This window comes from Pristis pectinata, chromosome 9 (genome assembly GCF_009764475.1).
Source record: "Pristis pectinata isolate sPriPec2 chromosome 9, sPriPec2.1.pri, whole genome shotgun sequence".
NCBI lineage: Eukaryota > Metazoa > Chordata > Chondrichthyes > Rhinopristiformes > Pristidae > Pristis > Pristis pectinata.
Genome location: NC_067413.1, coordinates 40,414,680 through 40,486,768, shown reverse-complemented (window position 1 = coordinate 40,486,768; position 72,089 = coordinate 40,414,680). Strand labels below are relative to the sequence as shown.

The 72,089-nt window shown below is 42.7% G+C and overlaps 1 protein-coding gene and 1 long non-coding RNA gene across 2 annotated transcripts; one reads left to right on the top strand and one right to left on the bottom strand.

The window, feature by feature from the left end:
* Positions 1-23,480: 23,480 nt before the first annotated feature.
* LOC127574333 (uncharacterized) lies at positions 23,481-40,795 on the bottom strand. The gene is made up of 3 exons (XR_007956899.1): positions 40,692-40,795; positions 28,510-28,652; positions 23,481-24,592 (listed from the first exon to the last, which is right to left on the bottom strand). It is a non-coding gene; the product is annotated as an uncharacterized LOC127574333 (long non-coding RNA).
* Positions 40,796-41,136: 341 nt separating this feature from the next.
* On the top strand, positions 41,137-46,121 carry LOC127574332 (protein LRATD2-like). Its single transcript, XM_052023257.1, has 2 exons — positions 41,137-41,500; positions 41,612-46,121. The coding sequence occupies exon 2, from the start codon at positions 41,704-41,706 to the stop codon at positions 42,544-42,546; it is 843 nt and encodes a 280-aa protein (XP_051879217.1). The 5' UTR covers positions 41,137-41,500; positions 41,612-41,703; the 3' UTR covers positions 42,547-46,121.
* The last annotated feature ends 25,968 nt before the right edge of the window (positions 46,122-72,089 follow it).

The window sequence follows — 72,089 nt, the reverse complement described above, 5'->3', positions numbered from 1 at the left end:
CATTTACCCACATTTGGCCAATATCTCTCTAAACCTTTCCTATCCATGTACCTGTTCAAGTGTCTTTTAAACGTTGTTATTGTACCTGCCTCAACCACTTCCTCTGGCAGCTCGTTCCATACATGAACCACCCTCTGGGTGAAAAAATTGCCCCTCATGATTTCATACACCTTGAGGCTTGTTTCTTATGCAGTTTCATATCAGTTGGTTTAAACAAGTTTATGATTAAGACAAATTCTACACTTGAAAAGGATTTTAATCCCTTTTATTTTTAACTGAAGTTCTTCCTGGTGAGTGGAACTCTTTTTCAGGAACAGTTGAAACTTGTGCTGAAGGAGCACTGCACAGTTAGAGCTGCTAGCTTATGGACAAAATATGAAAATGAGGCCTTCTCTGTTCTGTGAAGTACCACATTGATGACCCATTTCAACCCCCTCCTGAAATCCCCACCATCACAAATACCAGTGTTTGGCCTGTTTGACTTATTCCATGTTGGAGATCATCATAGCCCCAAGCTATCACTGCAGGAGTTCCTCGAGGCAATGTATTTGGCCAAATCATCTTCAACTACTTTACCGGTGACCTTTCTTCCAATGCAATATGAGAAATGCAGATGTGCATTAATAATTGTACAGAATTCAATTCTATTCACAACTATTATTGGTATTGGTATTGGTTTATCATTGTCACTTGTACCAAGGTACAGTGAAAAACTCGTCTTGCATACCATTCATATGGATCAATTCATTACACAGTGCATTGAGGCAACACAGGGTAAAAACAATAACGGAATACAGAGTAAAGTGTCACAGCTACAGGGAAGTTCATTGCAGGTAGACAATAAGGTGCAAAGTCAAATAAGGTTGATTGTGAGGTCAAGAGTCCATCTCATTGTATAAGGTCAATGCCGTTCAATAGTCTTATCACTGTGGGATATAAGCTGTCCTTGAACCTGGTGGTATGTGCCCTCAGGCTCCTGTATCTTCTGCCTGATGGGAGAGGACAGAAGAGAGAATGACCTGGGTGAGTGGGGTCTTTGATTATGCTGGCTGCTTCACCAAGGCAGCGAGAGGTATAGACAAGAGTCCATGGAGGGGAGGCTGGTTTCTGTGATGTGCTGGGCTGTGTCCACAACTCTCTGCAGTTTCTTGTGGTCCTGAGCAGAGCAGTTGCCATACCAAGCCATGATGCATCCAGATAGGATGCTTTCTGTGGTGCATTGATAAAAGTTGGTGAGTGTCAAAGGGGACATGCCAAATATGGGGGGAGAAGGAACTGTTGACATTTCAGGTTGAAACCCTACATCAGGACTGAGAGTGGAGAGGCAAGATGACCAGTATAAAGGGGAGAAGGGGAGTGCTGAGACAGGAGTCTGAGATGATTGGTGGACTGAGGAGCGGTGTAAGATGACAGACAGGTAGCACCAGTATGGGAGGGGAATTGGGGTGGAGTTGGGAGACAGCGGCAAGTCAATGGTAGACGGAGGCAGACAAAGAGAGAGAAAGAAAATGAGAGGCAGATGGAGCAAGGTTGCAGAGGGGAATGTGGAGGTTGGAGACAGCTACTGGAGGGAGATAAGCAGGAACACAAAGGGCGACCAGTGCTGGACTCTGATAAGTAAAGGAGGAGATAATGGTAACCGTTAGGTGAGAGGTGAATGGCAGATGGAACCAGATGGGGTGTGGTGGGGGGAAACCGGTGGGTGAACTACGTGCATGAAGTGGGTAGATGGAAGCTGAAGCAAATGGGTGAAACCAATGCCTGGTAGTATTGAGATCACTATTACTGATTCTTGCTTTGCAGCTTTGTGTAATTAATTTAATTTTCTCCTCCCCTTCTCCTCTTTAGGACAGGCGAGACGGCCACCTAGCCCCTCCACTCTCAGTCCTAATGCAGGGTTTTGACCCAAAATGTTGACAATTCCTTTCCCCCCAACAGATGTTGTTCAACCCATTGAGTTCTTCCAGCAGATTGTTGCTCCACTTAACTGGCACCTCATCAACTCCTCCAACATTGTCACACAGTGACTGCAGTGTGTACTTTCTGCAAAATATACTCCAGCTACTTAATAGCCTCTCCAAAACCTGTAACATCTACCCGCTAGAAGAACAAGGGCAGCATGGGAACACTGCCACCTCCAAGTTCCCCTCTAGATCACAGATCATTCTGACTTGTAAATGCAATGCTATTCTTTCAGCATCACCAGGACTAAATCTTGGACCTCCTACTCAGCAGTAGTGGGGGAGAGACTTCACCAGAAAGATTGCAAAAGCTCACCCCCACCTATAAAAGAGCAATAAAGGAACATCATTAAGTGTTGGCTTTGCCCGTGAAACCCTCAACCTAAAAAAAAATGAAATGAGGAAGAGGGTAAATTTTGGTTCTCAGGGAAATGGCTGACAGAAGCCTTTAGTATTGGCTTTATTACTGTGTCATGGGTCTTCAGTATTATCAACCCTGTGATGCATAACGGCTATGTGGATGCCACTGGCCGGCACCAGGAGAACACAATATTGAGCAGCAACCTGGAAAACAAGAGAGGACTATGTATGAAGCCAGTTTGAGCTCAAGGCAAGAGCAACCCACATGGTGTCCAAGAGCACGTCTTCTCTACGTAGATATATGGGCACAAAATTTATGTCTTCAGTTACTTTTGCTAGTCTTTTCCAGCTGGTTTTAGTCAATGGCACATCCACAGCCAGCATTCCTTCCAGTGAGCACATATAAAGGCATTAGGATGTCATAGACGTTATAAACTATCAATGAAAAGCACACCTTAGATCAGTACACATCAAGGCCTTGCAGCTGGCTGGCACTAAGCTCTACATAACCAGTCACTTCAAAATATACCTTCAATAATCAGCTGAAAATGGAAAATGGAGATAAGACCAAGATTCAAGTTTGGATTTATAAAGTACAAAGCAGAAAATATTACATTTTAGGCTTAGTATTTGGAGGATATAAGAATATAGAACATAGAATAGTACAGCATTGGACAGGCCATTCAGCCCATGATGTTGTGCCGATCTTGATGCCAATTTATACTAATCCTTCTCCTGTGTATCATCCATATCCCTCCATTCCCTTCATATTCATGCATGTATCTAAAAGCCTCTTAAACTCCACCAAACTGCCTGCTTCCACTACTACTCCTGGTAACTCATTCCAGGCACCTACTACTTTCTGTGTAAAAAATTTGCCCCTCACGTCGCCTTCTCCCCCTCAACCTTAAAACATGTCCCCTGCTAGTTGACATTTCTACCTTGGGGAAAAGATTCTGGCTGTCTACCCTATCTATGCCTCTCATAATTTTGAAAACCTCTATCAGGTCTCCCCTCACCCTCCTATGCTCTAGGGAGAACAACCCAAGTTTGTCCAGCCTTTCCTTATAGCTCATACCCTCTAATCCAGGCAGCATCCTTGTAAACCTCTTCTGTACCCTTCCCACAGGCACCATATCCTTCCTATAATGGGGCAACCAGAACTGCACGCAATACTCCAAGTGTGGTCTGACTAAAGTTTTATATAGCTGCAGCATGACTTCCTTACTTTTATACTCAACACCCCTACCAATGAAGACAAGCATTCCATATGCCTTCTTTGCCACCTTATCTACTTGCGTAGCCACTTTCAGTGAATCATGGACTTGGAACCCAAGATCCCTCTGTACCTCAATGTTATTAAGGGGCCTACCATTAACTGTATACTTCCTCCTTTTATTTGACCTCCCAAGGTGCAGCACCTCACACTTGCCTGTATTAAACTCTATCTGCTACTTCTCTGCCCATATCTGTAACTGATCTATATCCCGCTCTTTTTTGATAGTCTTTTACACTGTCCACAACTCCACCAATCTTGGTGTCATCCGCAAACTTGCTAATCCACCCATCTACATTTTCATCCAAATCGTTGATGTATATCACAAACAACAGAAGTCCCAGCACCGACCCTTGTGGAACACCACTGATCACAGACCTTCAGCCAGAATAACAGCCTTCCACCCCTACTCTTTGTCTTCTATGGGCAAGCCTGTTCCAAATCCAAACTTGCAATTCACTCTGGACCCCATGCATCTTTATTTTCTGAATCAACCTACCACGAAGGACCTTATCAAATGCCTCACTAAAGTCCATGTGGATAACATTCACAACCTTACCCTCATCAAGCACCTTTGTCACTTACTCAAAAAACTCAATCAAGTTTGTACGGCATGACCTAATGTAGTATGAAAGGCCAGGGGTCAGATGACAGTGACAAAACTACTGACCCCCATGGTTGGATGATAGCATTGCTTATCAGGTCGGAAGCTACACCACTGTCAATCAAGGGTCCGGCTCCGCCCCACCCATTAAAGAGCACACCTGAGGATTGGCACGTAACCCACCTTTGTCCTTAACCCTGAATCATTGGCTTGTTTCACCTGAGTGGGCTCCACCCCGCTACAGCCCTATAAAAGATGGTACACATGGGCAGCTTTCCCTCTTTTCCGATTGCTGCTGGGGTCGAGACCACAGGTGAGAGGGTGCATTTCCACAGGCGTCTAGGAGCGTCCTGAGTAGATTCCTAGTAGCGTAGAGCCGTTGTTTGTCCCGATTCAGGGGTTCAGACAACGTATTTGTTCATTCCCTGATCATTTCTACTAGTTCGTTGTGTGTGTGTGTGTGTGTGTGTGTGTGTGTGTGTGTGTGTGTGTGTGTGTGTGTGAGAGCATGTGTGCACTTCACCCCTGTTGCAACTTCCCCCACATTTACCGATCACCCTAGTGCCAGTGTGCAAGGGTGCATTTGTTCCTTCACATTCTGTTCCTGCGTCGGTCTTTGTGAATAAAATCCTCCTTTTAAAGTACAAGGACTGTGTGTCCAGATACCTTGATCTTTAAGATACCAAAAGAACCTTTCTCATAACACCTGCCCTGCACAAAGCCATGCTGACGGTCCCTAAACAGGCCATGTCTTTCCAAATGGGCATAAATCCTATCCCTCAGTCTCCTCTTCAATAGCTTCCCTACCATTGACTTGAGGCTCACTGGCCTGTAATTACCTGGATTACCCTTATTTCCCTTCTGGAACAAAGGCACAACATTTGCTACTCTCCAGTCCTCCGGGACTTTGCCTGTTGCTAGTGAGGACACAAAAATCTTTGTCAAAGCCCCAGCAATCTCTTCACTTGCTTTCAATATTCTGGGTTATTTGCCTCAGGCCCTGGGGACTTATCCACCTTAATATTTTGCAGAAGACCCAGCACTACCCCCTCCTTAATCTCAAAGTGTCCCAGCACATTAGCATGCCCCACTCCGCTTTCACTATCCTCCAAATCCTTCTCCTCGGTAAATACCAATGCAAAGTACTCAGGTAGCACCTCAGCCACTTGCTATGATTCCGAGCACAAATTCCCCCCTTTATCCTTGAGTGGACCTACACTCTCCTTAGTTATCTTCTTTTTCTTAATGTAAGTATAAAATGCCTTGGGATTCTCCTTGATCCTGCTCGCCAAGAACATTTCATGGCCCCTTTTATCCTTCCTGCTCACCGGCTTGAGCACTTTCCTGCTATCTTTATATTCTACAAGGACCCAGTCTGATTTTAGCTTCATAAACCTTACCTTGCCCGGAGGACGGTGACCAGTGGTGTTCTGCAGGGATCTGTTCTGGGACCTCTGCTCTTTGTGATTTTTATAAATAACTTGGATGAGGATGTGGAAGGGTGGGTTAGTAAGTTTGCTGATGATACAAAGGTTGGTGGTGTTGTGGATAGTGTAGAAGCTTGCTGTAGGTTACAACAGGATATTGATAGAATGCAGACCTGGGCTGAGAAGTGGCAGATGGAGTTCAACCAGGAAAAGTGTGAAGTGATACACTTTGGGAGATCAAATTTGAAAGCAGAATACAAGGTTAATGGCAGGACTCTGAGCAGTGTGGAGGAACAGAGGTATCTTGGGGTTCACTTCCATAGATCCCTCAAGGTTGCCACACAGGTCGATAGGGTTGTTAAGAAGGCCTATGGTGTGTTGGCCTTCATTAGTCGGAGTATTGAGTTCAAGAGCCACGAGGTAATGTTACAGCTCTATAGACCTCTGGTTAGACCACTCTAGGAGTATTGTGTTCAGTTCTGGTCACCTCATTATAGGAAGGATGTGGAAGCTTTAGAGAGGGTGCAGAGGAGATTTACCAGGATGCTGCCTGGATTGGAGAGCATGTCTTATGAGGATAGGTTGAGTGAGCTAGGGCTTTTCACTTTGGAGAGAAGGAGGATGAGAGGTGACTTGATAGAGGTGTACAAGATGATAAGAGGCATAGATCGAGTGGACAGTCAGAGACTTTTTCCTGGGCCGAAAATGGCTAGCATGAGGCGGCATAATTTTGTGATTGGAGGAAGGTATAAGGGGGATGTCAGAGGTAAGTTTTTTACACAGAGAGTGGTGGGTGCATGGAACGCACTGCTGGCAGAGGTTGTGGGGGCAGATACATTAGGGACATTTAAGAGACTCTTAGATAGCCACATGAATGATAGAGAAATAGAAGGTCATGTGGGAGGGAAGTGTTAGATATTAGAGCGGGATAAAATGTCAGCACAACATTGTGGGCCGAAGGACCTGTACTGTGCTGTAATGTTCTGTGTTCTATGTTCAACTGTATATGCTTCCTTTTACTAAATTCAGCACCACTTGGGTCATCCAAGTTTCCCCTACCTTACTATCCTTGTACTTACTCCTTACCGGAACATGCCAATCCTGAACTCTGCTCAGCAGGTCTTTAAACTGCTCCCACATGTCAGACGTGGGCTTGTCCGACAGCAGCTGCTCCCAATCAATGTCGCTTAGTTCCTGTTTTATTCTGTCATAATTTGCCCTCCTCCAATTCAGTACCTTCCCACAAGATCCAATTATATCTTTACTCATAACTGTCGTAAAACATAATGAGTTGTGGTCACTATTCCCAAAATATTCACCCACTATCAGGTCTGTCACCGGGCCTGGCTCATTTCCCAAAACTAGGTCCAGTATGTTCTCTCCTTCAGTTGGACTCTCCACATAATGTTTCAAGAAACCCTCTTGGATGCACTGAAGGAATCCTGCCCCAACTAGGCCTCTTGCATTAAGGAAGTTCCAATCAGTACCAGGGAAGTTGAAGTCCACCACTATGACAACCCTGTTGTTTCTACACCTTTCCATAATCTGTCTACAAATCGGTTCCTCCACCTCTTGGTGGCTATTGGGGAGTCTATAGTATAATCCCATCAGTGTAATTGCACCTTTCTTATTTTGGAGCTCCACCCAAATTGCCTCTGTGGATGAGCCCTCCAGTGTGTCCTCTCTGAGTACTGTTGTAACATTCTCCTTTATCAATAGTGCAACCCCTCCACCTCATTTACCCCCCCCCCCCCCCTCTCTATCACATCTAAAGCAGCAAAATCCAGGAATGTTGAGCTGCCAGTCCTGTCCCTCATGCAACCAGGTCTCTGTAAGGGCAACAACATCATAATTCCATGTACTGATCCACGCTCCAAGTTCATCCTCTTTCCCTATAATACTCCTAGCATTGAAATAAACACATTTCAGCCCATCAGACCCACCATGTTTATTATCCTGTCCCTTGCTGTACTTCCTTTCAGTCTTACTTTTCATACCATATTTCTTAACCTCAACCCTACCACCTGTTGCCCTGCTGCTGTGGTTCCCATCTTCCTGCCACTCTAGTTTAAACCTTCCTGGGGTAGCACTGGCAAACCTCCCAGTGAGGATATTGGTTTCCCTCCAGTCCAGATGCAAACCTTCTGGGTTGTACAGGTTTCACCTGCCCTAGAGTAGAGCCCAATGATCCATAAATCTGAAGCCCTCCCTCCTGCACCAGCTCCTTCACCACATATTGAATTGCACTGTGTATTTGTTTCTCACCTCACTAGCAACATGGCACAGGTAGTAATCCCAAGAGTACAACCTTGGAAGTCCTGCTTTTTAACTTTCTATCTAGCTCCCTAAAATCCTTTGCAGGACTTCATCCCTGCTCGAGCCTATGTCATTGATATCTATATGGATCACGACCTCTGACTGCTCACCCTCCCTGCTCAGAATGTTCTGTACCCACTGCGAGACAGCCTTGACCCTGGCACCAATGAGGCAACATGCCATTCTGGAGTCTTGATTGTGGCCACAGAAACACCTATCTGTGCCCCTTACTATCAAGTCCCCTATCACTATTGCTCTGCCTGACTTCACCCTTCTTCGCCTCAGATCCGGGCACGGTGCCACTGACCCGGCTACTGCTGCTGGCCTCTGAAAGGTCATACCCATCAACAGTATATGGAGGGGAATTGTTACTGAGGGGAATGGCCACAGGGGAACCCTGCACTGTCTGCCTACTCCCCTTACTTCTCCTGGTGTTCACCCATCTATGTGTAGCCTGCACCTCAGGTGTGACCACCTCACTAGAACTCTCATCTATGGTGTTCTCAGCATCCCGGATGATCCTGAGTACATCCAACTGCACCTCCATTTCCTTGACCTGGTTTGTCAGGAGCTGCAGCTGGGTGCACTTCCCACAGATGTAGTCATCAGTGAGACCCTGAGGTTCCCTGACTTCCCACATCTTGCAGGATATATGTTATGAGAACCTTTAAATACTAAGTCTAAGATGTAATAAACAGGTCAAAAGTGCCAATGGTTCCTAGATATAAGCCAAGAAATTAGTAACTGGTCATTCGTGCATTGTAAAACAGATCCGGGTCAAAACTTGCTTCCAAATTTTACCCCCATTGACTGCACTGGAACTGAATTTCAAAAGTGGACTTCAACATGCAGCTGGCAGTTACATTTATGGTGCAGTGTGAGGTTTATGTTAACAGACTTGTATCCAGCAGCCGAAACCACACATCCGAAGGCAAGCATTCAGATCTCACCACAGACTCTGAGAAATTTAAAACAATTGCACAAACCTGCAAAGCTAGCATCAGTAATCGTGATCATAGTACTACCAGACATTGGTTTCACTCACGGACTTTAGGGAAGGGAATTTCTCATCTTTAGCACAGCAATGTGGTTGCATCTAAAATGGCCATTAGGCCAGTAAGTGGATGTGCAATAAATGCTGGTCGAGCCAACAATGTCCACATCAGGTAAATGAATAAGTTTGAGAAAAAACACATTTGACATTATTGAATGAGGAATTACTACTTCTCCATGATCTTTAATTCATTCCTCATTACAATTTTGTTCAAATAAAGGATCATAGATAAAACTGCTTAATTCCTACTGGAATATCATTGCTCCCTACTTGGGAATGCACAGAATATTATCTATACCCAACCACTGGACTTAATGGCTGTTTATCCTATTGATGCCGATATAAATTCAATTGGGAAATCAACTTCGTACATTGCCTCTGTCTTTTGAACTACATGGCTTCATTAAGGATGATGTTTTTACCATCATGAACAGATCAAATGGCTTCAAATGCATTAGATATTGATGGCAATAATGCCCAGTTGACGTAGCATATCATATTTGCCACAATCTTAAAATAGTGCTCCTTCAGCTTCGGCAAATTTGACAGCATTATGATTTACAAAGTACTGCAACCCATCACCAATAACGGAAGAGTTTTAAGATTTATAAGAAATCTCTGATGTCAATAAATCCAGTCTTGTGATGAATGTGTGCTAAAGCAACAGTGGCCAACACATAACTGAAAGAAACAGCAAACTACCAAATAAATTAATTGACTGACAAGTCACCTTTCTTGTGCATATTTTAACAACTTGAAAGGCCAGAAACTAACTAATGTGGTACATGTAACTATCTCCAAAAAGACTCCAATGCATATCAGATGACTTCCCTGTATTCTTCTTTTCAAATCTATTTCTCCCAGTTACCTCGCTGTTTTTAGTCAAAATGCTGGGTCAAGGCTCCAAAACTAAAAAATACCTTTTAGGACGTTACTCAAGGAACAATTATTCACACATGTGCCCAAATAATGGAGATCGGCAATATACTCAACTCCTGTAGATAATGAGGAACTAGTTACTCTGCTCAATGAGTCAAGAAAAGGGCCAGAGCCTTAAAATTGGTGCAAGGTAACAGAGGGATGTGAGAAAACAGGTAGTGAGAAGATGGAACCCTCTCATAAAAAGTTGTTGAAACAGGAGGGTCATTTGAAAATTTGACAACTGAGATTTTTGTTAGCCAAAGATACTAAGGGCAAAGGAATCAAGGACGTTTAGTAGTGGGAAGCGGCAGTGTCAGTGTACAGATTAGCCATGATCTAATTGAGGAACGATTCAGGTTCCAGGACAGAATATTCTCCTCCTGTTCCTGTGTCCCCATAATGAACAGTGCACAAGACACTCCACTTCTAAGTTGTTAGGAGCTGCCAGCCTTTATCAACTTCATCTCGGCTTACATCCAGCTTTCTACTCCCAGGATTTCTGTGCTGCTCCTGGGATCCCCATGCCAAACTTAATCAGATTTCCCTGAACTCAGGCTTGGATACTCATCTGCTGAACCTGGAGCTGGGGTAACCTGACCAAAGTAAAGCACACCACTGAAATCCATGTGAAGAAGTGGGTGTGGAAGGAAAGTTGGAAGTTAGTTTCTTTATTATTTAATTTAATTCAGATGATGCAAAAACATTTAGATTTTAATTATGAAGGAGTGTTTTAATTTTCTACTACTTTTAAAATTTTCTATGCGAATTGAGTGTATTTGATTGTGATTGCTGAAGACAGTCACAAAAGTTTAAGTTAAATGACTGCCTATGGGCAGAGCTTCCTGGCCACACTCAGAGAGGTCGTGCACCACACTGGCACTGTCAATCAGAAGAAAAGCAGTTTCCCATTGGAAGATCACATCCTGGAGCGCACTTCATGGAAGAGGAAAGAAGAACAGGTGACTGGCAATCCGGCCTATCAGCAAAAAAAAATCCTCCCCCATTATATCTTGGCTGTGGGCATGTTATATCCCTTGACTTAAACTGTTAAGGAATACATTTGGAAGAGGCAGTTTCTGATGTCATTACACATAGTAATCCAAATTTTATTCATTGGAATTAGGTATTAAGTTAAAACCAACAATTAATTTATGATTAAGTATAGCATCAGGTGTACCACTAATAAGGTGAAGGCAGTGGGAAGTTTCAGTTTTAGAAAGGTAAAACTTTGAGGATGGAGTAGGATGTCCATGCAACTAAACTGGAATGAAATGTTGGAGAAGATGTGGAGCACTTTAAAAGCCACATGTTGGGATCAAAAAGTTCATATCACCCATTACAGGAGCAAAACAAAGGGCCAGAGCTTGCTTTTGATGATAAGAAGCCCCTTTCTTGCTACTGACCAATGTGGTTAATGTAACTTTACCAGATTGTCAGCGTTGACATGCTGCCCAGTTACCTCAGTCGGAGTGGCGAGGCTCTGCGTAGCAGAAGGGTCTTGTATGATATAATGCCATCATGAAGGCGAGCCAGAATAACACCTGCCCATGAAACAGCTGACAAAAAATTGTATAGCAACTAAACCATGCCCCAGCTAAGCCAACTTTCAAACAATTCAAGGACTTAATATTTCTAAATACCTCTGACATTCAGAAGCACATAAAAAATTATTAAAAATGAATGAAACAAGTAAAAAATATAAAATATTTAGTTTTAAAAGTAAAACATCTAGAAACAAAAAACAATTTATGTTTAAATAAAGCCAATTATTCAAAAACATGCAATCAATGAATAACCTTGTCATTTTGAAGACATTCCTCTCCACTAACATGAATGGACTTGCTATTCTTGTATTGGTTTGGAAGACAAACACTGGGGGAATGTTGCAAATCCAAGCTCCACTCCTGAACTCTTCATGCAGTCCATTAGAGCATAGTCAACCATTAAATTCATCTTCCAGCTTTGCGTGGTAACCTGAAACTTGACGACGCAAAGGCTGAGAAATTCTAGCAGTTCGGCATTTTATAGCAAGTTCCAGCTCTTTACCTATCTGGACAAAAAAATACAATGAGAAGGGGCAAAGATACTACTTCTTAAATCTAGATATTGAAGTTTGTTGGTTGACAGGCAGGAGAATAAGAGCAGGGTGAAAACTGCCCAAAACTGCTAAAACATACAACGAGATTCAAATCACAAAGAAATAAAACAACACAAAAGTTCTTTAAGTAAATGACTGTCATTGGAATCATGACCAGACATGATAACAGACAATCAGGAAATGGCAGCTGTCCCAATTTGGGAAGGAAACCATTCTTACCCTTCCTCTGTTGTGGATGAATGTTCTAAGAAATCAGTAGGAGATTTTAAGGGCAACAATAATTATATGTACCAAAAAACAAACTGCCAGAGGAACTCAGCTGGTCAGGCAGGATCTGTTAAGTGAAATATCACCAAGCACTTGTCCTGGTCCAGCCACATTTACACTATGGCCAAGAAACGACACCAGCACTTCTAGGCTGAGGAAATTCAGCATGTCCCCAATGACCCTCACCAATTTTTACAGATGCACTGTAGAAAGCATCCTATCTGGATGCATCATGGCTTGGTGTGGGAACTGCTCTGTCCAAGACCCCAAGAAATTGCAGAGAGTTGTGGACACAGCTCAGTCCATCATGAAAACCAGCCTCCCCTCCATTAACTCTGTCTATACTTCCTGCTGCCTTGGGAAAGCAGCCGACATAATTAAAGACCCCTCCTACCCCGGTCATTCTCTCTTCTCCCCCCTACCATTGGGCAGAAGAGACAAAAGCTTGAAAACACGCACCACCAGGTTCAAGGACAGCTTCTATCCCTCTGTTATAAGACTCTCAAATGGACCTCTTATATGATAAAGATGAACTCTTGATCTCTCAATCTACTACATCATGACCCTTGCACCTTACTTGTCCACCTGCACTGTACTTTCTCTGTAACGGTAGCTGTAACACTGTATTCTGCATTCTGTTACTGCTTTTCCCTTTGTACTACCTCGATGTACTTATGTTTTGGAATGATCTATATGGATGGCATGCAAAACAAGGTTTTTCACTGTATCTTGGTACACATGACAATAATAAACCAATTACCAAACAGACAGTTGACATTTAGCGTCAAGACCCTTCACCTGCAATGAAGGAGTAGAGGAAAGGTAGCCAGTATATAGAGGTGATGGGAAGGGGTGGGCAAGAACTGGCAAGCAATAGGTGGAATGAATCGTTGACTTCTTTCAGTCCTGATGAAGGTTCTTGGCCCAAAACATTGACTGTCCATTTCCCTCCACAGATGCTGCCTAACAATTTGAATTCCTCCAGCAGTTTGTATTTTGCTTCTGATTACAACATCTGCAGTCTCTTGTGTCTCCAATAATTACATGTATGCAATTGACAGCCTCACTGAAGGCATCAAAAGAATGTTAAGGTCCGAGTGATAGTCACCTGCACACAAGTGTATTTTGGGAAAAGGCAGACAAAATTGAGTAAGTCATACAGTGTTCAGAAAGGAGAATCCTGAAAATTAGACGGTGACAGAATTAACCACCTCAGATGGCCAGAGTCTTAATAGACCACCTTAAAGAAGGACATTGTGAAACACAGAGTGGAATACAAATCACCTACTATGTTAATGATTATCTTCTGAGCTTGCAAAATGCAAAATGATGAGACCAAGAAAATGTATGTTCATAAGAACTAGAAACCATGTGGTGTCAATCTATAGAATACATCACAGGAAAAGGATCAGTGGATGAATGATTTGTACTCCATCTATGCAATGTGTAGCTGCAGTAAATAAGGTCGACAGTATTTTGGGTTGCAGCACATGGATTAGAAGCCTGAAGTTCCACACCACCAGGTTCAAGAACAGCTGCTTCCCTTCAACCATTCGGCTCTTGAACCAACCCGCACAACCCTAATCACTACCTCAGTATAGAAACACTATGACCACTTTATACTTCAATGGACTTTGTTTCTTTTTGTTCTAATTGTGTTATTTCTTGTAAAAATTATGTAGTATTTATGTCAGTCCTGATGAAGGGTCTCGACCCGAAACATTGACTGTTCATTTCTTTTCATAGATGCTGCCTGACCTGTTGAGTTCCTCCAGCACTTTGTGTGTGTTGCTTCAGGTTCCAGCATCTACAGAATTTCTTGTGTCTGTGTACAATTTACGTTTAGGCAATGTTTTTCTTGTGAATGCTGCTTATCGGATGCTATGTGCCTGTGATGCTGCTGCAAGTAAGTTTTTCATTGCACCTGCGCACGCATATATTTGTGCATATGATAATAAACTTGACTTTGACTTTGACTCAAAGAAAAGTTGTTGTGTGTGCCACAGCCAAAACAAAATGTTGGTTTGCTCCCATCTGGATTAATGAGTGCAGTCCTGGTCACCCTATTAATGAAGGTCAACTTGCACTGCATGGGGTGCAGAGAAAGGCTATCTATCCCTGTGCTGAGATCAGACCCTGGGCTATGAAAGAAACCATAGAAGCTGTTTCATATAGAGGAATAAGGGATCTTACTGAGGTATTCGAGGTCCAAAAGGATAATGACAAATTTGGTCTTGATGAGAGCACAGGATGCACCTTTGAAAAGGAATGATGAATGAAGTTTAACTTTGACAACATTACTTACAAGTCAAGAACAAAAATAATTAAGTAAGGATACTAATATTTCATCCAGCAGATGCTGGGTATTTGGACTGGACTGCTTAAGAGACAATGGAGACAAATAACACCAGCAATTTTAAAGCTAGCTGCCAAGGTTTTGGGTGATAAAATTATCTGAAGGATCTAAGTGGTGATCTATAAATTTTGCTTTTGAATTTTGGAACCAACTGGTTGGGCTGAAATTTTTGTGTGTTAATATGCCTCTTTCTTTGGCTGTGGTAGTTGGTGAGATTTTATTCCTTGGATAACCAAACTAAAAATATCAAGTTAGTAAAGAACAAAAGAGTTCTCCCTTGTTGAGAGTCATGTTACCCGTAATGTAAATTCTGTAACTGAATACAACAGACCAGCTCCAATGCCTAATGTAATAGGTACACTGGTTAAAGAAGTTTATCACACTTATTAGCAAGAGGACTCCTGTAGCTAATACATGAGAACCATTTTCATACATGACACTGCTCTATATTATCAGTTTTATCACTTGGAACCTATTGCAGACTTACAAGAAAAGAACTGGGAAAGCAGTTTATCAGTAAAAATCTAAGAATTAGAATTTGGCTGCAGAACACCAAACAAGCCCATATTTAATGTTGAAAATTGCATTATGGCAAATTACTGGAATTGTGCACACATTTTTGAGTGCCTTAACACCAGTCATTTATAAGTTATGCTTATTTCTGGGCAAGATGCTTGTGCTCACTATTTTTCCAGTGACAAACGCACCCAAAGGTCATTGACAGTGGTGCATCAAGGTCATTATGGGCAAGAATTTCAACTACGTTGCTCCTAATATCAAGTGCTGTTCACTTACAGAAGATACGACTTTTACTAACATTGAGCACTCAATGGCAATGTTATTTAATGGCCCAATCGCACTAACACTGCATTACAGTCATACTACTGCACTCCACTCTACAGGGTCACAGCTTAATCTGTGCATTGGATACCCTGAAGATCAGCATCAGAATCAGAAACAGATTTATTATCACTAACGTATTTGACTTGAAATTTGTTGCTTTGTGGAAGCAGTACAGTGCAAAGACATAAAATTACTATAAATTACAAAGTAAAAAATAGTGAAAAAAAGGAATAATGAGGTAGTGTTCATGGGTTCATGGACCATTCAGAAATCTAATGGTGGAGGGGAAGAAGCTGTTTCTGAATCATTGAATATGGGTCTTCAGGCTCCTGTACCTCCTCCCCAATGGTAGTAACGAGAAGAGGGCATGACTCGGATGGTGAAGGTCCTTAGTGATGGATGCTGCCTTCTTGAGGCACCAACACTTCAAGATGTCCTCGATGGTGGGGAGGGTTGTGCCCGTGACAGAGCTGGCTGAGTCTATAAACATTGGCAGCTTCTTGCAATCATGGAGCCTCCATACCAGGCTGTGATGCAACCAGTCAGAATGGTCTCCACCGTGCATCTATAAAAAATTGTAAAAGTCTTTGGTGACATACTGAATCTCCTCAAACTCCTAATGAAGTAGGGCCGCTGGCGTGCCTTCTTCATGATTGCATCAATGTGCTGGGCCCAGGATAGATCCTCCGAGATGTTGATGCCCAGGAACTTGAAGCTGCTCACCCTTTCCACCACTGACCCCTCAATGAAGACTGGCACATGTTCTCCTGACTTCCCCTTCCTGAAGTCCACAATCACATCCTTGATCTTGTTGACTTTGAGTGTGAGGTTGTTGTTGCAACACCACTCAACCAGCTAATCTATCTCACTCTCATATGCCTATGTTGTATGCAAAAGATGCATTTCACTGTGTGTTTCGATGTACATGTGACTATTAAACAAATCTTATCTTATCCTCATTGCCATCTAAGACACTGAGGCACTGAGAAGTGCTGGACACTTCTTAAAAGTAAAAAATTTAAAATTTTATTTACAGCGTGGTAACAGGCCCTTCCGGCTCGACAAGTCCACGCCACCCATTTTAAACCCAAATTAAACCCAAATTAACCTACCCGTACGTCTTTGCAACGTGGGAGGAAACCGGAGCACCCGGAGGAGACCCACGCCGACACGGGAGAACGTACAAACTCCTTACAGACAGCGACGGGAATCAAACCCCGATCGCTGGCGTTGTAATAGCGTTGTGCTAACCACTACGCTACCGTGACTTCCTCTGCCATTTAAACACTCTGCTGTACTCAAAGATGCCTTCTATTGGCCAATCAAACTCTTGACTTCCTGTATGACATGGACATGGAAAAAGCATCTTCTGGGGATCACAGGCACCCAGGGACCATGTCACAAGAGGCATCCAAGGGCACAAGCACCTTAACCAGCCTTCCTAACAGGGAACCATGCTTTTATCTACACTTCTCAGAGAAGCAATAACTGTGCAAGCTGTACTTCCACAGGGTGGTCCTCACGTGCATCATGGACTTCATAAACCATCACATATGAGCTCACTCAGGTTCCTGTGCTGCCCTCACAGCAGAAGTCAAGGTCATCTTCACTTTCAGCTTCCTACCCTCAAGAGCACTCCAGCCCACACCTTGCTAATCACCACTACGTTAGGGAGGTCAGTCACACTCTCTCAAGATCAGACTCCATTTACTCCATGAGCCCAGAGGAGCAGGCAGGCCAGCCGTGGGTTGGACACCTGCTGCTATTGAAGGCTTCCTCAAAGTGCCAGCAATCGTAGATGCGCTGATCCCCTTACAAAGACTCCCCCAGTTTCTTCCTACTGGGGTCAGCAAACTAAGGAGAGTCTTCCTGGCTCCCCAGAGCAGATTATGTAATCTACCAGCCTTTCAAGATCCTTCTCAATGACTTAGAAAGACACTACTACCCCAAGTAATCATTCCAGCAACTATGATGATGTAAGCAGCAGTCTCCAGTGGCTGAAAGAGTATTGATGATGCTCTGCATGTTTGCTTTGAAGTGCTGGCCATTAAGCTCTTGACTGAGCTCTCAACCTCATTATAAATGCTGGAAACTGGGAGAAATTTGACTCGAGCTTTTCAGTAACACCAGCTGTTCCTGTAATAGAGTGGTGTTACTCGGAGGACCCCACTGTTATTCTAAACGGTGTTGCGCAGATTCACCATTTTTTTTAGAGTTAGGGAGGACATAAGTCTGTTCTGACATTGAGGAAATGGCACAAGTGAATTTTTAGGCCGAGATCAGTACTTGTTTGGGTCACTTCCAACCTTCCAGCCTCAACCATGAATTCAGCATTTATATATCAGAACCATTGCAATGGTTGTGCTATTGCCATTTGCACTTCCTCTGGTCCTGCTTATGTTTTGTTCCTGCTCCTATAGAGTCATAGAGTCGTACAGCACAGAAATAGGCCCTTCAGCCCAACTCATCCATACCAACCAAGATGCTGATCTGAGCTATTCCCATTTGCCTGTGTTTGATCCATATCCCTCAAAACTTTTTCTATCCATGTACCTGTCCAAGTGTCTGTTAAATATTGTTTTGTTACCTGCCTCAACCACTTCCTCTGGAAGCTTGTTCCTTATATGCACTACCTCTGCATGCAGAAATTGCCACTCAGGTCCCTTTTAACTCTTTCCCCTCTCACCTCAAACCTGTGGCCTCTAGTTTTTGATTCCTTTCCCTGGGAACAAGACTGTGCACATTCCCCCTATCTATGCCTCTAATTATTTTATACACCTCTATAAGGTCACCCCGCAGTCGCCAACACTCCAAGGAATAAAGTCCAAGCCTGAACAACTTCTCCCTATAACTCAGGCCTGGCAACGTTCGCATAAATCTTCTCTGCACTCTTTCCAGCTTAATGACATCTTTCCTATAACAGGGTGACCAAAACTGTATGCAATACTCCAGGTGTGGCCTGAGTATGGTTTCTAAACTGACTGACTAAACTGACTTATTGCTAAACTGTTCCATCTGCAGCATCTTTAGTGGACTGAAATGTTTAACTCTGTCTCTCTCTCTCCACACAGAACCAGCCAAACCCTAAGAGTGCTTCGGACATTTTCAGGGATTTGCATCAGGGTCACTCTCTGCATACAAATTCTTGTAAGCATGATTCAGTCTTTAATCAGAATCAGAGTTAGAAGTAGAATCAGAATCAGAAACAGACTTAGAGGACATGAAATTTGTTGTTTTGCAGCAACAGTACAGTGCAAAGACACAAAATTACCCTAAATTACAAAAACAAATAAATAGTGCAAAAAATGAATAACAAGGTAGTGTTCATGGGTTCATGGCCTGTTCAGAAATGGTGGAGGGGAAGAAGCTGTTTCTGAATCATTGGGTGTTGGTCTTCAGGCTCCTGTACCTCCTCCCCAATGGTAGTAATGAGAAGAGGGCATGTCCCGGTTGGTGAGGGTCCTTTGTGGTGGAGCTGCATTGAATGTATTAACTTAAAGAGTGATAATAACACTCTTGCCTTGTGACTTTAAGAAAAAAATGAAGAACCTTTCTCAAGCCAGGCGAAACATAACATAAATGATAAATGCGTCCATTGTAGTGCTCTTTACTTCCTTGTTAGACTGAAATTCCATGAAACTTGTTCATTGCAAAATGCAATCATTCCGCCACTTGCAAAACACCAAAATCCCCTTGTGCAGCACGACTGCCAAGACATTTCTTGTGCTACATAAAGTTTCAATTGATTAATTACATGCCAGACCTGCTGCTCATAAGAAAATAATGCACCTCTGCAAATATCCTTCTAGAGCCACACATGCCTAAAAAGCAAAGTCAAATGGTATATTTACAATAACATGATTTAGTGTCACTTCATATTCTCTCTTTCACATCAGTAAACATCTGCTTTGATGAAAGTGAGAGTTATTCTTTCAAGGGTTTAAATGCACCCTGTTGCTTTATTAGACTGAGCTGAAAGAAACAAGAGTGGGAAAGGATTTAGGCTTTGCTGACATATTGAAACTCTTTAATAATCAGAATAGACTGTTCACTAAAGGGAGATATAGGTCTCCAACTCATTTTGCATTATAGCTGATACAAGATCAGTTGGGTAGAAATGAAAAATAGCAGGGAAAAAATGACATGGGTAGGATTGGTCTGTAGGCTCCCAAAGTGTTGTCTCATGATAGGACAAAGGATAAGTGGGGAAATATCGAAGGGACATCTGTAAGGATCTGCAATTATCATAAGTGAGTTAGTCTGCATTGTGATCGAACTAGTCAAACTGGCAAGGGTACCATGAAAGGGGAATTGGTGGAGTATATCAGGGATTGTTTTGTACAGCAATATGTTACAGGAACAGGCTACTTTAGATTTTGTCATGTGCATTGAGTTATGATTAATAAGAGATCTTGTAGCTAAAGATCGTCTTGGCACTAGTGATCACAAAATGGTAGAAATGCAGATATAGTTTGGAGGGGGGTGGGAGGTGAAACACCTGGGGTACAAAACCAGAGTCCTCCACATAAATAAGGGTAGTTGCAATGGTATGAAGGCAAGTTATCTACAGTGGGCTGGGAAAATTGGCTAAAGGACAGGTCAGTAGATAAGCGGTGGCAGATACTTCATAATGCTGGGTAGAAATTTATGTCAATCAGAAAGAGGGACTTGACGAGAAAGATGAACCAAGTCAAGGAAAATACTAAATCATTGATAGAACTTACAAAGTAGTAAAAGTTAGTGGTAGACTAGAAGACTTGAAATTTTTTGGGCCCAGCAGTGGAGTAACCAAAAAACTAATAAGGAGCAAGAAAATTGAATATGAGAGTAACCAGATGATCAATATCATAACAAAAAGCAAGATCTTCTATGGATATATTAAAACAAAGATAATGGCTAAGTATGGGACCTCTGGAGAGTGACACTAGGGAATTAATAATGGGAAACAAGGAAACGGCAGATGATTTGAACCAGTCTTCACACTACAAATATCCCAAGGATAACAGAAGGGCTAATTTAATTTAGGAGGGAAGAACCTAAAACAACTCCTAACATCAGAGTATTGGAAAAATTAATAGGACTGAAGACACAAGTCACCAGGATCTGATGGCCCGAACCCACAGGATTTAAAGGCAGTGGCTGCAGAGATGGTAGACCCATTGGTTGAGGTTTTCAAAACTTACTGAGTTCCAGGAAAATACCAGCATATTTGCAGAAAATTGCAAATGTGGCACCCTTGTTCAAGAAGGAAGACAAAAAGCAAGAACCTATCAGCTGTTAGCTTAACATCTGTTGCTGAGAAAATGTTGAAGTCTATAACCAAGGAAGAAATAAGCTGGTTTTTTAGAAAAGCTTATTCAGTTTTGCTTTTAGTATTCCGTAAAATCATGCAGTTTCAGTAAAACATATTTCAAGAGATGAAGCAGTTTTCAGACTCTATAAATTGCAATTCATTGGAATCAGTAATAGTAACAATTACAGGCTTCACCATAGTTATCTCTGTGGCAAAATCATGATTTTCTTAAATGCCATGTTTAGCATTCTGTTGCCACTCATGCTTCTACTTCTCCAGTTTTTATCAAGCCATTGTCCAGTACATCCCACAGAAAAATGGGACTGGTCATTTCTCTGTCTGAGAATTTCGAAATGTACAGTGTTCAATACAAAATAAATTAAAATGTAAATTCTGCATGATTGGCACTGATTGCTGGCACAGAATTTTATCAGTGAAAATAAACACTTTCCAAGACTGGTCTTTGCATTCGTTTTATTTCGTTTCTTGTCAGTTAGAACTGAAATATACATGTCCTAACAATTTGCTAAAATGATTTCCTATGCTGCACAACTGTGTTTTTTAATTAAAATGCTCCTTAGAAGGACATTTTGAATGGTTAAGAAGGTCCAGGGCAGGACTGATTAGTTTTGCATTAAAAGCTGGTGGGGTGTAACCATTCGCTTGTGTGAAGGAATAATGAAGTGCAGAATATGAGGTTTCTTATGATTTGCAAATTCTCGGGGTGAAATAAGCAAACTGAGCTGTCACTTTTTATCATCATCCTTTAATAGAATCCTGTCCACAGCAGAATTTTTACATTATGCTCAGAAATAGTGTAAAGGTTTTAGATTTCTATTCAAACAGCACTTAAAACATAGATGTGCTGAACCTTTTTATTGTCGCACTTGATATTGAGTCCAGATACTGAAATTAAGTGGATAGTTTATTATCTGGAATGTATTTCACAGACAAAAATTGTAAGACAAGCCAGATAATGATAATCCTGACTTTCAGAACATAAGTAGTTAAATTGAGTCACAGGATATTCCATTTTAATAAAAATCCTTTTGTTTTTGTGGTGTAACTCAAAGAGAAAGGGCATGCTAGTAGCAGAACTGCAAATAAATCAAAAAGGAATCAAGTTACTGAAATGGATGATAGTGCTAAAGTATGCAGTGAGGAGAATGCAAATCAGGCCGCAGAGAAGAATATTGGAGGCTACAAAGATGAGCCTGGCAAGGGAGGGAAATTCAGTAACAGAAGAGAAAAAAATTGAAAAGGCTACAGAAGCAGGGGGATCCCTTGTTGCATTGCGAATCCTACTTAAAATAGCTTTAGCAATTCAATGCTAAGAATATTAAGTTTAATTGGGTTTAATCTTTGAATACCCTATGATTCAACTGCAGATATTAAAGAAAAAGACAGAAAACCACATGCCGGCACAAAATCACTTAATAAATACCTTACAGCACTTTAAAATGGTAGAGATAAATGGGGGAACACCACCTATCAAATGGCTGGTTGGAAGTGTAAAAGACGGGGATGAGAAGGGAGGAAGAATGTATTTATTTTTATATGTTCCTCTTCCATCATATGCAAGCTTGATAAAGGAAGTCTCTAAATTAATGTCCACAATCTTTGAGATAAACAAGTGCTAAATTGGACAGCTGGTGAAAATGGGTGCCTGAATTGAAAAATGCTGTTGATGTTGGAAAAATGAAATAAAAACCAACAATGCTAGAAATACTCAGCAGATACGACAGAATCAATGGAGAGTGAAAGAGAGTTAACTTTTCAGGTCAATGCTTGATTAACCCAGGCCTGCTGAAGCTGATGCAGACAGCTTGCAAAAGACGTGTTCTTTTGAGTGATTGCACCGTCCAGCTAGCCCAGTCCACACTGTTGTTTGGTTGCATGCCTCACCAGTAGACCAAGTAGGTTCATCACCTAAACAGTCCTGTGCTCCTTATGGTGGGAGGTACAACCGGGAATAGTTCTGAAAATTATTCTGATCCTACAGGTTTGTTAAGAATGCTTCAGCAAGGAAGAGAGCAGTGTCCAATGTTCTTAAGACTGCCCTGGAAAAGGAAAAGATGGAGAGACTGGGAAATCAATGGACAAGCAGTGGAAATGCAATAGGGACAAATAACTGCATAGGTCAATGTCAGGATGCTGCCCCAAAGGACTCATGAACTGCCAAGAAAAGGGTATTGTCTTCACATGAGTGGTCAAGGTAATTGAGAGCATCATTAAATGTTATATGGTACCAGTGCACTACAAGGGTAGCCCTCATTACTCCTCTAGCATGAATCATCTGGGACTCATATGCAGCATTCATAGATTTGCTTCATCTCACACAGTCCTTACAACTCAACTCTTGTACCCACATCTCACAGCTTGCACACAATCCTATCTATTGAGTCATTATAGCCACATCATCTGAACACACTGCATGACACTCACTGACACACTTCCCTATCTCCACGGGACAATCTGGGCCATAACAGGAGGTGGCAGCTGTTAACCAGTGGGGAACAAATATTGTACAGTATGTTCTTACCCCATTGCTTCCGCTTTAGGAGCAACCATTATGACTGAAGAAGATAGAACATAAAACATAGAACAAACATGATCATAGATATTCCTGCTTCTCAGATCCCAGTTCCTCACATCCCAAACACTCTCTTAAGTTAAGTCGAGTTTATTGTCACGTGCACAAGTACAGTAAGGTGCAGGTACAATGAAAAACTTGCTTACAGCAGCATCACAGGGACTTAGATGCAGACAACACACAAAATAAATTATACATAAATTGTACACAAATTATACAAGGCAGTGAAGAAAAAGATTGGGCAAAACAAGACATCAGTGCAAAAACACAATCAGAAACAAGTCCACGGTAGTGCAAAGGGTGGTCCGTAGTGGTCCATTGCTGAAGATATGTAAACTTGGATAACTTATGTCTGCCTTTCACTTGCCACAGTCTCACATGAGTGTCTTTCCTTTTTCAGCCAAGAACAACCGAGCCAGACAATGGTGGAAGGGCAAAAAGAGGGTGAAGATAAGGACACATAGTCATCCACTTCACAGTTGCAACAATTAGTTCAGACACTGATGCTGTGCATAACTTAAAGGATAACATGGAGGTGAGTTCTGCATGTGGTGACTCACTGACAGCAAGTGGTCTGTAGTCAGAGTAGAGGGAATGGGTGTCAGCTCGTTGGAGGGTGAGGTTTCACTTGATTTTCACGGCGGAGGGTTCAGCTGAGAAGTTTGATGGTAGCATGCATAATGACAGATCGGCAGGCCTGTCAGACAATCTTAATGCATTGTCAAAAAACATGGATGAAAGCAGCAGGGACTTGGCATTGGGCTTCATGAGGAGCCTACAGCTCATTCCTTCCACCATGGAAGTGGTGGCCAACTCTGTTCGCATATTTGTGAATCCAACTGTGAGGCAGTCACTGATGGCTGATGTCACACTTGCACTGAAGATCAAATAAAAGACACCCATTTTCTGGGCACTGCAGAGGAGGCTCGGACTGCTCATTTACAAGTTCAGACTATTGTTATTGTAGCTCCAAATTTCAATATGCAAAGGGACTGAAGGGTTCAGTAAATCAGGATCACAACACGTTACTGAGTGCAGAGCTCTCTCAGGGATTATTGAGACTCTATCCAGTATCACTGGCTTTGTGACGCACAGACTCCAAAGGTTTAGTCCGTGTATTATTGATTAAACATGCACAATGTTGCTCCTCAAATGGACTTCATTATCCTGCCTCTTCAATCCCTTGTGATCCACCACACATCCTTGCAGCTATGCACTGTATTCTTAAAAGAGAGAGACACACAATGATCATAAAATGATTACTGCAATATAATAACCATGTGTTTCCTCAGATGCTTCTGCTTCCTCTAACATGCCAAAAGCGGGTGGGTTGATAGGTCAATTGGTGCTGTAAATTCCCCCCAAATAATGGTGGATGACTGGAACATGGCAGGGGGCAGGGGCGGGTGGGGAGTGGGAGTTGGTGGTCTTGGGGATGCAGATGGAAGAAGAAATGAGATCAGAGTAGATGGGTGCTTGGTGATTGTCCTGGAAGCAATAGGCCAAGGTGCTTGTTTCCATGCTGCAGTCAAAGGTTCCCACCTGCTTCAAAAGGGCATCAATCATACCAGTGCCCAAGAAGAGCAGGGTGAGCTGTCTCAATGACTATCGCCTGGTAGCACTCACATCTACGGTGATGAAGTGCTTTGAGAAGTTGGCCATGGCTAAGATTAACTCCTGCCTGAGCAAGAACCTGGACCCACTGCTATTTGCCTACTACCACAACAGGTCTACAGTGGACGGAATCTCATTGGGTCTCTACTCAGCTTTGGAGCACCGAGACAACAGCAATACATACGTCAGGCTGCTGCTTATCGATTACAGCTCAGCGCTCAACACCATCATCCCCTCAATACTAATCAACAAACTTCAAGACCTGAGCCTCTGTATCTCCCTCTGAAAATGGATCCTTGGCTTCCTTATCGGGAGACCACTGTTAGTGCGGATCAGTAATAACATCTCTTCCTCGCTGACAATCAACTCAGACACACCTCAAGGATGCATGCTTAGCCCACTGCTCTACTCTCTCTGCATTCATTACTGTGTGGCTTGGCACAGCTCAAATGCCATCTATAAATTTGCTGATGACACCACTGTTGTTGGCAGAATCTCAGACAGTGATGAGGAGGCATACAGGAGTGAGATAGATCGGCTGGTTGAGTGGTGTCACAACAACAACCTCGTGCTCAATGTCAGCGAGATCAAGGGATTGATTGCGGACTTCAGGAAGAGGAAGTCAGGAGAACACACACTCATCTTCATTGAGGGGTCAGCGGTGGAAAGGGTGAGCAGCTTTAAGTTCCTGGGCATCAACATCTCAGATGAACTATCTAGGGTCCAACGCATTGATGCAGTTTAACAGCTATTATTGGCAAGATGCTAGAGTCAATAATCAAAGAGGAAATAGCTAATCATTTAGGAAAGCTGAATATAATTAAGTCTGGTTAACATGGTTTTATGAAAGGTAGATCACATTTAACAAATTTGCTTGAATTATTTGAGGATGTAACAGGAACAGTTGATAGAAAGGAACCTGCTGATGCAGAGCATTTAGATTTCCAAAAGGCATCTGACAAGTGTCACATAGGAGCCTGATGTATAAATTAAGAGCCCATGGTATTGGAGGAAGTGCTATCATAAAGTTGGAATAAATGGGTCCTTTTCACACTAGAAAGAGGTAACAAGTGGAGTACCACAGGGATCAGTTCTTGGACCGCAGTTGTTCACTATTTACATTAATGATCTGAAGGAAAGAACAGTATGTAAAGTTTCCAAATTTGCTGATGATATGAAAAGAGGTGGAAGGGCATGTTGTGATAAGGATGCTATGATTCTGCAATGGGATATAAATAGATTGAGTGGGCAAAAGAATGGCAAATGGAGTTTAATATGGGTAAGTGCAAGGTCATGCACTTCAGTAAGAAAAATCAAAAGACATTATTATCTAAATGGAGAGAGACTGAAGGAATGAAGAACAGATGGATCTAGGTGTTCTTGTGCATGAATCACAAAAAGCTAGCGAGTAGGCCCAACAAATAGTTAAGAAGCAACATTTTGGCCTTTATTTCAAAGGGGTTGGAGTTTTAAAACAGAGGTTTTGTTGCAATGGTACAGTGTGTTAGTGAGGCCATACCTGGAATGCTGCATACAGTTTTTGTCCCCTTACCTTAAAAAAACAGTAACATTGGAGGCAGTACAAAGGAGATTCAGCAGGGTACTTCCTGGAATGAGAGGGTTGTCCTACCAAGAAAGACTAAATAGATTGGCACTGAATTCATTGGAGCTTAGAAGAATGAGGGGTGACCTTATTCAAACATATAAGATCCTAAGGGTAGATGTAGGGATATTTTCTCTAGTGGGAGAGTCTTGAACAAGGGAACATAACTACAAGGGGCCAGTCATTTAAAACAGAGGTGCATCGAAATTTCTTCTCTCAGAGGGTGGTGAATCTCTGGAATTCTCTGCCCTAGCAGGTGGTGGATCAGTAGAAGTACTTAAAACGGGGGTGGTTAAATATTTGATAGATCAAGGAATAGATGGATGTGAAGAAATGACGCAGGAGAGGAATTGAGGCCAGCATAAATTAGCCATGATCATATTAAATGGTGGGACAGGCTTGGAGGGCCCGATGGCCTACTCCTGTTCCTCTTTATTGTGTTGTGGTTGTGTGAGAATATGCAGAAAAAGAATGCAAAATGTGCTTAGTTGATGCTTGTATACAATATAGATGCAGTGACATAAATTAGGTTTAGTATATTTACTTCAGGGCTTTATTTTTGTGTTGTAGCTAAGTAGTTTATGGCTGTGATGGTTAGTGACAGAGGAAGGTAAGATGTAGAACTGTTGCTGAATGGGGGCTTCAGGTTGTCTTCACTGGAATCACTGTTAGACGGGTTGGTTGCAAACAGCTCGGCCAGTAAGGGGCTACCTGGGTGGCCTCTTCTTTCCACTTATGCCTCTTCCTCCTCCTCTTCCTTCTTATCTTCCCACTCCTCTTCCTCAACTGCTCTCCGTATGGTCAGCACCCAGGACTGTAACCCGAAGATGGCAGGGTGATGCCGCAGGCAGGAAAACATCACGAGACTTGACACCATTTCCAGAGTATGGCAGGGCTTGTCCAGAGCTGTCTAGGTAGTGGGGTCATAACTTCAGCATGCCCATGGTCTGCTCTGCTGCATTACATTTGGCAGTGCGGCTTTAGTTGACTGCAGGCCGCCTTTGTGTGCATGGGTTTGGGACCAAAGTCATCAGCCATGACAAGGGATAGCCTTCCTCCCCCGAGGGCACCCTTTGGCTTGCTGTTGTAGCATGGTGGACCATCCTATGGTGAACAGTTCATGACTGCATCAGGATTCTGGGCATTGACTTTGATGGACTTGTTTCCTCTTTCTCACATTATTAACCTGGGTAAATGTTATTGGTTCCCTTCTGGGCATTTAGAGAACATAGAACATAGAACATTACAGCACAGTACAGGCCCTTCAGCCCACAATGTTGTGCCAACATTTTATTCTGCTCTAAGATCTATCTAACCTTTCTCTCCCACATAGCCCCCTATTTTTCTATCATTCATGGCTGAGACAATGTTGTCAATTGGTTGCACACAGAAGTTTGGTGCCACACAATGGTCTTGGATTCATGGGTCACTGTCACCCTGACCTGTGCACCTAACATGGTTGGATAGTCCACCGTGCCTCTGGGTTGACCACCATGGAAAATAAACAACAGACTTAACCCACCCTCAGTATGGCAGGAAAAAGGGGGTTAATATTCAAACAGGAAATAGGGAACCTTTATCCACTGCCATCATCAGGACCAAGAGTCTGAATTTGCTCTTGGATACAAATTATCTTTATTGGGAATAAATGGTTGCTGGGTTGTCAATAGAATATTATACTATACTTAACCATATACTTATACTGATAAGTGGGACTGTACTAAGAGAATGCATCCAAGCCAAGAAACATGGATGTTAAAGCACAACTGGGCAGACTTGATAAAAACTGTCCGGGCTGTGAATGAGTTATGCAGTTTCATGAATGAAATATGAATCATATTTCATAGTTGGCTCATAATATTATTTTATGGCATAGCTAGGAGGCTTTCAGCACCAAGCAATTTTTACGGATATATACATTACCAGAAGAGAAATATTTTGCGTATTCATCTATGTCATTTTTATGCTGTTGTTTTTCTCTTCACTTTCCTTTCCTGTCTTTGTCTGTGCCACCTTCTGTTCCTGCTGTTCCTTCAATCACTTCAGGAGGATTGCAAAAGGGTCATCTGAGGAGATGGGTGGATTGTATATAATGTAAATGCACTTGGTTAATGCTTGTCCAAGTCCTCTACTGCTCCAGACCATGAGCACAAATTTATCGCTGCACATTCTGTACATCATTCCTAAATCCTTGACAGCTCAAACAACTAATCCCTCACCTTCAGCCTCATCACATTCCACTGTATCACCTCATTGTTGCTTCTGCATTCCTCCCTGGCTTTAAGCTTTCCCTTCCCCTGTGAGTCATACCCCTTATCATACACACCCACGTCCTCCATCAATGTGCTTCCCATTTCCTTTCTGCTCTCCCCAACCTCCTTTTTTCTATTTCCCTTGATTGGCCTCCCTCCCTCCAGCCCCCATCCCTTTTCCACTTTGCTGACTTCCTGTCCTACCATACAATTCTACAACACCTTCACTCCAGACACGTTTGACACCCTGCACAGAGTTTGAAAGCAGGTTTGTTTTTATGTGATGTTACATCTCAGCTTGACTCAGACCCACTGCATAAAATCTGGGATGATACAGCTGTTCAGTGATGAGAGAATGCTGTGTTACCAGACGTGTAAGATGCTAAATCAAGATTTCTTCTGCCTTATCAGATGATGTGGGTGGCAGTAAAAGATCCAAGACACAAGAAAGCAGGTTAGAGGTGTCAACTGGACCCAAGCAGAAAGGTAAGAGCTGGTATCAAAAACACGCTGAGCAGGTAAGCAATAGTACAGGCTGTTATCGGGAATGGTGAAGAGAGGGTGCTCCACACATTATATGCCACCTAGAATTTTTTTAGGATTATAAGCTCCACGCTCAGAGTCAGGCTCAATAAAATAGCATGATAGATCAGGTGATGAAGAAATCATAACATGGAAAATAAGTGCATCACTGAGAGAAAATCTGAGAATGTTTAATATTCTGCAAATGAAGCTCTTTGGCTGTTGCTCAATATTTCTGGTTTTAATGTGGTTGGATTGTTGATGACATTGTAAAACAAAAGCTCAGAGGAGATGCTATGACTAGGAGTTGAGCAGGACCTGGGCATTTTACCACAGGGAATAAAGAAACTACAGTTCAAATTGAATGATTACAGAAGCACTCTGGGTTAATTAACAACCGCATCTGGGGATGGTAATAGAATGTTTTCCCACTTACTGCCTGAGAAACTCCTGCAAGCAAGTTTCACTTTATAATGTCACTAACATTGTTTAAACAAAAATGCTCAGATACGAAAAGAGATGTGAATCATAATTCAACCATTAACCAATTTAAAGGGGGGACATCCTCACTTTTCTGTTCGCCTCCTGCCCCCTGAAATATAAGTCACTTAGTTCTTCAGGTGGAAAGTTATTGCAAGCTAGAAACAGCAACTCACTTTGTGTTCAAGTTATTAACCTCTTTCGGTCCATTGCTATCACGATTACTATATATTTTTTTGAGCAGCAATACAGGAGGTGCTTGGGACAGGAACAGACTACTTTTTCCTACCAGCCTCTCTTGCTTCCCCATCACAACTTCAATTTCCCACGTACCTTTCAAAAATCTCTCTGGTTTAGAAGTAGAATTGGGTCTGTTGAGAACCTGTTAAGTCTGTTATGGGCAGCACTGTGGTTCAGCAGTTCCTGCTCCAGGGTTTGATCCTGACCTCCGGTACTGTCTATTTGGAGTCTGCACGTTTTCTCCATTAACATGCGAGTTTTCTCTGGTTGCTTTGGTTCCTTCCCACATCCCAAAGACGTATTGGTAGATTAAATGGCTGCTGTAAATTACCGCTTTGTGAAGGTTAATGGCAAAAAGAATCAAAGGGAAGTTGACGGACATGTGTGAAAGAGATGTAGGGAAATAAACAAAGGTGGAAAGGGAGAATAGGAATGATGAGATTGCTCCCCTGCGATCCATCATGAATACAATCGGCTGAATGGCATCCTTCTGTTTTGATGTAAGTTGATGTATATATCTTCTTTATTCTCCATATCTCTGTCTTTCTCCCTCCTTTTCATTTACTCCCTCATTTTAAATAATTTGTCTTGATCAGCTCTGTTAATCCCACTAAGAAATTGTGAATCTTCTTTTCACTCATCTTATGAAATCTAAGCTTGGATTCTGTAGTATGAGAGCACATGGCTGTCATGTGACAGTAACAACACTGACCCCTCTGATCGGAGGACAGTGTTGCTCCTTGGATCGGAAGTGACACCATTGTCAATCAAAGTTTGGCTCCACCCTACCCATCAGGTGTAAGCATAGGGATTGGCCTTGGAGAGCACCTTTGTTCCTGGACCTGCCTGACCATTGGCCTTGGTAAACACCTTTGTCCTTGACCCCCAAACCACTGGCCTGTCTAAAGTACCTGGCCTGGCTCCACCCAGCCCTCCAGCACTATAAAGAGTGCTGCACATTCCTGGCTCTTTCTCTTTTGACCGCCCCAGGAATAGTGAAACAATGCTGCAGAGACCACCGGTAGGAGTGTGCACCACCATGAGGTTTGGGAGCGTCTTAGTCAGATTCCAGGGAGTGTTAGAGCCAATGCTTGTCTAGGTCAAGGTGTTCAGGCATTGAAGTGTTTATCCCTTGATAAGCAATACCTTGTTTATTTTGTGTGTGTGTGTGTGTGTGTGTGTGTGTGTGTGTGTGTGTGTGTGTGTGTGTGTGTGTGTGTGTGTGTGTGTGTGTGTGTATATATCTCATCCTCATTGCAATTCCCCCCTCACGTTCGCGGTCCCCTGTGTGTGCATGTGTGAGTGTGCATTCGTTCCCATTCATTCTGTTCCTGCATCTGCCTCTGCGATTAAACTATTTTTAAGATCCAGAGCCTGTGTCCAGAGTCCTTCATCTTTAAGATCCCAAAAGAACCTTTCTCACACAACATTTGGCACTGCGAGCAGGGTCTTGAAGATCTTGGCTGGACACAGATGCAGAGAGAATGTTCTGGAACTGGGGGTACGGGGCTAGTGCAGACGCAAAGAATTCCCGGGTGGACAGACAAGAGTGAGGGATTTGGGAGCTTGGCTAGTATGCTGGCAAACCATGGTAAACCAGTGTACTGGGCTGAGCAGTTAGATCCATGTGGTGAGAAACTGGGACACAACGTGGTGGCCCTCCTCCAGCAGTCAGGGTTCCCCAGTGCCAAAGGGAGTCCGAGGGGTGCTCTCTGGCTCCTGGCATCCCTCCTGAGGTGCCAGGTTGAGATTACCGGCCAGTTGCAGGATACCTGCCTACAGAGGGAAAAGGAGATAGAGACCCTCCAGCAACAATGTTGCACACTGCAGGAGGCAGTTCAAACTGCCCAGACCCGGACCAATGACCTCGAGGTCCGGGGTACCGAGGTCGCCTGCTGGCTGATTCAGGCACCTGAAACAGTCTCCCCTGTCCTCCTGGCTGAGCTCCGGGACCTGCTGAGTCAGGAAATAGCCCACCTCCGTCAGCAGGAACCTTCACCCACGGGTGGCAGACCCCCACCCCTGTCCCACAGGATGTAGGCCAGGGTCCCACCACATTTGTTCCACCGCCCTCTCCTGCCTGGGAGACCTGAGGCTACATATACCTGTAGCGATACACTGGGGAAGAGGGAATGTGCAGAGGTGGATGGCACTCACCGACACAGGGGCCCAATACACCATCATCCTGGGTAACCCTGCTGCGTGGAAGGGGCCACAGATGCAGATAGAAGGGTTGGGGGGTTCCCTTTTGCCCGCGAGGGAAGTCAAGGTCCTCATGGTCATCGGGAACCAACCTCCTCGAACTGTAGCTGTTTTAATTGCAAACTTGCGTGAATGCATACTGGGGATGAATGTCTTAAAGGGACAGTCCCTACACACCAACCGAGGCAAGTTCACTTTTGGAGTCACCCGTGCTACGGTGGTGGTCGGGGCGGCCAAATGGGAACCGGTTGTTGTCCCCCCTCCCCCCCAAGGTCATCTGCAGTCGGCAGTATGGGGTGCCCAGGGGACATCAAGATATCACAGAGGCAGTTCAAGCCTTGCTGAAGGAGTCATTAGGCCTGCAGCCTCCCCTTTTAATAGCCCCATCAGGCCCATCCGCAAAAAGAACGGGATGTGGCGCATGATGGTGGACTACCGACACTTGAACAAGGCTGCCCCCCCCCCCTCACTTCAACTCCCCCTAGGAGTGGCAGCCACCCATTACATTGGACCCCCTTACAAGGGAGAAGTCGTTGCATGTGGTCCCAGGGACACCCACTGGGTCATGATTTCGGGTCAAACTAACCTATCCTGTCTCCATACCCAACACCTGACCCACCGGGAGTGAGTTTGTCTCCCCACAGGATGATGACACAGCTCCACTCCCTTCTCCTGTTTACTGCCACGATTGGCATCAAGACGTCTGCTAACACCTTCCTTGAAGTTGCCTACGAATTCGCCAGCATCTCTAATATATCGGACTGTTGAATATATCGGCACGGTAGCGTAGCGGTTAGCGCGACGTTATTACAGCGCCAGCGATTGGGGTTCGATTCCCGTCGCTGTCTGTAAGGAGTTTGTACGTTCTCCCCGTGTCTGCGTGGGTCTCCTCCTGGTGCTCCGGTTTCCTCCCACATTGCAAAAAGACGTACGGGTAGGTTACTTTGGGTTTAAAATGGGTGGCATGGACTCGTTGGGCCGGAAGGGACTGTTACCACGCTGTAAATAAAAATTTTTTAAAAATCGAACTGTTGGATCTACCTCCAAACCCCAGCACACGCCGGTGAAGCTCTGCCATTGACAACGATTCCCTTGGATACTTTTCGAAATGGACTGTTTACATGGACTTTTTTTCCTGTTGAGCCTGTCGGGTTCGGTATATCGGTTTTTGGGGGGGGGTCGCGGACGGCAGTTCCCCACCACTGCAGCACATTCCTTCCAAAGATTCCAAATGGGGTGGGTGTTTCAGGAGCTGGTATTTCCCTTCCTACAATTTGACCTCCACACGAGTCCCGACCCTCAGAGCATTCCACAGCCGCTGAGTACGCCAAGGGAATGCTGGTGTAGACTCCAGTATGAACACAGTTCCACCCTTTCAGTTGGCCATTGTGAGTGTGAGCAAGACTGGTATCCAGGTGCCTCGGTGACCACTGCTGATGGTGCTGTTAAGCTGGGGGCTCCCTGAACTTTGAATGGGACCCACTGGATCTGCGGCTACAGTACCTACTCGTGGCTCCCCATGAGCTGGTATGGTTGCTGCTTTCTAGTGTTTGTGGTGCCCTGAATCCACGCTCAATGAACTGGGGGAGCACCCAGCATACAGCGGCTACAGGGACAGCAGGGCCATCATGGAGGCGGAGAGGTTCTGGATGATAGCCTGCCCCCTGTATTGCACGGTCAGACTGTCCCATGAGATCGTACAAATGACCTGCGTGTTCCAGACGTTGGCTGACGCAACAAGGACGGCAGCAGAGCTGGCTGCGGTCAGGCTAGTAGCCCTGTAGAATCGGATGGCCCTGGATGACCTACTCGCTGCGGATGTTGGTATGTGTGCAGTGATTAGTAAGGAGTACTCCACTTTTATCTCTAATAAATCCAGCAACCCCACCAATCTGGCTGCTCACTTTAGGGACTCGGTGGCCAAAATTCAAAACCAAGGGACCAGCTCCTCCAGCGTGACTCCTTATGGGGAAACAGGTGGCTGTTTGGGTCACTAGGGGGATGTTGGGCGACAGTCACCCACTGGGCCACTGCCCTCGTTTTAGTTGTTATAGTTTTTTTGTATTTTGTGCTATCCTTGAAAGTTATTAGAACCACTTTTGCCTTCCATTAGTACCACATATTGACGCATATTTCTTTGCTTAGTTAGTTATCCCGATGATTGGCATGTAGTATAACTTCTGAGGGGTGGAATGTAGTAGGAAAGCACATGGCTGTCACGTGACAGTAACAACACTGACCCCTCTGGTTGGAGGACAGCATTGCTCCTCGGATCGGAAGTGACACCATTGTCAATCAAAGTTTGGCTCCACCCCACCCATCAGGTGTAAGGATAGGGATTGGCCTTGGAGAGCACCTTTGTTCCTGGACCTGCCTGACCATTGGCCTTGGTAAACACCTTTGTCCTTGACCCCCAAACCATTGGCCTGTCTAAAGTACCTGGCCTGGCTCCACCCAGCCCTCCAACACTATAAAGAGTGCTGCACATTCCTGGCTCTTTCTCTTTCGACTGCCCCAGGAATAGTGAAACAACGCTGCACTGATAGGAGTGTGCACCACCATGAGGTTTGGGAGCGTCTTAGTCAGATTCCAGAGAGTGTTAGAGCCAATGCTTGTCTAGGTCAAGGTGCTCAGGCATTGAAGTGTTTATCCCTTGATAAGCAATACCTTGTTTATTGTGTGTGTGTGTGTGTGTGTGTGTGTGTGTGTGTGTGTGTGTGTGTGTGTGTGTGTGTGTGTGTGTGTGTGTGTCTCATCCTCACTGCAATTCCCCCCTCATGTTCACGGTCCCCTGTGTGTGCGTGTGAGTGTGCATTCGTTCCCATTCATTCTGTTCCTGTGTCTGCCTTTGCAATTAAACCATTTTTAAGATCCAAAGCCTGTGTCCAGAGTCCTCCATCTTTAAGATCCCAAAAGAACCTTTTTCACACAACAAATTCTCCTACCAAAGGTTAGTTTACAATGGCATAATCTTAATGTTCACCAACAAGAGACTATTGTTCATTTTCTGGAGTTACAAACTCCAGTTGCAGGTCTTCCTAGAAGTTCCGTGTGCACTTAGCTCACCCCTTAGCTCCAAACCAATGGTGCCCAGTCCACGTCACTTGAGCATCACAAATTTAATTGCTCCAAAGTTGATGGATGCTCTTCAGCTGCCTAGGTCTTAACTTCTGGAATTCTCTCACTAGAATTTCTTCTTTTAAGATGTGTGCAAACCTTTGGTCATTTGCACCAATATCCTATTATAAGTCTCAACCTCAAAGTTTGACAATCCAGCTGGGAAGAACCTGGGAATATTTCACTCTGTGGGAGAGACTATATAAATACGAGTTGTCTATCTCTCTCTTTGAGCACTCTGCTCCAGAGACCTGCTTCCTCATCTTAAAGGGGGATGTCCACATCCATAGCCCTCACTTTTCTGTCAGCCCCTGAAATATGTCACCTATTTCTACTAGTGGAAAGTTATTGCTAACTAGAAACAGCGACTCTTTGTGTTCAAGTTATTAAACCTCTTTTGGTCCATTGCTATCATGATTACTATATTTTTTTGAGCAGCAGTACAGGAGGCATTTGGGACAAGAAAAGACTATTTTTTTCCTACCAGTCTCTCTTACTTCCCAATCTCAACCACAATTTCTCTTGGATTATTTCACTCTGTGGGAGGAACTGTATAAATATGAGTTGTCTATGTCTCTCCTTGAGCACTCTTCCCCAATCCCTCCTTCCTCATTTTCCATACATACAGATAAGATGGATATCTTTATTAGTCACATGTACATAGAAACAAACAATGAAATGCCTTTTGCATAGCATGTTCAGGGCGCAGCCCTCAAGTGTCGCCACACTTCCAGCGCCAACATAGCATGCCCACAACTTCCTAACCCATACGTCTTTGGAATGTGGGAGGAAACCGGAGCACATGGAGGAAACCCACGCAGAGGCTGGAATTGAACCCAGGTCACTGGTGCTGTAAAACCGTTACGCTAACCACTACACTACCGTGCCTGCCCTGTCCATTGTTCTGAAGCTTCCATTTCTTGACCACCCTCAGCACTCCACTATAACTCTCTAACTCCCAACTCCCAGCCATGGGCTGTCTAGCCATCCTTGGTTCAAGTCCTCTCCGAGTGGCATTAGTTCCCTCACCAGCAGTTGCAATGGGTGGGGTCAGGAGGGGGTGGAATGCATGGACATCTTTGAGCCTAGGTTTCTCTGCGGTGACAGCTTGGAATTTAGGAAAGCAATGTTCTCACGAGCAGCTGGTAGGAAATTCATGCACATTCAGAGAGACTGTCTGGGAGGATGGGCATCCCTTTAACCCAACACTGCTTTCTGCCAGAACACCCAGAAGGCAGGATGGTTCAAGGCCAGAAAGCACTATTGGCTTAATGTCTTTGGCAGGAAGTAAAATAATGCTGTTAAGACTTTCAAAGGCTGCATCTTGTTAAAGGGCAAGCTGAAAGCAGGAGAGTGAAATGGAAACTGCTGAGGCCTTACCAATTAGAAATAGAGGGCGCATTCATATAGCATATTTCATGACTTCTGGAGTTCCCAGAATGCCTTGCAGCTAATTAAGTACTCTTGGACTGTAGCCACGTTCCCATTGCAGTGAACAGGATGGCCAATTTCAGCCCAGTATATTCCCACAAGTTACCCTGTAATGATAACCAGGTAATCTGTTTCTTTAATGAATTAATTCAGGGATAAATATTGGCCAGGCTACAGCGAGAACACCCCTGCTCTTCTTCAGAATATTCACTGGATGTTTAGCATTCATCTGAGTGTTTCGATTTAAAGTCTCCTCTGGAAAACAGGCACCTCCAAAACAGCAGCAGTCACTCAGTGCTTGAGCGGAGCTCAGCTTTTTTTGTACCGGAGTCTCTGGGAAGGGATTTGAACTGACAACCCCATAAAATTTCCACTGCTCCTGTGGAAGGTACAATTAGCATAACTGAGGGTCAGGACTGTCTGCTAGCTGGACATTGAGGAATATACGTGGAGGCAACTAAAATCAAAGTGAGTATAAACTCTCCACCATTTTGACAACTTCACTTGTTTTTTTTACCCCAGTATAGTTTTTCTTTTGATACTTGGCTGTCATAGTCTTCATGAAAAACCACTCCCTCAATTCACTGCCATCTATATGAGCTGTGCTTATTTTTAAGGAATTTATTTAAAGAGGATATCACTATATCTCATCACCACACACAGAAAACATTCTCAGGCCAAAAACATTGATCAGAAATTTCCTCTGAGCTTTTCTTACACCAATAGAACTTGTAGACATGTCCTACATACAACCATTCCATGGCACAATTAGTTGGATCCCCAAGGCATTGGAAAAACTACTAAATGCCAAATAAAAATGTTTCAGAGAACCACATACATACTCTGATCCCTTTTGAATATCCATCACTTTTCACTAATCGATAAGAAATTGCAAAACCTCCCATGGTTCTCCCCACCCCCTCACTCCCACACCCTCACCAAGGCAAGCAAGAACTTTAAACTACTGGGTTCAAATATAGAGTATCTTCGATTATAGAATCAATGACAGCAGAAGAACCTGGAACCTCAGAATAGAAATGCTGGTGTGCCTATCATTCTACAGGTTAACTGTGTTTTTAAACAGGTAAATATATTTTAGCCTTTGCTCCAAGATAGGTGCCTTGCTTCTGAGGCAGAAAGCCACAAGCGTATGATTAAACCAATACTTCAGTGCAGTACTGAGGGAAAGTAGCAAACTCAACACACCAAGATTCTGCCTGTCTTCTAAAATGGATATAAACACACCATGGCTTAGTGCAAAGGAGAGCTGGGGAATTCTCCCAGTGACCTGTCCAACCCTCAACCGACATTGATATCTGTCATTTACCTCATTGGTCTTTCCCTGCATCACAGTGGCTGTGTATCAAAGGTGTTTCACTGGCACTGAAGCACATTGGGCATCAATGATATTACTTATATGCCTAAGCAAAATACCATGCTCATAGACATCTAAAATAAAATTACAAAATGCTGACTGAAAACTTTAACTCTGTTTCCCTTTGCATGCTTGACCTGCTGAGTTTTTCCAACATTTCCTGTGTTTATGTAACTGCACATTCTTTATCCCCCATTCAAGTGGACACATAATGAAACGTACAAATTAGGTTGAAGCTGTGATGAATTACTTCAGGCTGGTCCGATTTGTATCATTTCTGCTTCTCATACTCATTGTTCTAAAACCTACAATGATTAAGCTTCTGTCAGTTTCATTCTGTTAAAATTTCATTGAATTTGATCACCAAAAAAAAACACATAATTACGATTTATTTTTGTTTGTGAATCTACTCCGGAAAAGAATTATTCCTTTTTTACTGATGTAATAAACATAGATGTGATAAAAATGGAAATAATGGCAAAACAGAAAGTATTCAACAGACTCTATTATGCACGTCTAAATCTTTTTTCCTTCAAGCAATTTAAGTAATGGCTAATAAACAATAGATAGAGAATAGAAAATTTATCTTGCTCACGTTTAAATTTTAAATCTATGTTAGTTTGCTTTAGTAGGTGATCTTGCTTCTACGTTCCATTGTAGGACCTGAGCATGGTGTCACTCAGGGTTTGCTTTCCTGTTGAAGGTACTGGCCTTTAGATAAAACAGAATTTGTGGTACTGTCTGCCTAATCAGATTGTATGAAAGGGTCTTAGTCATAAAGTCAGAGGGACACACGCCATAGACTGCTGAGTCTGCAGCAACTCCCCATTTACACTAATTAGTTCCAGTTTTAAATCTTCCTCACATTTTCATCAACTTTCCCAAATTCTACCACTCAACTACACATTAGGGATAATTAACAGTGGACAGTAAACCTACTAGCCCACGTCTTTGGGATGGGGGAGGAAACCCATCCACTCACAAGGAGAATGTGCAGACTCCACACAGAAAGGACCTGAGGTCAGGACTGAACCCAGATCTCTGGTGCTATAAGGCAGCAGATCTAGTAGTTGCACAGCCATGTCAAGTCGTACAACTTTAGTTTAGTTTATATCAATATTCCTTTCTCAGTCACTGCTATATAAACTACTGAGCTGAGGATCTTCCTGTGTGCAAAATGGCTCTTGGAATTTTCAACGTAATAAATACTGCTGCAGAGATGATACTTTCTGGGTGAGTTGTTGACCCAATGCTTTGCCTGCCCTCTCAGGGAAGTGTTAAAGGTCCCATTGGACAATTTCAAAGAAGAGCAGCACTTCTTCATATCCTGGCTAATATATATAGCACAGACAAATCCCACACCTGGTCATTACAACACTGCTGTATCTGGGGGCTGCAGTGTACAATACTGTATCTGCTCCTATACTGCAACAATGTATACACTTCTAAATCACTTCCTTGGAAAGTCGTGAGGTTACAAATTATGCAGTCACTAACCAATATGTATCACTCACACATTATTACTCCAGTAAGCTTTCCGGATATTCCCTGTTTGTGCACACATAGGCTCCTGCATTTCCTACATTACAACAGACACTACACGACAATATTTCAGAAGTACATCACTGGGTGTAAAGTGCTTCAGGGCAGTGGACAAGGATATGAAAACCTTGATTTTTTTAAATCTTTATTTCAAAGTGGTCTGTGGCATGTCAACAAACAATCTGCTGGAAGAACTCAGCAGGTCCTGCAGCACCTGTGGGCGGGGGGGGGGGGGGGGGGGGGGGGAAGGAATGGTCGACATTTCAGGTCAAAACCCTGCATCAGGAAATGGTGTGATCTTCTCGGAGGGATATGACAAAAAATACTGCATTATTAAAAGTCAGGTTTACTTTAGAACATAGAACATTACAGCAACGTACAGGCCCTTCAGCCCACAATGTTGTGCCGACATTTTATCCTGCTCTAAGATCCATCTAACCCTTCGCTCCCACATTGCGCCCCCCCAATTCTCTGTCATTCATGTCTAAGAGTCTCTTAAATGTCCCTAATATATTTGCCCCCACAACCTCTGCAGGCAGTGTGTTCCACAGACCCACCACTTTCTGTGTAAAAAAAAACTTACCCCTGACATCCCCCTTATACCTTCCTCCAATCACTTTAAAATTATGTCCCCACGTGTTAGCCATTGACACCCTGGGAAAAAGTCTCTGACTTTCCACTCGATCTATGCCTCATCATTTTGTACACCTTAAATTAAACTTTGAATTATTTGCATCTTATGTGTCAACGCTGCAGAAAATTCAATGGGTGCTGTGTTTGAAATAAGGGAGAGTGCTGTATGATACTTTCACCCACACCTCCTATCATTCTCCAATCCAGGGGAAGTGGGGTTCTTGCTTCTAGCGCCACAGTGCCTTTACACAATTCTGATTAACAGCTCACAGAAAAAGACTATCTGAAAGGTTTAAGGATGACATACATACCAGGCCCGTCCTTGTCTGGAAGGAGACAGGGGAGGTTAATAGACGCAAACAGCTCCAGTTTCCAGGTGTCGGGTTCTGTAGAGTAGTTATAAACACAATTTGTGCTCCATCCCGGATATCCAGTCACTTTACAGCTGTTGCGTGTGTGTGTGTATGGGGGGGAGGGAAGTGCCTCAAAGCGATAAACGTGCCTGCCTTCACGGTTCCTTCTCAAGCCCTGGAAAGTTGTTTTATTTTCCAAAATAACCAAAGCAAGAGTCTGGTGCAGTGAATGACCACCCCCTCCCCCCGGCCACTGGGTGGAAGAAACGCTCGAGAAGCAGTTTCATGGGGTTTCTGACAGATCCTGGCGCGTTTCCGCCAGCTCGCTCACCTTGACGTTGGCAGGAGGGGGGGGGAGGGAAAGGGGGAGGAGAGAGAGAGAGAGTGCTCAGTGCAATCTGAGTCACACTTCACCCTACACAGCACGGCTGGCGCACACACATTCTGTGTGTGTATTTGTGAAATTGACCTCGGGAAATCAGACGGCGCGGAGCCGCTGGCACTAAAGGGAAGGACAAAAGGGTTTTGTTTTATATTCCTCTGCCTTCCTGCCCTCCTACCTGTGATCACTCGGAACTCCGGCAACACCTGGGCGCCGCTGCCCGAGAGAAAAGAGGGAGAGATCCGAAGCAGGATTTCGTGCGAGCCGAGGGAAACTTTACAGCGGCACCATTTCACCAGCGATCCCTCCCAACTTTGCAACCCCCGAGGAAGCGAGGAACCCATGGAGGTCGGGGTGGAGGAACCGGTTGCCGAGAGGATTTAAGGTCTGCACTTGGGGTTTACGTGGCATTGCAGTTTGTTCTGGGGGTTGCATTGTGTGTGTGTGTGTGTGTGTGCGTGCATGGGGTTGGATCAATTCTTCTCTGCTCCTGCAGGTGAAATTACTCCTCGCTGTTCCGTGTCGAGAGCTTGGGCTTGACTCCCCGGTCGATTATTAACTGCTCCAGTCTCCCGTACACGGAGGGGAATGGGGAACCAGGTGGAGAGACTTACGCACTTGAGCTACGCCGAAGTTCCCACGGCTGACCCGGCGGGGAGCGACCGGGAGGAGCCGGGACCGCGCATCGGGGTCTCTTACATCTTCTCGGTGGACGAGGACGAGTTGGAGGAGCCGGTGCCGAGCGAGGCGGGGACAGGGGAGAGCGAGGAGGGCAGTTACGATGCGCGCAACGAAGTGGAGTGCTCGGTCTACTACAGGGACCAGTGCATCTACGAGAAGAGGGGCAGCTTCGGCAAGAGCGAGGGAGGAGGGGGCGACCTGTCCACCCAACCTCCCGAGACCCTGCTCAACAAATGCAAGCCCGGCGACCTGGTGGAATTTGTGGCCAAGAACCAGTGCCCGCACTGGGCCGTGTACGTGGGCGATTTCCAAGTGGTGCATCTGCACAAAGCCGAGATCAAGAACGACTTCTTGACCGACGCCAGCCAGGGCAGGAGGGGCCGACTGGTTAACCACCTGTACAAGTTCAAAGCCCGGCCTCCCGAGAGCGTGGTGCAATGCGCCTTGCAGCAGGTGGGACTCAAGGGGGTCCAACTGATCTGGAGAAGCTCCGAGTGCTTCGCCGCATGGTGCCGGTGCGGCAGGAGGGAGTTCAAGGCGGGGGGAGAGCTGAGGATTGGCAAGCAGCCTTACCGCTTGAAGATCCACCTGAGCGACAGGGCGAGCCACACGCTGGAATTCCAGAGTCTGGAAGACCTGATCATGGAGAGAAGGAGAAACGATCAACTCGGCAAGGTAGCCTTGATGCAGGAGTTAACTACACATCTGGAGACCGAGGAGCAACATAGGACTGAACTCGACGCTCAATGAGTGAGGATTAAAAAGCCAGCCATTCTCCAACGAACTTTAAAGAGGGCACAGAATTATGTGTCTGGCTGTTACATTCCATTAAGACCCCTGCGGGAAACTGACATTAATTCTTCTTGGCAAGTCAGGATGGAGGGTGATTTGGTTCCCTGGGTCCTGAGTGTTTGCAGTTAACTTGAACAACGCCCACAAGCAGTTGCAACACAGGGCTGTAGGTTGCTCTGCACCTGAACTGAAACTTTAAAAAAAATCGCCCCTAAAAGCAGCCACTTCGCCACTTCTTTTCCTTCCCTTCCTCCGCTCAAGCGGCGAGGTGCTTGCTGTGACCGAGAGCAGACTTCTCTCCGACCAGGGAAGGCTGCGGAGTCAATGGTTCCTTCAAAATGAAGGGCAAAGTTTAATAAACGGAATGAATGGCTTTTGTGCTGAAGGGATTAGGTTGATCTGGAGATGGATTGCGGTTATAAACAGGAAGACGGGTAAACACTTATGAAGACTGAGCAATGCTTGCTGGATTTTAATGATCACAGGGAGAAGTGCTTCAGTGAACTGCATCATTCACCAAATATACCCTTCTCTGGTGTTTTATTAAACATAGAGACTTTATATGGTTGATTTGAGAAATAGTGCTCAATAGATTTTATTTTCTTAAATTTGGTTTAGAAGCCCCTACTAATCTAGGCTGGTTTCCAGTGTTTCTGCCATCATCAGTACACTCAGAGAATGCACAATGTCCATAATTCTTGCATATCTTTATTGAAATTGAATTAAATATTTTTGTAATGATATTTTTGAATTATCGTGCACTGTTATGCACTGCTGTTCATTTTTTTCACCTGCCTTAATGTTGATGTGCATAACATATCAAAATTTAGAAAGGTTCTAAAGATCTACAGAACACTCAGACTATGTATTGATTATGTCTTAATGAGCACTTGTGTTAACAGCAAAACCATGTAATAAAAATGTTGAATTACATGGTTTTCCTTGTGAGAATCTTTATACAGCGTTCCTGTAAACCATAGTAATGAGTTGTCAGGAAACTTTCCCTACCTCACTATCTCCCCCTTAAAGAAGTGTTAGACCATTACTGAACTCTGTTAGCTGTCTGGCTCAACTTTCTGTGAAGATACTAAGAACAAGGGAGCATGCAGTGGCAAGAGGGGCACAGGAGAATTCCCTCCCCCCCCCCCCCCGATAATCATTAAAGACGTGTGTACGCATCTATAATGTGCATCTGATTAAATTGTCCATCCAAGCGCAATCAAGTTGAATTTCTGAGCCCACTATGTAAGAAAATAAATATATTTGAAGGCACGTGATAGAAAAAAATGCTTAGGCAGTGGCTTCCCTTGTCATTAGCCTGATCACTAATCTTTTGAAAACATCAATCAAAAATACATCTGACTCCTGTTGTGATCAGTGAGTGCTTCAAGTGAATTGACCAGTCTTACAGAACAGGGAGATCTGTCCGTATTGTAGAGTGTGTTGGGTTAGTTATTCTTAGCCAGCGATCCAGTAAAGAGCCTTTGGGTAAAATTGGTTAACATTTTCCAAAATTTTTGATTTAGGAAGCTCACCTGGAAAGATCAGGTGAGGTCACTGTGTTTGGCTTCAGGTATGAAGTCTGGACTTTTGAACAAGGTTTCAGAAATCACTTTGTGATTGTTTAAACAGTGTTGGAAAGAAAGTGGCTTCTGAGGAGAGGAGGGGGAAGATTTTTACAGAGTTTTAGAAAAGCAATGGAGCTAAACATGGTCAGAACTATCTTTAATTCAAAGGGAGTTCTTGAAGGATTGTTCTGGCATTTAGGTGCAATCGTATGATTTAATTATGAGCTATAGAAATAAAAGGCATCAGTTGACAAGTGTGAGGGAGTTGAAGAACTGTCTTTAAGCTGCATTTATATTTAAATAAATCTGGTCTTTGAAATGCTTGCCTACTACAAACTCAACCCCTCTAGTTTGTGGCACATTGAAAACTTGCTGTTCTTAGGGGATCAAAAAGATTTCAAAACACTTGAACTTGAGCATAGCTTCTTCAAAAGAAAGCATTGCATTTATGTATATTTTTATTTACAATTGTAAGATGTCACAAATCATTTCATAACAAATGTACTACTTTTCAAATTGTATTGACTGCTGTGGTATAGGCAATTTAACAATCAATTTATGCACACCAAGGTTCCACAAACAGTATTGTGATAATGACTGCATAATTGGTTGATACCAGACACTGTGGAGATCTCCCTCACTTTGATTCATGTTCTTGGGATCAACCTGAGAGGGAAAGCAGGATTTCAGATTTGTGTTCCAGATGAAAAGTTGAGGCCTGGGCAGATGATCATAGTGAATGGCAGGGCAGACTTGAGGGGCTAAGTGACCTAATCTTGCTCCTATCTTCTTATGGGTTTGGGCCTGGCTTTGGGCCTCTACTCAATGGAGTTCAGAAGGATGAGGGGAGATCTCATTGAAACCCACTGAATACTGAAAGACTTGGATAGAGTGGACATGGAGAGGATGTTTTCATTAGTAGGAGAGTCTAGGATCCCAGGGCACAGCCTCAGAATAAAAGGATGTCTCGTTAAACCTGAGATGAGGAGGAATTTCTTCAGCCAGAGGGCGGAATTTGTGGTGGTGGAGGCCAAGTCATTGGGTATATTTAAAGCAGAGATTGATAGGTTCTTGATTGGTGAAGGGGGTTAAGGGTTACGGGGAGATAGTGGGAGAATGGGGTTGAAAAATAAATCAGCCAGGATTGAATGGCAGAGCAGACTTGATGGGCCGAATAGCCTAATTCTGCTCCTATGTCTTATGGTCTAATGTCTTGTCCAAAAAGCAGCCCCCTAAGAGTGCTCCATTCCCTTGGTGCTGCAGTAAAGGGTCAGGATGTTTTGTGTACACAGTTTTCTGAAGTGGCACTTGAACATGTAACCTTCTGGCTCAGCTTGGGTATAATATTGAAACCCAACCGAAGCCCAACCCAACCAAAGGCAATCCAAACCCAACCAATCCCCAAGTAGTTATAATATTTTGTATCCCTGACCCAGGTCCCTTCTGAACCCATTTGTGGGAAAGTTGACACTGACATTGCTACTGATCAAAAACAGAGAATAGATGAGGTGCTGCTAAGCAAATCCTGCCAGACCCAACCAGAATTCAAATGTCCAATCAGAGTATACATCTGACTTGGATCAAACCCATAAAGATGGCATTGAAGACCGGGACTCAAGGGACTGAGTTATGAAGAGAGGTTGAGCAGGCTAGGACTTTATTCATTGGAGCGTAGGAGTTTGAGGGGTGGTATTATGTAGGTGTGTAAGATCTTGAGGGGCATACATAGGGTGAATACACACAATGTCACAATCTTTTTCCTAGGGTTAGGGAATCAAGAACTAAAGGGTACAGGTTTAGGGTGAGAGGGGAGAGATTTAACAGGAACCTGAGGGGGATCTTTTCACCCAGAGGGTGGTCCATATATGGAATAAGCTGCCAGAGGAGGGGATTGAGACAGGTACATTAACAACATTTAAAAAGTACTTGGACAGATACATGGATAGGAAAGGTTTAGAGGGATATGGGCCAAACATGGACAAATTTGACTAGCTTAGGTGGGAATCTTGGTTGGCATTGATGTATTGGGCCAAAGGACCTGTTTCTATGCTCTATGACTATTACTTAAACTGCAGATGCTGGAAATCTGAAATAAAAACAGAACATACTGGAAATATTCAGCAGGTCAGGCAGCATCTGTGGAGAATGAAACACAGTTAAGATTTCAAGTTGATGACCTTTTATCAGTACTAGTTCTGATATTAGTTCTGGTGAAAGATCATCAACCCGAAATGTTAATTCCATATCTCTCTCCACAGGTGCTGCCTGATCTGCTGAATATCTCTGGCATTTAATGTACTTCTTAATATATAATGAGCTCCTGTAGAGCTTTGGTCAAGTACCCAAGTGCTACCGCAACTTAAGTCAAGGTTGACTCCAGTGGACTATCTGTAGCTCATCCAGTAACCTAAAAGATCTGAGCAATCCAGTGATAGGGAAAACATTTAATAGACCTAGAGATTGCTAGGCAGGAGCACTGTGGCTGCTCAGCCCACCAGTAAGATTCCCTGTGGTCTGCTTTGTGCAAGCCACCTTGTGTGCACACTGCCATCAGAGGGAGGTGGAGCTGTATTTGGAGGATGAGGTGAAAATTATTTACTTTGATGTCTCACACTGCCTCCGGCATCACAAGCAGCAGTTTGTTTATATTCACAGTCTGCCACTGATTTTGCAGATATTCTCAGCTGCAGATTGCAAATATAAATGGGCTATCAAGCCACAGGGAAGTTTCATGGTAGTGTTTTCCCTTTGACCTGGATTTGTGGTTGGACGTAGATCGGCAGTAATCTACGACTCGCAGTAGCAAGGGACACTTCTGATCCAATCTGGAACAACATGGTGATTCACAAAACCATCCCACGAGATTAGAGCTTTCTGCCACATCAAAATAAGAAACAGCAAGGTAGGAAGCACTGTAAGGGTTTCTCAAATTAGTGTAGGGAGTAGTCACTGAGAGCTGAGAAACCACAATAAAGTGAGTGGGTAGTCAGTCTGAAGTATAAAAGATTGACATTTGTAAACCTGTTGTCAGTTCTTAACCCACAAATCAATACATTTAAATGTGTTAATTATAGTGCAATATGCCAGGTGCATGGAACAATGTTAAGATGTTTTAAGCACGCTTCCGCTTTCAAAAAGAAACCCATAATATCTTGGGATCATGTTAGGGGAACACAATGCACAGACATCCCAAAAATAGTCCAAACAGATAAAGACAAAGTACAGGGTTCAAGTAGGTAAGAGCTATTTATTGAATTTACTGTCTGCTCTCTAATGTCACACATTCTTTTAACAAGCATTCACAGCAACCAATGAAGCAGGAAACCCTGATACACATGCCTTATAACTTTGAGCAAGTGACCCTAGTAAACATTGTTCCATCTATCAAAATGTAAGAGAACAGTAAACTTGGCTACTTTCCCAAGAGATGTGAAGCCTAAATGGTGATCTGACTGACTGACTGTGTAAAACAATAAAGGGAATTGTTGTGTTACATGAGAAAAGACAGTAACAGCAGAATCCAGAATTTGGCTTTTTATTTAACACACTTGTTGCTACTATGTGAAAGGTTGTGGAAGTGAAGCTCACACTGCCCAAAGTGACCAAGAGTTTTCAGCAACACACAAAACGCTGGAGGAACTCAGCAGGACAGGCAGCATCTGTGGAGAGAAATGACATCTCAGAGGCTTTTCCAAGTACCTTAAATGGTGATGATTACAACCTGCAGCCACACAAATTTAGCAGTCAGAATAGTTTATTGAAGTATATGGATTATAGGACTAAATCAATCGTTATAGACCTTTTCGAGTTCTATAAAATTATGAGGTGCACAGATAGGATAGATAATCAGAATCTTTTTCATGGGGAGTCTGGAACTAGAGGGCACAGGTTTAAGGTGAGAGGGGAGACATCTGAAGGAGATATGAGGGGTAAGTTTTTTTTTACACAGAAGGTGGTGAATATTTGGAATGAGCTACTGGAGGAGGCAGTGGAGGCAGATAAAATTACAACATTTAAAAGGTGTTTGGACGGGTACTTAGATGGGAAAGGTGCAGATGGATACGAGCCTAATACAGGCAAATAGGATTAGCATAGATAGGCATCATGGTCAGCATGGACAAGATGGGCTGAAAGGGCCTGTTTCTGTGTTGTACATTTCATTGATGTCTATTATTCTGCCAAATCAATTGAGGTGTTTAAAAGGGACACCTACTTAAATAGGAAGTGAAGATAATCAGCCAAGTGAAGCAAATTTATACAACAGATGAAAAATGTAAAGTCGTCATGGCTAGTAAGTAAATGGAGATGGCTTAAATGTATTAAATCAAGTTTCCAAATTCCTATTTCTTTTGTCAACTAGTGTGTTCTTGGATGGGTTCGTGTTTGTGTTCATAGCTAAAGTCTCCTAGCACTTCTGAAATGTCTGTACAACTGCTCTTCCACCTGTCTGATGTCAACACTTCCTAATGTCCAATTTAGGAACGAAATGTCTGTGAGCCATTAAAGCACCTCATTTTTTGTTTAGTAATGAAAATTATATGACCTTGTGATTCCATTAACAGAGACACCCCAACCGTACCTGCCATTAACATTCATTCAAACCTATATTACAATTTGAACAGACTGTGACAGGATAATCACCAAAGGACCGTTTAAACTAATTTTAAAAAGTGATGAATTAACTAAGATTATTTTGACACAATTTATGTCTTGTTTTATTTCATGTTTTGAATGCGCCAAATACAATTATACCAACTGCAGCATTGATAGGTTAACGTGACTTATTAGAATTCTTGGTAATGAATTGCTGAGAGGACGTGAATAAAAAAACAAATATTAATTTGTCCTGTGTTTCTGCAGGTGTTTTATACTCAAACTTTGTCTTTCCCAGGTTGCAAAGACTTAATTTTCTTTTAGAAGTTTCCATACAGGAATCAAAACAAGATTTCTGACAACACAAAAACTTGTAAAATGCATCAGAAATCCAGGAACAAATTTGCTTTTAGTGTCGGCGAGTGCTTTCATTAACATTTTTCTATCAGAGGCCTAACCTTCATGAAAGGTTTGGGGTTGAAGGTCACATTCTTCTCCGAGCTTACAATATCAGATCTGTTTACGAGTCCCAGCATGCAGCATTCTGAGCATGTGCAGTGTGGAAATTCATTCACTGAGGTTGGAAACATTAGTCTTAGGTTTGTCGTTGTGTTTATCAGAAAGAGTGTTTTTAGAAATTATTTTAAAAAACAGCTGAAGGGTAAATCTTTCTTTAAAAAAAGATCTTTATAGAGATAATGTTTCACAAAGGAAGAAATTATAATTAAGTTATTTTTACTGCAGAAATTTACTAGTTTTAGCATGTCAGAAGTAGACTGATTTGGGGGAAGGGGTATAATTACAGAATAATGTCTGTTTTGTTTTATTCTAAAGACCAATGATGGCTTGCATAAAGAATTTTTTTCTATGCAGCTGCAGTGAGTAAAGACCTAATGTATATTTATATAGTAGTTTCTGAGTCCCAGCAATTTATGGTCAGGGCAGTATTAGGAATGCTCAGCATCCTCGCTATCAAGAGCAGTGGCCATCTCTACGCAGGCTACTTTATATCCAGCAGTGTCCCGCCTTTTCCCCAAATACATACAAGTTCTTTGTAAAGCTAAGTATTCCACCTACACCAGCTTCACCTCCAAAATGGCTGAAGAAAACTTTGACAGGCTAAATATGCAAAGGCCATTAAAAGGCCAGGATAGAGTGGACATTGGAGAGGATGTTTCCATTAGTAGGAGAAGCTAGGATCCAAGGGCACAGCCTCACAATAAAGCAACATCCCTTCAAAATTGAGATGAGGATGAATTTCTTCAGCCAGAGGGTGGTGAATCTGTGGAATTCATTGTGTCAGAGGGCTGTGGAGGCCAAGTTATTATGTGTATTTAAGACAGAGATTGATAAGTTCTTGATTGGTAAGGGAGTTAAAGATTGCATGGAGAAGGCAGGAGAATAGGGTTGGAAAAAAAATCACCCATGATTGAATAGTGGAGCAGACTCGATGGGCCGAATGGCCTATCTGCTCCTATACCTCATAGTCTTTGGTTTTGCTGGTTGTTAAGACAGTCAAGGCCTTGACTGAATGTTCCATTTACAAAAAAATGAATCAGTTTATAAATATCATTAAATAATGACTAAATTCCACTGAAGTGGTGGTAGTTCAATGGGCAGATGCTCCAGTGTAACTGCAGAGGCATTGTGGTCTGCAGCTGGGCCCCATTTCAGAATGTAATCAGGAAAGCATAACGCTTGCCTGGAAGTTTCAAATTTCCTGGTTCAGAGCTAAATACCAGATATTCGACTGCAATTAGTAGTACTTCCCAGCAATTTTGATTCCTTTGGTTTTTCTGCAGATTTTTTAGAGATGTTTTTTCACTGGAAAGATAGAGTCCCCCCTCAATGTTTTGCTCCAACCATGAATTTAATGCCAGTGTTATTTATAAAGCCAATATGATTGTGATTTGGAGCAGAGAAGGCAAAGAGAGAACTGGTGGTTGTTCTGTAAAAGAACTATATTACTGTCTTAATTGCTGCAGGAACAATAGCCACCATGGTTGTGCATCTTATTTGCTTCAGCACCATCAAAAGCAAGTGACATAATTATGTGTTTGGACATGAATTGTGTCATTATAACATAGTGTTTTGAAAAAAACTAAAAATAATACTAACTCCTCAACAAATTCATTGCTGCTTTGTGGGATGAATGCATTTGAAGATTTATTAAAGGAAAATCAGTCTTTAAGATATGTTGCACTTTTCAGATGTTCCATAGTGATTTACTGCTAATGATACACTCTTTGAAATATTGTGACTGTAATAATGTAGGGAATTCAGCAGCCAGTTAATTTAGAGCAAACTCCCAAAAACAACAAAGTATAATTCAGTCTTGTTGAACTAAAGATACTGTAAGTATTGGCCAGCATGCTGTGGAGGCCAATTTCCTCTCAAAATAAAGCCTTTCAGGGTAAACAAGGCCTCAGTTCAAATTCTCATACAAAAGGTGATACCTCTAACAGTGCAACATTTATTTAGTGCTGCCCAGAGTATTGTGTTTAAGTCTCCAGAGTGGCAATTGAACCCACCACCTTCTGACGCAGAGAGCACTACGCTCTGAGCCACAGCTATAACTAAGAGAAGGAATCACTGACTGTATAAACAATAGTTCAGAAAGTGTCCTGAATAACATAATTCTCTAGTGCAGCAAACAAATCTGTAATGAGAGCAGTTTGTTACTGTAAAACTTCAAAACAAGAAGTTCCAAGCTGGGATCTGTGTGAAAGAGGGAGAAGGTGGAATATCAGGTGTGGGACCAATGTAAATTGTGTCAGTGGCCTTGTGAACCAAAGATTAGCCACGTCATTTATTCTACTTCCCAAAGGTTCACCAGCCCAGCCACTGTGTGGGGAAGAAAACAATGCATATTAAAAAGGGGGCTTAGGTGCAGGTTGCATTGATTTACAACATTTTGTGAATCTCCAGACATTACTTTGGCTTCAAAAGTGCAAATGCCGAGGGTCAGACCTAGCACTGCTGACTGCATAAAATTAGTCGAAATGATAAACTGCACACAAACAACCTGGACTGTTTGGTGGCTGAGCTGCAATTACAACAAATGGAACAAAGAAGCCAGAGACTGTTTCAAAGTCCACATTAAAATGGCACTGCAGAAGAAGAGTTCTACTTACACTCTAAGTGCAATTACTGTTTGGAAAGGATAAACACTCACATCTAATGATTTTTTTAATCACTAATTTAATCTACATTTTGCAGCAAAAGACTGATGGTGAGGCTACCATTGTAATTGTGAAGTAAATCAGGCAATAGTTACTGGTACTTGCACATGTGCACTTAAATGTGGAAATCAGGAAGATGTCATCAAGTTGCACTGCTCCTTTTGAGCTGCCCTGTTCTACGAACTTGCTAGGAGACACAGTATTTACATGCACAGAAAGTACAAAATTGAAGTACTTGCCAACCGGGTACCCCTTAAAACGCCTTAGAAAGTTGGGACGTCCATTCAAGTGAACTTAATACTATGATAGATCTTCCTTACTCTCAAGTGACCTGTTTAGCACCCAAAGTTTACAAGCGTGAAGTCTTATTTCTTTAGATTCCAATAAATTGTGATACTTATGGATTTTTTAAAAATTGTCTCTTATATCTCTTAAATACACATTTTTCTTTCTCTTTAACATTCTTTACATGATTTTCACTTGGAATTATATATCTTAACATGCTTACTGATTTAGAATATGCAAGATTCATCTTTGGTCAGGAGACTCCCATTAAAATATTGGCTGCTGTTGTACTTGCCTTCTAATGTTTGGTTCAATTGACTTCCTGTGCTTCAGTTTATGAATCCAAAGGTCCCATACAGTTTATTAACTGCTTTGTTCACTTGTTCTGCAGTCTTCACAATTTGTGCACAAATACTCCAGGTTTCTTGCATTCCCTTTTAATTGCACCATTTATTGGGTCTCCATTTCCCAAGGTGAAAATGGCTAACACGAGGGGCCATAATTTTAAGGTGATTGGAGGAAGGTATGGGGGATGTCAGAGGTAAGTTTTTTACACAGAAAGCGGTGAGTGCATGGAACACACTGCCAGCAGAGGTGGTGGAGGCAGATACATTAGGGACATTTAAGAGACTCTTAGATAGTCACATGAATGATCGAAAAATTGAGGGCTATGTGGGAGGGAAGGGTTAGATAGATCTTAGAAAAGGATAAAATGTCGGCACAACATTGTGGGCTACAGGGTCTTACTGTGCTGTAATGTTCGATGTTCTATGTTCTTAGTCACTCTATTAAAATCTATCACCTCTCATTTCTGAGTTGAATTTCAACAACCACATAGTTCCTATTCTACGAGCCATTCTATGGCTTGTGTACTGTTAGTAACTGCCTCAGCGCTAACTACGCTTCCAAGTTTTGTATCCTTTGCAAATTTCAAAATAGTGTTCTGTATCCCCAAGTCTAAATTATTAATAGAGTTGTACAGCCCACTACACCTATGTCAAACATCATGCCTACCTACACTAATCCCACTTGTCTGCATTAATTCCATATACTTCTATGCCCTGCGGATGCAAGTACCTATCCAGATGCCTCTTAAAAGTTGTTACTGTTCCTGCCTCTACCACCTCCTCTGGCAGCTCATTCCAGATACCAACTACTCTTTGTGTGAAAAATTTACTCCTCAGATCTCCTTTAAACCTCCTCCCTCTTACCTTAAACCTATGGCCTCTGGTTTTGGATATCCCTACAATGGGAAACAGACTCTGGCTACCTACCCTATCTATGCATCTCATAATTTTATATACCTCTATCATGTCACCTTCCAGCCTCCTTTGCTCCAGGGATGAAGACCCAGCCTATCCAATCTCTATTTGCAACTCAAGCCCTTCAATCCAAGTAACATCCTGGTGAATCTTTTCTGCGCCGTCTCAGCTTAATCATGTCTTACCTGTAGTGTGGCAACCAGAACTTCACATTTAACCAGCATTTTGTACAACTGTAACATGACGCCTCAACTCTTGTACTCAATGCCTCAGACAATGAAGGCAAGCATGCCATATGCCTTCACCACCCTGTCCACCTGTGTTGCCACTTTCAGGGAACTATGTACTTGTACCACAAGGTCTCTCTGTTCAACAACACTTCCCAGGGCCCTGCTATTCACTGTGTATGTATTGCCCTGGTTTAACTTCCCAAAACACATCACGTTGCACTTGTCTCAGTTAAATTCCATCAGCCATTTTCCCATTTGATCTACACCCTGTTGTAACCTTAGACAACCTTCTTCATTGTCCACTGTGCCATTTTTTGTATGTTACTATTTTAATGTACATTGAAACCAAAATGGTCCTATTACTGAATCCGTGGAAAGTGTATGCCTCTTCAGTTTGGAAAAATAGCCATTTATCTTTAAATCACTGTTTTCTATCCCTTAGCCAATTTTAAATCCATGCTGCCATGGCATTTCTCATCATAAGGGTTCCGGTCTCAATAACAAACCTATCCTATGGTGACCAATCACTTTCCGAAAGTCCGTTAATACCACATCAAATGTGATGCCCTCATGTGCTCCCTGTTCATCTTATCCAAACACTTCAGGTCAATGATGTTTTGTCAGAACTATTGTCCCATTCCAATGAAATGTCAATGACTGGAAACATTAACTCTGTTGCTTTTCTCCACAGATGTTGCCAAACTTGATAAGCATTTCCAGCACCTTCAATTTTCAATGTAAACAATCTTCCAAATACAAATGGAAGAAGAAATTTATCTATAATGGGTATTCTATTTTGTATGAATCTGTTCCTCCAAGCAACAGATTTTGTCAATGTTCACTTCTTATATGATTTTGGTTTGTTGGTCTTTTTACTATTGGTGTCATAAAATGACAAGAAACCAGTTCAGAAAATGGACACTGAAAAGAACAGGGTAAAAATCTGAATGAAAAATAACAAATTGATCTTCAATTCAAGACAAGACCCTACAATTAAAATTGAAATAAAACACCACATTGCCTTTGCCTCAAGAACAAACTACAGCTAATTATTTGAGGCAGCAGACCAAGGCAACATAAAATCTTATATCGTTGTGGCCTTTTCTTCTATCTTAAATGTCGCTCAATGGAACGGACATGGGAAAAGAGAACGGAACTGTTACTGGGAGTTGTGCCAAATCCTCCAGTGCTGGTGGAAAACAAAAGTTGATGTTTAACTGTTTTAATTGATCATGAAAAAGATAAGTACATCATTGTTGCTTAGCACATACCTAGATTTGGAACAACTCCAGATTACTGAACAATGGGTTGTGTGCTTAATGCATTGACTTCTATCATTCTGCATTTTTTTGTATCTTTCTCTCTGGATTATAAATTGCAAGCTGAGAGAGCCACATCTGGCTTCAAAGTTTGTTTTAGGAAGTGGGTCATCATTATAGTAATAGTGTCATATTTATAACAGGCCAGTGACATAAAGATATTTTCAAAGTATGACATTAGAGCTCTTTGAACCAAGTCCAAATAGATAAGAATAATTTGTGCAGTGGCATGAGGTCATTTCAAGGCATTCTATTTTGCTGCCTAGTCTTCTTATTGGGCGGTCTATCAGGATTGAGGACCTCCTCCTTCCACTCCAGGTTCTCAGGGAACTGCTGACACTTCCACAGGTGGCACAGTAGGTGTCTGATGGAGCAAGCTGGTGTGTAACTTGTGAGGTGGTACATTCCTTCTGCTACTCGCATGGGGCTTCTATGTGCTTCCAACACTTTCTTGTAAAAATTGTGTATTATTTATGTTTAAGTTTTTCTTGTGAATGCTGCTTCTGTGATGCAATGTGTTTGTGATTCTGCTATAAGTAGGTTTTTCATTGCACCTGTGCATATGTGTACTTGTAAATATGACAATAAACTTGATTTGACTTTGACATTGACATAGGCTTGAAATTCTCAATACCAACCCAATGCTCTTTCTCCACTTTGAACAGTCACTGGCCAGAGATTCCCAAGGGTCAAGGAATGAGCATATTTCTGTAAGCGGAAAATGCCTTCTGCACAGACATCTTTCTAAACTAACAATACATGCTGAACAAGAATCAATGATCTGTTGCCAATAAAGGTGGAGTTTTCAGTATAGGTTGTCAATGTCAGACAAAAGTCAGAGAAGTGGACCTTAATGTCATCCATTATCTTACTGAATGGTGCAACAGACTTGAACTGTGTAAGAGAGAGGAAGGCTCACTGCAAGTATAAAAGGCTTTGATAAGGCCATAAGACGATCATACAAACAGCTACACAAATTGTTCTAATCTATTTGGGCCCATAGTAAGTACTAATACAATCATTGCTTTCTGAGAAAAAATGTGCTTTAGTGGAACATCTTGATAGAAACATAAGGGCAGATTGCCATCAAAGTACTCTAATCTTGTGACACAGTGACAGAGTTTATGTTGGAAAAACACCACTGTACTTTGAAATGAAAATTTAAAAATAGCTGCAGTTGCTGGAAATCTGAAATAAAAACAGAAAATAAAGTCAAAGTCGAGGCTACTGTCATATGCACAAATACATGTATTCGCAGGTGCAATGAAAAACTTACTTGCAGCAGCATCACAGGCGCATAGCATCATATAAGCAGCATTCACAAGAAAAACATAAATTAACATAAATTATACACAACTTTTACAAGAAAAAAAACAATTAGAACAAAATTAAGTCCACTTTAGTGCAAAGTGATCAGTGTGGTGATTAGGGTTTTGCCAGTTGGTTGAAGAACCGAATGGTTGAAGGGAAGTGGCTGAGCTAGTCATTTATGGGAAGAGAAACAGCATTAATATTTCAAGTCCGAGAACATAAAACTAACTAGTTTTCCAGTTCTGTCACAGGACTCAGACTTGAAGTATTAATTGTTTCTCTCCACAGATGCTGCCTGACCTGCTGAGTGTTACCAGCATTCTCTATTTTGACTACTTCGGAAACTAGGTCTGATTCTCACTGAAGGAAGGATCTGTTTGATGTGCAAGGGATGCAGCAAAGATTTACAACTTAGACAAGGGGCTGTGTAGTTAAGGTAATACTCACTAGAATGGGACTACATTCCTGAGACCGCAGAAGAACGGTCTCATTACAATTTGTTACATTACCAGAGGGCTACACAAGGTAGATACCAAGAATCTAAAATTACAAGGCATCCTTTCAGGATAGGGGACCAACTATTTAAAGAGGGACACATTTTTTAACTTAAAGCATGGTATCTGTTTGGAATTCTTCACCCAGTGGCCTGTGGGTGATCGGTCATTAAATATATTTAGGACCAAGATTTTTGGGCATGAAGGTTACTATGGGAAATAAGGATAAGATGAAAGTTGATGGTACAATCATAGAATGATACAGCATTGAAGGAAGCTGTCTGGCCCTTTGAGTTCATGTAACTTCTTTCAAAGAGCAGTCCAATTAGTTCCACTCCCCTACTCTTTCTTTAAATCCCTAGAATTTTTTCTCCTCCAAGTATTGATCCAGGTTCTTGACTAAAGCCTTAAGCTCTTGTTCTTTGCTCTTTATTTAGTCTTTCTGAAGTATTCAAAGGTTTTAAGTACCATTATTCTCATAATTTCTCTTACTCTTCCTGCTCTAAGGAGAAGAATTTCAGCTTCTCCAGCCTATATTGTAACTGTAATTCCTCATGGACACACAAGAGACTACAGATCCTGGAATATGGAGCAACAAACAATCTGCTGGAGGAATTCAGGAGATCGAGCAGCATCTGTGGGGGGGGGAAGGAATTGTCGACTGATGCAATGATTGACCCAAAACATTGACAATTCTTTTCCCCCCAGAGATGCTGCTCAACCCTCTGAGTTCCTCCAGCAGATTGTTTGTCACTGTAATTCTTCATGCCTGGAACCTTCCAAGTAAATCTTTGGCATGTCACCAAAGACTTTTACAGATTTCTATAGATGTACAGTGGAGAGTATTCTGACTGGTTGCATCGCAGCCTGGTATGGCGGCTCCAATGCACAGGATCACAAGAGGCTGCAGAGGGTTGTAGACTCAGCCAGTTCCATCACAGGCACAACACTCCCCACCATCGAGGACATCTCCAAGAGGCGGTGCCTCAAGAAATCGGCATGCATCACTAAGGACTCTCACCATCCAGAACGCACCCTCTTTTTGTTACAACCATCGGAGGGGAGGTACAGGAGCCTGAAGAGCCACACTCAACAGTTCAGAAACAGCTTCTTACCCTCTGCCATCAGATTTCTGAACAGTCCATGAATCCATGAATACTGCATCATTATTCCTTTTTTCTGCCCTATTTATTTATTTTTGTAATTTATGGTAATTTTATGTCTTTGCACAGCACTGCTGCTGCTAAACAACAAATTTCATATCATCTAAGTCAGTGATAATAAACCTGATTCTGATCCCATCCCCACATCTTTCCTAGAGTTGGATATATTACTCCATCTGGACCTCTGGACCCAAACAAACACACGCACACACACACACGCACACGCGCGCGCGCGCGCGCACACACACACACTCACTCTCTCTCTCACTCTCTCTCTCTCTCTCTCTCCTTCTTCCCCGCCCCCCCCCCCGCTTTTGTCCTCTCCAAGTTTTCCATTGGACTATTCAAAAATATTAACAGTCCAGCTAAAATTATTATTAACTTGCAATTAATTCTTTTTAATTGTGTGATTAATTATGACTAATTTTTTCCAACTGCTCAAAAGCTCCATTTCTTGTGTTTGTAACCTCCTGTACTGATTGTTAATTAGGGGTGCTTCCATTGAAGAGGATTGTGTAGTACTTTGTGACAGTTTAAGTTATTTGCATATATCTCTTACAGACCTCCCTTGGACCTGGCACAGGAGAAAGGTGGTTGCAGCCTGGGAAGGAACAACAGCGTTGCTATTTTGCCTTAATGTCACTGTCGTTACCCTTTACTAGGAGATATGGAGCATAAAATCTGGAAAACTTGATTTTCATACCTTTCAGTTGAAGAAACCTCACACAATAAGAAGTATTGTTCATTGGTGTGATTTATCCAGGTCACTCAAATCAACCCAGATTCATAGAATTGTCCAAAGCATGAGGAGGTGTTTTGGCCCATTAAGGTTTGGCAGCTCTTTAATAGAGCAAACCAGTTGGTCCTCATCCCTACTCTTTCCACATCTTTTTCCATTTTTGTTCACCAATTATTTATCTAATTCTCTTTTGAAGACTGCAGTTGAATCTTAATTCACAATCCTATCAATCATGTTAATCTATCTTTTTGTGTTTCCCTTTAAATTAATTTTTGCCTGAATTTACTGTTGCCTCAATATATTGCAAAAGAGTAAAGTCACATAGTGATCTCATTCAGTTATGGGGACAGAAGTCTGTCTTATTTGGATATGTGTTAATTTGTATGTAAATTAAGTTATTTGCCTTTGACATCTGTGTATTTGTCCTTTGTCCAAAGTTCTTGTGGGATGACATCTGTTCTCCTCTGTCATTGCTGAAAGGTAACTTGTCCATCTGATCAATTTGATTTGCTGTGGGCTTTTAATTTGATATTGATTGCAGGTTGAATCAGCAGCATCTCTAATCTAGTATTAATTTGTCGAAAACCGTGAACAATCACAGTGGGGAATTTGTGGTGTTTAGATTAGTTAGTCTCTTCAGGACTGTCCAACTGTGACTTGCTCATCCCATTAAATGCTGGTAAAACAATAGCTTGTGCTGCTTCATTTGTGGTTATTGACCACACCTGAGACCTTCACAGGGTAAGTATGGTTCCTTGCATTGTAAGCCAACCATTGATGCAATGCACACATGAAGGAAATGTGTAATGAACCTTGAGGTGGATTTCACCAACCTTTTTTTGCCACCTTGTACATCACAGAGAGCAGGTTTTAATTTTGGATATGGGTCAGTAGCTTCCAACATTCATGTATCTCTGCTGATGTTCTCTCCAATTGAACTGCAGATACAGCATGTCTTGGATTCTTCAATAAACATGTTTAACACGACTTTAGCCAGTGAACATGCTGAATACTCCATGTTGGAAAAGCAACTCTATTGCTGCTAAGCACATAAAAAACTAAGAAATAGAAGTAGGAGCAGGCTTTTCAGCCCATTGTGGCTCGTCCACCATTAGATATGATCATGGCTGACCTTTTACATCAGTGCCTCTTCTGGACACAATACTAGATCCCTTTAACCCCTGAATATAAGTTATTGAATATATGCAGCATCTGAGCTTCCACACCTCTCTCGGCTAGAGAATTCTGAAGATTCATTAACCTCCAAGTGAAGAAGTTTCTTCTCTTTTCTGTCCTAACTGGTAGATCCTTTATTTTAAGAATGTGCCACCCCAACAGGAGAAACATCATCTCACCCTCCCCCTGTCCAGCACTGTAAGAATTTTGTATGTTTCATTAGCATTGATTTGGAAAGGGAGATATACCTGCATGTGTGCCGTTGCTGTTTACAGTCATGTTGTTGTGGGAACCACACATTCTCTGAGCTGCTTAAGTGTTCTGCATGTTCCAAAGTCTTGGCCCAGCTGTGATAGAAGAAGAGGTCAGGTCAACAAGGTCAGGTCAAACCTATTGTTTCCATGCAGGTGCAATAATGATAGCATTTTACATAAGGCAACTAATCATGGGTTGTTGAATGTTCTCTCAATCTGTTGAACATCAATCGTCAGTAATAGCAGATTCAGAAAATCTATTGAACTTCCTTTCAAATGTAAGACACTGCGCAACATATCAAAGAAGTGAGGACATTGAGGATTATCATCAGCCACTTTAATCAGACTGTTAAATTTAAATAGTACTAGTTTCAGTTTTAATTTGCAGAAGTTTATGGATAAAGTGTAACACAGTACCACTTGAAAGAGCATTCCCATGGATATAAAAATCAATGCATTAAAGGCCCTAACAGCAATACTTCAGCATGCAATAACAGCAAAATTAAATGAAGCTATAAAACTATTTTTATTGGAGAATAACAATGTTTAAAACTTTAATATATAGTTACATAAAAGCATAAAATAATTGGAGGGCATGTGATTGGAAACTTTGGTTACAGCAATCTGATGCACTGAGTCTTGCCCCTTGCGTTCATAACCATGGAACTAATTACATTATACTACAGTTCATCTAATTACCTCTGCTTTTAAAATATCTCCTCTTAAAGATGGCCTAAATATTATCATTAAAGACTGGAAATCATCATTGATATTTACATGCATTTGGATGAGTAATTTTTATTTTAATTTTTTAAATGTATAATTTATTAAATGTATATTAAATTCAATACTTTAAACTGCCTCTGATTGTCAGGGACATTTGGAAACAGTTGCAAAGGCCTTTGAAAGCACAAAGTAGTAAAACCCCTTCAGGATTGTCCAGGTAGGACTTGTGTTTGAGGTCAAGACACTGTGTGCATTTCCCTCTGCTTCATGGGATGATCTCGGTAGCGAGATCTGGAGATTGATTTGTCTCACAGGACTGCAAGAGGTAAGTGTGGGCACAAGAACAGCATGGGATCTAAGGTCAACTGAGCATGATCTAACCCAATGCATCTGAAATTTAATATGCACTGGAATCTTGTACCTTTTTCATAATAATCCTAATATTTGCTATGTTCTGCATATGTTTTTAGATAACTTGTGAAAACATGAAACATTTTTAAGGAAACCATGAAGTGTTGCATTCAGGAGACATCTAAACAGAGTAATGGATCTTGGAGATGTAGCAAATTACATGGGTTGAACCACTAATAAGTTGCTGACTAACCAGAGTGGAAATGGGGCCCTCAAGGATCCAGAGTGAAGGCCAGAGCTATGACATTTGAAGGAGCAAGACCAAGCTGTCATCCTAGGAAGTAATATTAGGAATTTATTTTGCATGAGGAAGCTGTGTTTCCCATCATATCCCTACCGGCCAAATCTTGAAGTATTAAGGTTGCCCCCTCTTCCCAGCTTTTGATCTGTTGAAAACAAAATTCTACCAATCTCACCCTGGAATGTACACAATGACCAAGCATCCACAGCCCTCCTGTGGTAGTGAATTCCAAAGATTCTTAATCCACTGTATGAAGAAATTTCTTCACAACTCATTCCTAGGTAGCCATCCCCTTATTTTGTATCAATATAAACAGTATCCACCCTGTCAAGTCCTCCTTGAACTTCCACATTTCAATGAATCTCCTCAAACTATAAGCTCCAGTAATTAACTTTCCTGTCAAGGGAACCCCCTCAACCCAGGCATCAATCCTGTGAATCTACTCTTCATCTCCTCCAAGACAAGTACATCCTTCCTTGGATGCAGAGACCAAAACTGTACACAGTGCTCCACATGTCATCTCGCCAAAGCCCTGCACATTTTCAAGACTTTAACATATTTATACACTTCAATTCCCATATTGTCATCAAAACATGTTGGCCACCCAGCTTCATAAGCACAAAGAGTCTGCAAAGGTAGGTATAGGTTATGGAACAGAAGTTCTCCATTTTGTCCTGACTAATGTTGAGATGATCTAGGTAGGGTGAGAAAAGCAAAGCCAGCGTGCAATCCTTTTTGTCAGCAACGTACTTGGGAAATATCAGTATACCTCACCTACTGTTTTCCAAACTCTTAACGAGGAAATCACAGACCAGGGATTCTAAATTTCTGATAGAATCATGAGATTGTGGAAGGAGGCCATTCAGCCCAATCATCCCAAGCTAAATTGCTGGCTTAATAGCCAACTTCCCCTCAGCAACACAGGCTCAAAGCCTCTTAGGGTATGTCCACATCAAAAAGGTAGCATTATAAACCAAGAACAAATGATATCAAGAAAGATGGAATGATCAATACTGTGGAAAATCCCAAGGTGTTAAGGAGAAAGAGGAATGACACAAAACCGTTACAATTATTGTATGATTTGTTATTTGTAATGCCAATCTTAGTACTTCTACCATGGACAAAAATTAGCATTGAACACTCTTGGTATTTGGAAACTAAAACAAAACATGCTGGGAATACCCTTGATTGAAAGTTCATCGACCTGAAGCTTAACTCTGTTTTCCTCTCCACAGATGCTGCCTGACCTGCTGAATATCCTCAGAAATTTCATTTTTCTTTATTTAAGATTTCTAGCATCTGCAATTGCTTTGCTTTTGAACCTAATTTGCTCCTGAACTGCCTTTATTTTGTGTCCCATCCATCATTAATACTGCACATTTCATCTCAAGGAATCCCTATTGCCTTCAATCTCACTTTATTGCGAACCTGCTAAAAACAATTACTCCAACATCAACTTCTACAATATCTTTCTACCTAAAGGATATGGTTGCACTGGAGAGGGTGTAGAGGAGATTCACCAGGATGTTGCATGGATTGCAGGACTTTAATCTGAAGGAGAGACTGGATAGGCTGGGAGCAAGGGACGCTGAGGGCTGACTTGATAGAAGTATATAAAATTAGAAGAGGCATAGATGGGGCAATAGACAAAATCTTTGTTCCATGGTAGGAGTTTCAAAAACAAGGCATGGACTTAGGGTGAGAGGGAGGAATTTTAAAGGGAACCTGAAGGGAAAGGTTTTCAAACAGAGAGTGGTTGATATCTGGACATGCTGCCAGAAGAGGTGGTGATGGCAGATACAATCTCTACATTTAAGAGGCATTTAGACATCACTGGAATAGGCAAGGCATAGAAGGACACAGACCTAATGCAGCCAAATTGGATTGGACTTTGACCATCCTACCTCTCCCCTACTCCTCCAGTCCCATATTCCAGATACAACATTCAGTATTAACGTGACACACACAAAAAAACCGCTGGAGGAATATAATGGGTCAGGCAGTATCTATGGAGGGAAATGGTCAGCCGATATTCCAGGGTGAGACCCTTTATCTGGACTGTCCAGATGAAGGATCTCGACCCGAAGCATCAACTGTCCATTTCCCTCCATAGGTGCTGCCTGACCCATTGTATTCCTCCAGTGTTTTGTGTGTTACTCCAGATTCCAGCATCTGTAATCTCTTATGTCTCAACTCAGTATTAATGAGTCTGACTCATTTTTTTCATCTTCAGGTCGATGAATTTTAATGTCAGAGACATTAAAAAAACACAAAAAGATTCAAATAATTTTAAAAAATCAATAACATAAAATGAGAAGTTAGGTTAATTCATTAAAATAAGGCAGAATAAAATAAGTTTTAATAAATAACTGCACCAGTCTTTTAACTCAAATTTGATGACCCATTTAAATGAATGTTCCCTACACCAGCCATAAGAAGTTGGAGTCTTCTTCAGTCTAACGGAGAGATAAGAGACTGCAGATGCTGGAATCTGGAGCAACAAGCAATCTGCTGGAAGAACTCAAGCAGGTCGAGCAGCATCCTCATGCAAGCTTTCGACCCAAAACATTGAAAATTCCTTTCCTCCCACAGATGTTGCTTGACCCACTGAGTTCCCCCAGCAGATTGTTGCTCTTCAGTCTAATGTCTAGCCCATCTCCAAATTCCATGTTTCAATGCAGAAATGTGCATATTGAGATGAGCTGAGGAGGAAACGGAGGATAACTGGTGGTTCTCAGTGGAATCACTGGCTAAATGCAAGTATGATCCACTCATTATTTCAATGCAGCTTATTATTGACCCTTCACAAGAGCTAAAGAAACATAATACTGTACAGATTCACTCATGCTGAAGAGGCTGAAAATGAAACTGAGAGCTGTGGTCATTACAATTTTTCATCACGTCCATGATGGGTAAAACATTTATTCTTTCATCACTAATTTAGTATCAGAGAGAACATTGCCATCAGAGGCATTCAAATGTGCCAGCAATCTCTTTCTTGCAATAAGTCTTGTATTTAATATTCTCCTCAATATTGACAAGCTTTACTGAAATAACTTTTACATTAAATCTGAAATTAATTATTTTAAAAGGAAAAGATGTGCATTATCCAACTAGGCAATACTGTGCCCGTTTGAGTTGTTGATTTCAGATATTTAGTTTGGTGATTTGTTTTTTAAAAAGTATTCCAATCCCCATAACTGAAGCTGAATATTGTATCTGAACATCTTAATGTGCTACATGTTTTAAAATAGAGCCATAGAGTTTTCAAGGATGTTTTAATTGTAAAGTTTTTGCTGAACTAAGGCTCTAAAAGTAAACCAGGAAATTACAGGCCAGTGAGCCTGACATCAGTAGTAGGTAAATTATCGGAAGGTGTTCTGAGAGATCGGATATGCAAGTATTTGGACAACCAAGAGCTGATTAGGGATAGTCAGCATGGCTTTGTGTGTGGTAGATCGTGTTTAACAAATCTTGTAGAGTTTCTTGAGGAGGTTACCAAGAAAGTAGATGAAGGAAAGGCTGTGGATGTCGTCTACATGGACTTTAGTAAGGCCTTTGACAAGGTCCCACATGGGAGGTTAGTTCAGAAGGTTCAGACATTAGGTATCCATGGAGAGGTTGTAAACTGGATTCAAAATTGGCTGTATGGGAGAAGACAGAGAGTGGTAGTGGATGACTGTTTCTCAGACTGGAGGCCTGTGACTAGTGGTGTGCTTCAGGGATCTGTGCTGGGACCATTTTTGTTTGTTGTCTATATCAATGATCTAGATCAGAGGTTTTCAACCTGTGGTCCGCGGCGGGTTGCCAGGGGGTCTGCAAGCAAGCCGAGAAAAAAATGGAAAAGTGACCTGTTACAAAGATGTAGCTTACTTGCTTGCTCCAGTTTTCCACTATTCAGAAAATCGGCCATATCTATTCTATCTGTTATAGGCGACAATCTTAGAGACTTAGACGGTGTTCCCTTCTGGTAAGCTGCCGCTTAATATTCGATTTGTGTAGTCAGGGTAGTCAGTAGTGTTCACTACTCACTACTACTCTGTTGTGCACTGTAGTGTTAGCGAGACTGAGTGATGTTTTTGGTGTGCCTTAATAATATTGCTTACTCACCGTGCATTTACGCCACAGTGACGTCACTGTTAAATGAAAAGTGTGCAAGCGTGTAAATTTTAGATTAGTTTTGATAATTTTGTTAATCAGTAATAGTAATTAAACTGTCCAGCATGTATTGCTGAGTATGGAGAAATTTCTGAGGAGAAATTTCTGAAGAGAAATTTCATGAAGTTTGTGAAGAGATCCCTTATGCTCATTTAGAAAAATGAGCATAACGGATCATTGGCACAGTTCTTGACAGATGAGACACGGGTTGCCAGATTAGTTTATCTTGCAGATATTTTCAACATTTTGAACAGCTTAAATCTGTCATTGCAAGGACCTGGCTCAAATGTTCTGAAAACGCATGACAAAATCAATGCCTTCCAGAAAAAACTCTGTATCTGGAAGGGAAGATACGAGCAAGGCGTCTATGATATGTTTCCGTTGCTGGCTGACTTTCTGACAGTGAATGAGATTAAGACAGAGGCCATTGCGAGCACCGTTTTGAACCATATTCAACAGCTGTCACATTATTTCCTTGAGTATTTCGGCGACGATGACACAAGCATGTTTGATTGGATTCGAAATCCGTTTGAATGCATGCTTACTGATTTAACTGAACGTGAACAAGAAGAATTGGCTGAACTGTCATCTGACACGACTTTGCGCTTGCAGTTCAACCGAATGTCACTGTTGTCGTTCTGGATAGCATGTTCCCAGGAGTATCCACTGCTGTCCGGCAAAGCCGTCAATGTTCTGTTACCATTTGCAACCACTTACTTGTGTGAAATAGCATTTTCTGCAGTCACTGCCGTGAAAACCAAATACAGATCAGGACTGAATATTGAGGATGACAATATGCATATGTTTGTCGCACATACCACCACGTTTGGACAAGCTCTGCAGTGCACAACAGGCACAACCTTCACATTGAACTGAACACTGAAAAACAACACTGGTAATTATCGGAGATTGAAATAGCCACTGTTTCAACAGGGCCTATGTGCAGTAATTTAAGTGCTGTATGCATGAATTATCAATTGTGTGATTTTGTGGGCTTTGGGGGTCCGCCATCTAACAAGGACATGTTCTGGGGGTCCGCAGCGTGAAAAAGGTTGAAAACCACTGATCTAGATGATAATGTGGTAAATTAGATCAGCAAGTTTGCTGATGACACTAAGGTTGGAGGCATTGTGGACAACGAGGAAGGCTTTCAAAGCTTGCAGAGTGATCTGGACCAGCTGGAAAAATGGGCCAGAAAATGGCAGATGGAATTTAATGCAGGCAAGCGTGAGGTGTTGCATTTTGGAAGGACAAATCAAGGTAGGACATACACAGTAAATGGTAGGGCACTGAGGAGTGCAGAGGAACAAAGGGATCTGGGAGTTCAGATACATAATTCCCTGAAAGTGGTGTCACAGGTAGACAGGGTTGTAAAGAAGGCTTTTGGCATCCTGGCATTCAAAAATCAAAGTATTGAGTATAGGAGTTATTTGGAGCATTGTGTGCAGTTCTGGTCACCTAACTATAGGAAGGATATCAGTAAGATTGAAAGAGTACAGAGAAGATTTACTTGTATGTTGCCGGGTCTTCAGGAGTTGAGTTACAGGAAAAGATTGAACAGGTTAGGACTTTATTCCTTGGAGCGGAGAAGAATGAGGGGAGATTTGATAGAGGTTTACAAAATTATGAGTGGTATAGACAGAGTAAATGCGAGTAGGCTCTTTCCACCTAGATTAGGAGAGATAAGTACGAGAGGACATGGTTTTAGGGTGAAAGGGAAAGGTTTGGGGGAACATTAGGGGGAACTTCTTCACTCAGAGAATGGTGGGAGTGTGGAACGGGCTGCCATCTGACGTGGTAAATGCGGGCTCACTCTTAAGTTTTAAGAATAAATTGGATAGATGGATAGATACATGGATGGGAGAGGTCTGAAAGGTTATGGACTAGGTGCAGGTCAATGGGACTAGCGGAATAAAGTTTTGGCACAGACTAGAAGGACCGAATGGCCTGTTTTCTGTGCTGTAGTGTTCTATGGTTCCATGAACATTAACCTTGGGTTCCATCAATGCAAAAAGATCCCTTGGAACCATTTCAAAGAAAATCAGGGGTCATCTCCCTGATGTCTTGACTGATGCGTATCCATCACTCAACGTTACTAAAACCAATTTTCTGAGCTTTTTTACATTGCTGTATGTAAATTTGTTACTGTCATTTCCTACAGTACAACAGTGATCACTACATTTTGGGAAACTCTGAAAAATTTTTCTTTAATTGTAAGTTGTATTTTAATAAGTTTTGCAAAATTTTCAACTAAGACAAGAACTAAAATTAGTCCCAAGTGTCCATCAATTATTTTTAGTTTTTCAATAATATGTGATGGTGTTTATGTGGTCAGTTTTAGCACATTTAGAGTGGAGTGAACTATGCTTTTTACACAATTAATAGATTTTGATCAATGATGTTCAGCTACTGTACTTCATGTGCTCATGTGATCTTTCTCTCTGTGTTAGTTTTAACCCATTAAAAAATCGTAGAGAAGTACAATGCATGGATGCTAAGTGTTTCCTGACATCAGCAATAAAGATTAGCAAGTGTAATATAGCTGAAAGCATATTAGGTGCTAATCCACCACTGATTTAACATGAGGCACATGTATAGGATATCCTTTACTGTTGCTTTTTACTTTGGTACTGTTTTCAGTCCATTTTTAAGATGCTTTAATGTATATCCTTCTTAAGTTATTTTGTCTCTTTTTTGTACACTTTTTCTAATCTATTCTCAATCAACTCTAATTCATGCTGAATGTTGCTGTCAATATCCTGAATTGCAGCAGGCGCCATTCACGCACTGCCTGTTTCCTCATCAATTGTCCCCTGATCGACAAAGATCTCCATTTTAAAGTTTTCAGCTGGCCTCTAATTCCCTCCTTGGCCTTGCCATCACATCCAGTGTAACTTTATTTCTCCCTAATGCTCTGTTGGTTTTTCTCTAGTCCCTTGTGCATCTCCCCCATTAGCCCTAGACCCCAAGTCCCACTTTCTGAAGTTCTCTCCCTGAATGCCTCCATTGCCTCTATTAAGACCCTCCCTGAGAGGCCAGTCTCCTTCTACAAAGATCTTGGTCATTTTGCCCAATATCTCACCCTGTTTCTTGAGATTTTATTTCCACATTAAAGAGGTGCATCATTTCAAGTTGTTTCTATTTTAATATTTTCATTTTTTACACATGGCAGTAGTTGTATAAATTTGGGATTATAAGATTTAGAGACCAGCCAGGAGCTTAAAATCAGATCAAGATACAAGCCTCTTGAACATAGAATGTAAGTGGATCATGACTGATGTATACTCCATTCACCTGCCTTATTGTTCATTTTACACTCGCCACATCTAACTTTGAGGGTCACAAAATCCGCCTTACTATTCACATAGAACATAGAACAGTACAGCACAGAAACAGGCCCTTTGGCTCACGATGTTGTGTGGAACTAATTAAGCTAATGATGCCTAAATACGCTAATCCCTTCTGCCTGCACATGATCCATATTCCACCATTCTCTGCATATTCATGTGCCTATTTAAGAGGTTCTATCATAACTGCCTCTACTATCACCCCTGGCAGTGCATCCACCACTCTCTGTGAAAAAAACCTGCCCTGCACATCCCTTTGAATTTACCCCCTCTCACCATAAATGCATGCCCTCCAGTATTAGACATTTCGACCCTGGGAAAAAGATACCGGCTGTCCACTCTATCTATGCCTCTCATAACGTTATAAACTTCTGTCAGCGACTTCTCCTTCTGCAGTCGAGGGGGGTGAATGTGAAGAAGGAACTCCGAGAGGCAAAGAGCCGGCAAGCCCAGCTCCATGCCTCCAAATCCTCCAAGATTATCTTCAGATCCAGGGTCCACTCCGTGGAGCAGGATGACACATGCTCACATTTCTTCTTCCAAAAGGTGCACGGGGGAGCCCTGTGATCCACAGCCTTAAGGAAGAGGACGACTCAGTAACATCCTCGCAGACGGACATATTAAGGATCTGCAGATCCTTCTATGCCAGTCTGTACGACAAAAAGGCCACAGACAGCAGAGCCTCCCAGAACTTCTTGTCCTCTATCACAGAGGTCTAAGATAACAGCAAGCAGGAGAGTCTGGACCAGCCACTGACCCTAGAGGAGTTGATTGGTTCCGTCCATTCCCTTGATTCGAATAAAACTCCTGGAAGTAATGGCTTACCGGCGGAGTCGTACTCAGCTCTGTGGGACTGCATGGGCCCGGGCCTGCTGGAAGTGTACAACACTATGCTTCTGTCTGGCAGCATGTCAGAATCCATTAAGAAGGGCACTATTACCCTCATCTATAAGCAGAAGGGGGAAAGGAGGGACATCAGAAATTGGAGACCCATCTCACTGTTGAATGTGGATTATAAGATCCTGTCCAAGGCCATCTCCAACTGGGTCATCTGCTCTGGGACAGGTGATCCACCCGGACCAAACCTGTGCTCCACCTAGCAGGAAGATCTTTGACAGCCTCGCGCTGCTCAGGGACACCTCGCCTACATGCAGAACAGAGGGGTGAACACCCGCTTGGTCAGCTTGGACCAGGAGAAGGCCTTCGACAGGATATCACACACGTACATGTTGGACGGGCTCTCCAAAATGGGCTTTGGGGAGGGAATCAGGAATTGGATCCAACTGCTCTACACAGACGTCTGTAGCGCAGTCCAAATCAATGGGTGGGAAACAGGCAGCTTCCCCATCAAGTCTGGAGTCAGGCAGGGCTGCCCTCTCTCCCCTGTCTTGTTTGTGTGCTGTATAGAACCCTTTGCCGAATCCATCAGGAAGGACAAGAGCATCACAGGGGTGACGTTGCCAGGCAGTGAGGTCACCCAGGTGAAAACCTCCCTGTACATGGACGACGTTGCCGTCTTCTGCTCAGACCCAAGGTCAGTTTGCAGATTGACCAGCATCTGCGACCAGTTTGAGTTGGCATCAGGGGCCAGAGTTAACCGCGCGAAGAGCGAGGCCATGCTCTTCGGCAACTGGCCCGAACAATCCAACCTCCCTTTCACTGTCAGGCCTGACTACCTGAAGGTGCTGGGGATCTGGTTCAGAGGGGCCGGGGCGTGCAACAAAAATTGGCGGGAGCGGATTGGGAAGGTGAAGCAGAAACTGGGACTGTGGGAATGGTGCTCCATCTCAATAACTGGGAAGAACTTAGTCATCAGGTGTGAGGTGCTCTTAGGGCTGCTATATTTGACGCAGGTGTGGCCTGTTCCTCACTCCTCTGGCTTGGGAATCACCCGTGCTGTCTTCCGGTTCATCTGGGGGTCCGAGATGGAGCAGGTCCGATGGGTCGCCATGCACAAGTCCCTGGACAATGGGGGCAAAAGTGTCCCCAATGTCACCCTCATCCTGATGACCACCTTCGTCTGTGCCTGCATCAGGCTGTGCGTGGAACCAAAGTACGTGGGCACCAAGTGTCACTACATGCCGAGGTTCTACCTGTCCCCAGTGCTGCAAAGGGTGGGCCTGGCCCCATTGCCATTCAACATCCCAGTCAGCTGGATGTTGCCGCACTACCTGTCCTTCGTGAAAAAGTTCTTCCAGACCAACACCTTTGACCACAAGTCCATCAGGCAGTGGTCAGCATGGAACATCCTACAGACACTGCAGGAGAAGGACTCAATGGATACTGTGAGGTGGTTCCCTGAGCAGACTGGCCAGCCATCTGGCAGAATGCCTCATCACCAGAACTCACCAACAAGCACCAAGACCTTGCTTGGCTGGCGGTGAGAGGGGCCCTCCCAGTCAGATCCTTCCTGCATGGTCGAAACATCACTCCCAGCGCGCGCTGCCCCCAGGATGACTGCACTGGGGAAGAAACGGTCACTCACCTCTTTGTGGGCTGTAGGTTTGCGAGGAGGGTGCGGCGAAAGATGCAAGGGTCCTTGTCACATTTCATCCGCAATAGCTGCGTAACAGAGGATTCTCTGATCTACGGGCTGTTCCCGGGGACATGCACAGAGATGGATATCAACTGCTGCTGAAAGGTCATCAACTCGGTGAAAGATGCCCTTTGGTCTGCCCGAAACTTGTTGGTCTCCCGGCACTGCCAAATGTCTGTAGGGGAATGCTGCTGACTGGCACATTCCAGGCTGCAGGAGTACCTGCTGAGGGACACACTGAAGCTGGGTGCAGCCAACTCAAGGGCTCGGTGGGGAAGGACTACAGTTTAGGGTTCTTCTGCCACTGGAGAGGGAGGGGCGGGGTTAGGCCCCTCCCTCTCCAGTGGCAGAGGCCCCTTAAATATTGTAAATATGGGATTGGGGTATCACCCCAGGGAGCCACATGAGTGGCATCGATGCTTTTTTTAATATATAAAAAGGTAACACTAATGATTGATCCATAAATTAATCTAAAGGTTTGCACTGTTTTATTGTTGTATATAGTT

Coding starts and splice junctions, on each gene's coding strand:
- LOC127574332 (XM_052023257.1), top strand. CDS start 41,704: ATGGGGAACCAGGTGGAGAGACTTACGCACTTGAGCTACGCCGAAGTT.